The sequence below is a fragment of the Chenopodium album genome, chromosome 24 (genome assembly GCF_948465745.1).
Source record: "Chenopodium album chromosome 24, dcCheAlbu1.1, whole genome shotgun sequence".
Classification (NCBI taxonomy): Eukaryota; Viridiplantae; Streptophyta; class Magnoliopsida; order Caryophyllales; family Amaranthaceae; genus Chenopodium; species Chenopodium album.
The window spans coordinates 38,242,111-38,314,199 of NC_137857.1; the positions used below are offsets into that span (position 1 = coordinate 38,242,111).

At 34.0% G+C, this 72,089-nt stretch overlaps 4 protein-coding genes and 1 pseudogene across 4 annotated transcripts; 1 reads left to right on the forward strand and 4 right to left on the reverse strand.

The window, feature by feature from the left end:
• Positions 1 to 3,927: 3,927 nt before the first annotated feature.
• LOC145610134 (protein FRIGIDA-ESSENTIAL 1-like) lies at positions 3,928 to 11,076 on the reverse strand. Its single transcript, XM_081665402.1, has 5 exons — positions 10,407 to 11,076; positions 5,889 to 6,330; positions 5,553 to 5,767; positions 4,236 to 5,470; positions 3,928 to 4,154 (listed from the first exon to the last, which is right to left on the reverse strand). Exons 1-5 carry the CDS (start codon positions 10,936 to 10,938, stop codon positions 4,125 to 4,127), a joined length of 2,454 nt encoding a protein of 817 aa, XP_081521528.1. The 5' UTR covers positions 10,939 to 11,076; the 3' UTR covers positions 3,928 to 4,124.
• Positions 11,077 to 16,118: 5,042 nt separating this feature from the next.
• Positions 16,119 to 24,021, forward strand: LOC145611361 (receptor-like protein 4). Its single transcript, XM_081666688.1, has 9 exons — positions 16,119 to 16,418; positions 17,351 to 18,409; positions 19,243 to 19,390; positions 21,519 to 21,590; positions 21,801 to 21,872; positions 22,554 to 22,625; positions 22,702 to 22,779; positions 22,874 to 23,055; positions 23,415 to 24,021. The coding sequence occupies exons 1-9, from the start codon at positions 16,337 to 16,339 to the stop codon at positions 23,528 to 23,530; spliced, it is 1,881 nt and encodes a 626-aa protein (XP_081522814.1). The 5' UTR covers positions 16,119 to 16,336; the 3' UTR covers positions 23,531 to 24,021.
• Positions 24,022 to 26,618: 2,597 nt separating this feature from the next.
• LOC145612574 (ethylene-responsive transcription factor 12 pseudogene) lies at positions 26,619 to 27,337 on the reverse strand (annotated as a pseudogene).
• An 18,169-nt stretch (positions 27,338 to 45,506) lies between these two features.
• LOC145611887 (protein yippee-like At5g53940) lies at positions 45,507 to 50,710 on the reverse strand. The gene is made up of 5 exons (XM_081667268.1): positions 50,460 to 50,710; positions 48,192 to 48,235; positions 46,385 to 46,493; positions 45,884 to 45,939; positions 45,507 to 45,792 (listed from the first exon to the last, which is right to left on the reverse strand). Exons 1-5 carry the CDS (start codon positions 50,553 to 50,555, stop codon positions 45,714 to 45,716), a joined length of 384 nt encoding a protein of 127 aa, XP_081523394.1. The 5' UTR covers positions 50,556 to 50,710; the 3' UTR covers positions 45,507 to 45,713.
• Positions 50,711 to 67,425: 16,715 nt separating this feature from the next.
• LOC145612135 (uncharacterized) lies at positions 67,426 to 68,817 on the reverse strand. Its single transcript, XM_081667508.1, has one exon. The coding sequence runs from the start codon at positions 68,717 to 68,719 to the stop codon at positions 67,880 to 67,882; it is 840 nt and encodes a 279-aa protein (XP_081523634.1). The 5' UTR covers positions 68,720 to 68,817; the 3' UTR covers positions 67,426 to 67,879.
• Positions 68,818 to 72,089: the final 3,272 nt, after the last annotated feature.

The following is a 72,089-nucleotide window of genomic DNA, read 5'->3' on the forward strand; positions in this document are numbered from 1 at the left end:
CATGGAAGAAATAAGGAGAGTACTTCCTTATAAGTAGAAGCATACTCCAATTAGAATGAGGCCTTTTGAGAAGGTGCCTAAAAACAAATTCATGTGGACTAGGCTCAAAGCGGAACAATATCATACTAATATGAAGTGTAGTGTGTGCATGCAGCCTAACAACACTAACTACTAGATGTCTATTTCTAACCCTGAATGGATAAGTACCCATACCAGATCGTCAACACTTAGAACATGGGTTAAACACTTTTACCTTCCAATTTTTAATGTTATTTTTTACTAAATTCATGATATTGTTTCACAAAATAGACTAGGTAGACAGTTAAACACATACACAGGTTGGACATGGGTACACGAGTACGAGAAACAAAGCGCATGCCTATGACGATTAGAATGAAAAGCTAATGAAAACAATAAAGATGGGAAGAAAAAAATAAAATAAAACAGAATGAGTGAATGCTAGCACCTCCATATTAAAATTTTAAATAGTCATAGGCTAGAATGAGATCAGCTTAACCACTCATCCTCTCTTAACTTGCCTTTGCTTCACTCAACAAAAAGTTGGACAAACTTGACATTAACACTCGATGAATGACATTAGACGGGCTCTCTCATTTTGTTGCCTCCAAAAGTGAACTGATTTGAAGAGGTGTTAAGGAGTCAAATATGTTATGGTGACACAAGCCAAGACATTTTTTTGGAACAATTTGCTGAGATACCTCCTCCTTGAATTAAAGAAAGAAGAAAAAGATGCCCATATCAAGCATAATAACAAACAAATAGTTACCTTGACTAAAACTTAGGCAAAAAGCTTATTAACCTTCCTATATGCCGGAAGTGATGCCATTGGCTTAAAGGTTAGCATTATATCTAGGTTTAGCAGTTTAGCAAACCTGAACTCGTTATAAACTCATCTAAACCAAGATATTATAGCCAAAGTTTCCAGAACATAATTTACAGGCTCTCATGATAATCATCATTATGCAAATCTCTACACCAAGAATATCAATATGCTATGAATGTCATCCAATCTATAACATTATTAAACCCCAAGGGATTAACATGTTAACGACATGTGTCATATTTTGTCATCATAAAATTTATGACATAGCGCCACATAGATGATGACATGAGAACACCTTAATATTTGGATTAGATTTGAACCATTACATCTCTTGAAATTTCCAACTTTTCATTACCACTATTCCACAATTAATGTCACTTTATTACTTAATTAACAATCATATATGAATTGTAACTTTTCATTAAGGATTATAAAAGTTTTTAAGAATTATAAACAATTCCCTACTTAATTATAAAACAAATACTACTCCGTATTGCATATCTCTTTCTATCCTCAACTAAGTTTACCATTCTTATTTTATAATTTAAACTTAAGGTGTACATTGGTTCCAAAATATTATTTAAACTCGAAGGTAATTTTTAGCTTTTTTGTATTTAAACATAACCCAAGGCATTGCACGGGCCCCAAACTAGTTATAGCCTCTAAAATTCCAACCAACTTGAGTAGCATGTCCCTCACTTCATAGACATGCAATAATCATGGTGGTACTGCGGTGACTAACTAATCAAACAATCCATATGCTCACTCTAAGGGAATTGCTTCCCTTTGGTACATATATAATATTAATTGCTTAGATTAAAAGGACAAAATATTTGAAAAGATTCTTAGGCATGACTATGGTATCACAAACCCATCAATGGAAGGATGTACTTGACTACATCAACCATTCGTGCATTTTAAATTCATATCCAAAGATTGCATTTACAATTCAGATGTGCATCAATGGAATGGGCCCATTAATTCCTAATACATTATATTGCTTAAGGAATAAAGCCATATTCCTTCCAAGCACCAGCAATAAAAGCTCACGACATTTACTTTTTAATCACCTATAACAAACAGAAAGGGACTTATGAAGGACTCACAACATTGACTAGTCCTCCAAAGTTACTAGAGAGACAGTTAGTAACCATCACCTCATCGCTTATGAAGATTTCAAAAAAGATATGTGATGATTGCAAAAGAAGCCATGAGTTTGAGACAACTCTTTCATATTCTTAGCTATGTGACATGGAGTAAGCTTTGACTTTGGCACCATGTGAAAGACTTAAAGTCTCCGATTAGAAGACAACTTTTTCATGTACTTGGTTACGTAGAGTTAGCTTAGACTTTGACATCATGCTAGAGATATACATCAAACAATGTCTATTTTGGGTATTTCTACTCAAAATGATTCTTCGCTCTTTACTCATTAACATCATCCTCCTATTCACGTGTCCTTTATCTTTGGTTAAGGTGAGCACATACTCTTCTCCTCCCCACCCCCATCCCCCTCCAAAAAAAAAAAAATTCCGCATCCACATTAATTATCAATCCAACTCAATGATGAGTCTATTTTACATATATTTTTATTCCCCATCCCACGATCATATTTGTGCTTATTTGAGCCTACGGAGCTATTTTATTACTAATATACTTTTTCTAGTGTTTTTGTAGAGTTGATATTATTTTGTAGGAATTTGCAGAATTATGATAATTTCCAAGCTCATTGAACCACTACAAAGACATTGGAGTCGAACCGTATTTTGTAGAGAAATTTAATTTGGTGATTAAGGGCTCACTTAAGTGAAGAAGCCCAACTGGCTTTGGACAATGAGGCCCGGTCGACGTTAGGCTGCTTCAACGAATGGGCTGCCTATCTTGGGCTTGTTAATATTGGGTTTTGTTTGCTGATAATTGTTGGTTTAGGAGTAGTAGTTTGACGGGGAATCAAACTCCTTTTCCTTTCTTTATTTAAGGAGGAGCTTTTCATTATTATTAGGAGTTAGGTTTAGCTAGTTTTATTCATATTCTTAGATTTAGTTTGGTCGGTAGCTTGGTGAGACTATTCGCCTTTTGTTTTCTTTGTTTTTCTTTAGTTCACTTTAAGCTTTTAATCTTTATTACTTCTTTAAATAAGCTTATTAGTTTGTTGAATCTTTATTGCTTTTATTTTAGTATTTGCTTCCCTATTAGTTTTATTTTTATTGCTTTTAATCATGCTTTCTTTAATTGCTTTGGTCTGTATCATGTTTTCTTTAATTGCTTTGATTAGTTTAGATTTAATTATGCACGATTAGTTTAATTCTAGGGTTCTTGGGGATCCATAATTAATATGAAGGGATAATTTGTTATTGTTAATTAATGAAAATGCATGATAATTTCTTTACAATTAGATTATGAATCGAGCAGATGTGATTTGATTGTAAAAGTATAACAATATTGAATTGATGAATCGAGCATATGTTAATTTGGTATTAAAGGCTATTTTCAATACGAACTTAGATCTAGTAAATTGCAAGAGTTTGTTAGATCTATGTTGATTAATAAATTGCAAGAATCTGTTTATCATGTTATATGTGCAATATTAATTATTGATTGTTATGTTTTATCCCGGAATATTAATTATTGGTGAACCTGTGACCCTAGGCTTTTTATTATCTGATTTCTCCCTATTCTTAATCTTCGTAATAATTAATTAGGAATAGAAAGACTTGTTTCCCTATGGATTCGACTCTACTTCCCTATCTACATTAGTTAGAGGACTTCGATAATACTTTTGATTAGGTGATATGACTTTAGCCTGTCACTCAAATCCTCTTTCCTGCGCTAAAACCACAACCGTGTCCATAACATTATGTCATGTGAACACAGGTTCAAAGTTTAACACTAAATTTGAACATCATAGTTCTAAATCATTTGCCTAATGTCATAACTTGTGAGCATAAAAAAATCTATTTGGTCTCAATATGCTAAATGATGTTCAAAGTTTGTCGTTAAAAGGAAACTAAGATAGCAAGAAAAAAAGCAATAAATGCATATTGCACACCAAGAGCTACCACTTGACTTGGCCTTCACTGAAATGACCAAAAATCCTCAACATAATGTACGACCAAAAGAAATTCTTAAGGCATAATAATGTTCTAACCTATAAGACACCCAGGAAAAATACCTACACCGGGATTTTATAAAGTTAAGGTTCTGGTTACATATTCAGGAGAGTCTTATATGTAACTCTCAGCAGGTGAGAAAACTGTACAGTAACCAGGACCCATTGCTTCTAAAATCTGCCATATTTGTCAACATATGCCTGCAAAAGGTATAAATACCTGTCAGATTTAAAACACCTTGAGTATCTCTAAATATGTCTTGCTGATTTCCAAAGTCTTACCTGAATAAGCTTCAATATTTTAGGACGGGAAAAAGACAGATATTGCTTAATCAACTCTGAAGAATTTGGAACTTGATTTGGTTTTAAAGTGCTCAGAATTTTGTCCTCAGCCTTTTGAACTATTACCTTATATACATCCTTCGACAGGCGGCCTTCATGCCATATTGGTTTCATCAACTCCTTCACAAATTCTATAAGAGCAGCACGAAAACACCTTATTACCTTAGATTCTTCATCATCTAACTCAATAGGTTGCCTGCCGTTTTCTAACTTAAGTTCTCCACTTTGTATCATAGAGTTACCATCATTGACACTTCTGCTAGCTTTGAGTATAGCTTTGACACTGCCAGGAACCATAGGATTCTCCTCTTCAGTCAAACTCTTATTTTGAGCATCACTAGTAGAAGTTGCAGCAGATTCTGCTTCAACAGCAGGGACGACTTTGTCATGGCCACTGTAATTTTTGTCCCAAGACTCAATTTCTAATCTTCTGTGCAACTCCGGAGAATTCTGTCCAGAGATGCTTTTTACATCTTGAGTTTGACCACAAGAAGAAAGCCTAATGGATTTACGTCCAATATCAGATTTCTCAATGCTATCACGAAAAGGGTCATATGGAACATCTGAAGATCTATTTACTGGAGGCTTGAAATAGGAGGATTGAAAGGGAACAGATGGCTCCCAATTATAGGGAGTAAAAGCCTTCTTATACTTAAAAGAGCGAAGCCCATCCAGTGTATAACTCGAATCAGAATACTTTGCTGAATCAGATCCAGAATACAAGGGAGAGTTATGCAGTAAAGAAGTGTTTTTCCAACTAGAGAAATGGTAAGAAGGCACAGAACTATGAGCATCCAATGAATAACGCCTTCGCATAGCAGCTGATTCTTCCACTAGCCTCGAGATAGAATCTGAGCCAGAAGATACTCCTATTTCTCTCATTGAAGATCCAAACCTAGACCAGAAATTATGCCGTGGTATGGAACTGCATTCAGCAATTGACGAGCCATGGTTATCAGAAGAGTGATTTTCTTTATAGATATCTACTTCTACCTCCCTGGGAGTAGAGATTGGCCTAGAGCCATCTTTACAAGACGGCGAATTCTTGATATCGGTAGAGAATAGAGAAGATGAAACATTTCTCTCAAGCAAAGCATTCGTATCCGCATCTTCATATTGACGAGATCCCATTCCCCGCTCTCTTTGAATATCCTTTCCTACATTATCTCCAGAACCTGCTGACATAGAGGTACTCATTAGAAGACTTAAATTGCAGGTGCGTTACAACCATACAATACTCCTCAGACTTGAATGTACCTTTATCAGGTGAAAGCTCACTTTTGGTGAGCAGCACACCTCCCTCTACTTGCGTACCATTTTCATGATCTCTTTTATGAAGAAATCTACAGGAACTCCCTTTAATGCACCAACCTTTAACGAAATACTCACAAATAATTGCAGGTCGTTTACTTCGATCCTCGCATGCAGTGCCAGGTGACAAGCTCCTTGGCCTCACTTGGGGAAACCAAGATCTGGAAAACTCATGTATTAGCAATATAAACAATAATTGGAGCGTTAGACCACTGTTCTGCAAAAGAATCAACACAGCATAACTACCAGTAAGAACAATAATTTAGAATCAAATTGGCAGACCTTGAGTCCTTATGGTCCATGTCTTGTCTTGACGGGGAATGATGACCTGCCTCTTCAGAAAGCAGCTTAGACTCCTCAACATCAGTAGTCTCCATATTACCCAATTGCTCACTAACAGCATGAGGAGCAGAAACATGCGTCTCAGAGGCAGAAACTAAAATCGATTGTTCTACATGCCCTTGTTTCTCTTCCACAGCATCACTTCCATTACTAAGAGGGACTGCGATATGTTCGTACAATTTTGATGATTTGTAACGGCCAACATCTATTGAAGGGATCCCCGTTTCATCTGCATTCTGCAATTTAGGTGATGAACTTTGGTCACAGCTGGTTTCTGCAGCGCGGGTATCACATAGAATACTTGCTTCAGACTTTACATCACTTGTATGTCCTGATCTCAAGCATACCTCACCTCCTTTGGTTTCAACATCTTGGCTATCATCTACATGAAGATAAGATGCGAGTAAACAAATGAATGAGGCAGCATCTTCTTTAGATCAATTGCTTCTAAACCAAACATGAACTTCTAATTAGAATCACTTGAAACCTTATCAGTAAGACAAGCCAGTACAAATGTAGAAGTAAACAAACAGAAGAAAAGAATGGACAAAAACCAAGACAAGGGCTTAAAATGCCTTGACACAAACAAGATCCTTGGTGAATATCCACCACAATCTACACTCATTAACAATATTCAGACCCACCAGCATACCTTAAGACCTCCAACAACACCATAGATAGCTTAAAATGAGTTATCATACTCCATTCAACTCAAATAATCTTGGTAATGCACTATCACGCATATCTTTTTCCAAGAGTGATTATTCCTTGAAATATATTCAAACTCAAAATTATCCACGACGCGAGCATCCAAAGTAAATAACATACAATCTTAAGAGAGACACACGCTTAAGGATAATAGCTCGAACTATCCTTCTCAAAACCACAAGCTCCAAACTCTGTGATCTTCTAAGCATCAACGGGTAGCAATGGGTCCGACAAGTCTAATCCGTTTAATAATCGGACCTAGATCAAGAATATGGACCTTCGGATACCAGGGGTCGTTTGGTTGGAGCTTTAGGAATGGAATTAAAGTCCATTCCATCCATTTTATTGTTTGGTTAGGCGTTTTAGGTAAGGAATTGCATAGCAAGGGGGTTCTAATTCCACCCCATCCTTCTAGAATCTTATACCTACCTTACCACCTAAGATTCATAATCCATTCTTTTAATGAAATGTAAAAACCATTCCAAAGAATAAACCAAACAAGGTAAGACAAGTACGGGTTTAGAATTCACACCTCCCTAGTATGAGATCCCAAACCAATCCATTTCAATTTAACGTACCAAAAGACCCCTTAGTCCATTTCGACGGGATTAAAACCTCCGGATCCGAGTTTGGGTCCAAATTTGCCCCTTACATATTTTCTCCATGTATTCTTCTAATTTTAATTCCAAATAAAATCACTTACAACTACATAACCTCACGGAATCCAACCATAATAGCAACATTAAATAGTAAAGCATAAACGTCTTCAAATTACACCATTGAAATCCGACTCGACTAGGCATGGTCGAACACAAGTCGGACCACAACCAAACCTGATCCAACTCCAATTCAAAGAGCAATTTCGATTTCAAAATTTTTTTAATGTGAACTCGGGTATGACTTTTTCCTTCGAACGGAAACCGACTTGGGTTGGATTTGGATTAAATCGCAATCCTTATAAGCATCAAAGACGCAAAACCTTAGCAAAGTTTTGCAAGATTGTAACTTTGAGACATATTTGACGACAAATCAAATGGCTATATTTGACCATTCGTAATGGAGCCAAACATATTCATAATCAAAATAACTACTTGAACACCATGTATAAAGCAAACCTAAATGGTTTCGAATGAGAAGGGTTAGACTTATCAACACTTCCTTCCTTACCATGGAGAGCCAAGGGGTTATAACCAATCAAGCCTAGCTCACCTAGATCGACTACTCAACAAATTTAAAAACCAATCGAGGTTAAAATTTAAGCCAACGCTTGTGTGAGGTTAAATCTTCAAGCTTATCCAATGTAGTCATGTCGCAATAGTAGTTGCAAGACCACCTTCCACGTCATATATATTAGGGTGATCACAACACCCTAATCTTTTAAAACTACAATGTTGTTGACAACTCCAAGTTTAAATATTTTGAAAACTTCAAAATATATATTCCCTTAAAGCTCTATATATGCTCACAAGCTATTAAAGTCACACTTAGTTTTGTTCTAACTAATTAATTAAAATATCAAGTCAAGCTTCATACGAACTTTGACCGGCCAAGTTACTATCATCTTAAGATGATAGCCTCTTAACGTGTTGTAGTACATTTTTAATCCTATTCCATGTCCTATTTCTTATAGTCTAACTAAAAGAGATAACCTCACTTGCGTACGAACATGTTAACATAATGTATGTTCCCTGGTGACATGAAACAAGCATTAGATCCTCTAATAGCTTTGTAAACAAAGAACAGGATATGTGATATGAGGGTTGGTTATGCATTCATACTTGCATTCATACTCAAAGGAATAAATCTAGTTCTTCTTCTTCTATCTAAATGTTATTTCTTCTTCACAACACATAGAAGTCTAGAATTCAAAGCATTAGATCTTCCAACAATTACAAAAGGAAAAATATGATAAGAGAGTATAATATGCATTTTTACCAAGAGAAATGAATATAGTTCTTAATTTCTTTCTTCTTCTAGAATTCTCCTTCTCCAAATTCACCTTTCATTGGTTTGATTTCAGAGTATACGAAAAGAAAGATAATAGTAAAAAACATTTTATGATTTTTTTTTTCTTCATCAAATTCCTAATAATTTTGGTTTTTTTGCTTCATCCTTAAAATTTATATCCCTCAATCTTAGGATGCTATGCAAAAAGTTCAAACTTCATCATTTAACATAAGAAAAGTACAAGCTAATTGAATAATGAAATGAATAATATACCATGATATCATATTTAGTTATTTTACATTATCGATTACTTATTCGTTCTTTCACAACTTTTGTTTGTAAACAATTAATGCTTGTCTGAAACCAATTTTATAGTTTAGCTTAAATGCTATAACAACAGTAAGTCAAATGCCAAGACCATCTAAGACGGCCTTCACACTTTCCTTTTCAATCCTTTATAAAATGTTCAGAATCTTCAGATTTAAATTATTACCTTTCAATGCCTAGATTTTCCTCCAAATGCCCCTCCTAAGAGGCCTACACAACTCACTCACTTTTTCACATTATATAGCCACCATCAAATGGGGTTCCTATACCTCACTACGGCCACCTAATTTTTTATAATTATATAACCTCAAATTTCTGACTGACCTTTGGTTTCTCCCCACTTTCCTTTTACAAACACCAAAAGGGAAAGAGTACGCATTTTTAAACTTTTTCTAATCCCTCGTTCCCTTCATACTCTTTATTTCATTCCTTTCTTCCATAATATTTCTTACTGTAGCTCTAACAACCAACATTTGCTAAATATGGTGGATCAAACATCAAGATATGTGCCCTCAACCTTTCACAAGAACCCATATTTAAGGTGTCTTCTTCATAATACAACTACACTCAAATCACTCCAATCAACCATGCAAAGGAAAAATGTTTCATAGAGGGTAATAACCATGAGACACAAATTAACAACCATGATAATACATCATAATAATGGTAACTTAAGTACATAAATTGATTTTAATAATCAAATAAAACTCCATCCAGCACCTTGCCTTCTTAATATTTAGCGATAAGATCCTGAATTTACAAAATTAGGCAAATTTTATAAATTCTAAGTAAAACCCAACAGCCTTAATAGATTCCAAAGGTTAATAGAAGCTTCTGGAAAGTCTAATTTGATTAAGAATTTGAGTTTTCGGAAAATGAATACTTTTTAAGCCATAAAACGACAATCAACAAGCATCAGTCAACTCCACCCTAAGCACATGTCAATAATTCATCAAGTCAGTAGACTTTATATACTAAGATGCTACTTAGACTAGTTACAATAACAAGCTAAGATAACATAATAGCCACATCCGTCGCTCCAACCAGTTATAACAAGCAGCTCGTTTAACCATGATAGCCACATTATTTCAACCCATAAATTTCACACATAATCTACTTCCTCAAATCACTTTTGATTATACAATGCTCCGCTCAACTAATGACAAACCCTCTATATTCGATGGGATGATCGAAAGCCGTCTGCTTTACTTTCTGCACATCATCCCAATCCAATTAATCCTAAAGGTATGTACCCTATCAAAATCCAATTAATCCTAAGGGTATGTACCCGATTAAGGTTTAGATAACTCATCATCTAAATCAAATTAAAACGAACAACATCAAGTAACATGCAAGCAAAGCAAAAACATTAATGATCAACAACAAATTAAACACAAATTGAAGCAAAAATCCGCAATCAAACTATTAAAATCAAACAAATCGGCAATTTAGAGAGTAAAATTGAAGAAAACAAACCGTAGACTGGCGAATTTGATTTCGTAGCAGCAATTGCAATTGCGACATCATTGATTTCCCCTTCACCTTCTCCGTCGTTATCATCGCCTTCGATTTCCGCCATTGTTACATCTTGTTCCGCCAAATTCGCATCCTCTTTACCTAAATTCGAACCTCCTTCCGCCATTGTTGCATCTTCTTCATCATCCGTTACTTCTTCCTCTACTTCTTCTTCAACCTCTTCGTATTCCTCAATCTCCTCGTACTCCTCTTCATCTTCTTCAACCTCTTCTTCTTCTACTTCTTCCTCCTCTTCCTCAACATCATCATCTGCAACTTTCTCTTCTTCTGCAACTTCTTCTTCAACCTCTTCGAATTCTTCTTCTTCCTCCTCTTCTACTACTTCTTCTTCAACCTCCTCATATTCTACTACCTCTTCATATTCTTCTTCTTCTTCTTCAACCTCCTCTTCTTCCTCAACTTCTTCGTATTCTTCTTCGTCTTCCTCCTCTAAAGGATCGCCATTGTTGCGGTGAGAATCGGAGGAAGACATCGGATGATCCTGGGATTCTCAACTGTGAGTATCAATATTGAGTATCATGTATCATCTCCATCAAAATTGATCATGGTATTTATAGGATGAATTCATCAGCTTTACATTCATCTTATTTATTGGAAAATAAATTTTATCACTTCGTGTTTATTTGGTACTTTTTTTTTTTTTTTTCATGTAGACATGGAGTAAGTCCATTTAAAATTGGGCTTGTTTAGGAAATATAATTGGGCTCGATTGAAAGGAAACTACTGGAGTACTAATATCTCATTAACAAGTTTGTTATAGAGTACTAATATACTGTAGCAATACTCGTATCTCATTAACTAAGGGTTCGTTTGGCATCAATGTGGTTTTCTGTTTTTTGGTTTTTCGTTTTTTAAAATCTAATATATATATAAATCAAACAAATCTTGCATCGCACAGGCTTCATCTAGTATATTATATATGTCACATAATGAATCATAAAATATTTAGACTTATTAAAATCATGATAATTTTAAAAATTGACAACTGAAAAGTGGAGACACTTTTTTCTTGTTTTCTTTGAATTTTAATTTTCAAAAAAAAGGAAACTGAAAACCAAAAATGATGCCAAACAAGATTTCTTTTTTTTTAATTTTTTTTATTTACAGAAACTAAATATCAAAGCCTCAAAGATTAATCAATACGAACAATTGTAAGTGACACCAATTAGTGGTTCATGGAGGCGGATGTACCATGCGCATGGTACATCCGTTCCAAAAAAAAAGCGGAAAGAACATTGTATAGAGATGTAAAGAACATTTAGCTAAAATGAAAAGAACATTTAGTTAAAGTGAAAAGAACATGTTATAGAATTGTAAAGATTAAAGAAATGAACATAACACTATCTTATAAAGAACATTAGATCATCTTCAACCTTTGTCACATTATTCTCAAATTCAACATTTATCCAGATTCATCAAATTTAAAAAAGAAAAATAAACAATGAATTTTATGATCACAAAATATTCTAATACAAATCTAAAGTAACACAATTAAAGAAAAATAAATTCAAGACTTCATTCAAAATTACCTTCAATCTTTGATTAACAAATCCACATATTCACCTTCATGAAAAATCACTCCATTAACAAACAATGATCAAAAGCACCACGAAACTCGATCTAAATGCACATCCATTGTCTTCTATTAGAAGAATTTCTTTTTCTCTATAAATTTTCTAATTCTCTCTCTAAGATTTTTATTCCTCTCTCTAAAATATTCAAACAAGTGAAATTAAACATGAAGAAATATATAAATTTCTATTGAGATTGGGAAATAATTACTAAAACTCTTCAATTATGGAACAAATAATTCATTTAAAGATTGAAAAGCTAGATGTTCTTTAAAAAATACTACTCTGTATTATGTTCTTTATATGTTTTTTTTTTTTTTGAATACAAATAATATTCATTACATTATATATCATGTTCTTTATTAATATTACGGATGTTCTTTAAATATATACAAAGAACATAAAAGTGGATTTTTTTTTACAAAATAGTTATATGTTCTTTACAAAACAAATACATGTTCATTACAAAACAACCATATGTGATGTTCTTTATTAAATAATGATATGTTCTTTACAAAACAGCTATATGTTCTTTACTGAACAACTATATGTTCATTCCACCTTTTTTTAAGGAAATCCGGATGCACCAAGCATGGTGCATCCGCCTCCATGGTAAAAATTTCATAATACTAACCACCACTCTCACAAAAGGTTAGTGATTTCATTAGTTTATTTTCAAAAACAAAAAAACAACTCTAATTATTATCAAGAAATATACATAGTAGTGATTGAAAATAGGAAAATAAAGGCAACAAGCGGAGTATAGAGAAAAAATTACCTTTATTTATGTATTTAATTAGATCGTGTCAATATAGATAATCAAGCTTAATTTGAATTTTTATCCAGTTTGATTTGGCTTTCTAATCTGACCTTATTTTGCGATATGAAAATGCAAATAAAGAGGTCTAGTATGTTATTACCTAAACTGATTGTCGGTCATTTTTAAAATATTGCAAATATTTATTTAATTTAATTGAACTAAACATAACCTTAAGTCCTTAACACCATTACAAAACTTGTTACCGCCGTTACTTCTTGGTTATACTCTTGATTTGTAGTACTATTTCATATTTATTACAGTGGTACCATCAAAAAACATACATGTACCATTAAGCTTTATTATAGTATTCCACCATCTAATGGTATACAGCAATATGATACCATCTACACACTTATTTGTAAGCGTATTGCATGTATGTCAATGTGTTGGTCTAATGGAAGTAAAAAAAAAAAAATAATAAATAAACTTTGAGATTAGAGATTTAATTCTCACTGGGAAAACTTTGAGAGTAAGGGGATTTTCTTACCCTTTCTCTTCACTCTTAAAATACGAGTTACACAATCTTACATTTCTTGTACTTATTAATTACTTCGTATAAAAAAGGGGGGAAGAATAGCCATAGGATACTATATGGATCGATGTTGGCGGCCTTCATTGGCACTCACCTTTGTAGTTTATAGCGTGGAAAGTTTTTGTTGCGATGATTGCGGACTAATCTATGCATTTGAACTAACTTTAAAGCCAAGCAAGTCTTTCATATTCTTGTCAATGTATACTAGTACACACTGATAAATGATAAGGTTAAGTCTCTAGCTCCAACTTCAAAGATCTCCCTAAACTCTTTAATTAGGTCAATGTATGCTTAAGTTTTAGTCTATTTTCCAACAATTTGTTATGAGCAACTCTGCAAGTATAAGCAATTATCCATTTACGTTCTTGTCATATAGTGAAAGCATATATTATTGGAGCAGGTGAAAGCCAGCTCGATCTTTAATTTATCTAGTTAATTGCAAGACTGTTGCCCTGGTTTTAGGAAAATGTAATGCTACCTTTTTTTTTTTTTTTTTTCTTCTTTAAGTAGGAAAATGTAATGCTACTAATCATGGCTGATCTCTTTAAAAAAATGGTTTAAAGTTTTATTTAACTTAGAACAATTTAATTACAATCCCAACTTGAGGTGGTCATATAATTTGAGGTAAGTGTTACTCATGTCACACTATTTATATCCTTTAATTTTTCATACATTGTCGAGACTAGTGGCATCAATAGTTCTTTAACTTTACTCAATCTCAGTACAGTGCTAGGTTGCACGGGGACAGGAAATGGAAATGAAAAAAAAAATGAGGAATTGGGAAACAGAAATTTTCAAATTACGGGAAACGGAAGATATGGAAAATAACATGAAAAGTCACCTTAAAAAGCCAATTTTCTAAATGAATAGAGATGAATAAAGAATGAAAGCAAAAAATTACTTTGTACTTGTAATAGTTTAGGCTATATTTAGGAGATTAATGTTGGAATTGATCGAAATGCGAAATTAATCGAATGCAGAATTGATATTCTCATGTGTATATTAAATATTATACCACAAACTTTAACTAACTAATTTAATTTAGTGACCTTCAAAACAATTTGCGTAAAGAGTTGCTATATTATTTTTATATGGCTAATGGTCTCCTCAACATCTCTTCCCATCACATGAATCGTTTTATTCTTGCCCCCTCGACCCCTCCTTGTAATCTATACATTCCCCCACGGCCCACGCTTGCAATTATTAATTAGCAAAGAAAGTACTGTATGTTATTTTGAAGAGGGACATTACACAACTACGAAGTATTTAATCAACGGTTTTTGTAGGAAAATATGCATGAAGTAGTTATTTGTTCTATCACCTAACGTTGACTACATTGTCCAGTATGTTAATTGTTAATTAAGGACATGAACCATGTAATTGAGAGGTGTATATCGATCCATTTCACAATTATTGATTGGAATGCTTGCATAGAATTTAAAGTTGATTTGTGAGTTATTATTATTATTATTACATGCTAACTCTCATACCTACTAATGTACTGAGAAATTACTTCATAGGAATTTGCACCTAACTTACAAACTAAATTCAAAGCTAGCAATTAATCAACCTAATTAAACATAAATTCCTTAATTCAATTTAATTTGCTACAAAGACGGTTCAATTATCTATTAGGGATCGAGTAACAATCACTTTTATGTTGCACTTTTGTTGACTCTTCTATCTAAAACTCTCGCTGCACGCTCAATTATTCATTGATCTTTCAATTTGATCCAGTCGCGCATTGGTCAATATTAATTACATGTTTGTTTAAACTAATCGGGAAAAAATCAGTGGGGGTAGCTCCAATGGTTAGAACTTCTCTCCTGATTTCCGGAGATTCACCCGCCTTTGTGGTTCTCTAAACACTAAAAAAAAATTGTAAAATTAAAAATGATCTACAACTCTATAACAAAGTACTACGGAAGTACGGAGTACTACATAGGAATAATCAAATATTTTCAAATAATGCATATTAAGAAATGCTTCCTCTGCTCCATGGTACATGCAACCGTTTAATTTGTTGTCGATGCAAAATTATAACTAGGCCAGTTTATATTATACCGTGTGGTTTGATGTAAAATGTTTTTTTTTTCCCATTATTTTCCATTTTCCTTTGTTTGGTTTATGAAAGGGTGGAAAATAATTTTCCCAATGATAGAAAATTGTATCCGGTGGAAAACATTTTTGTTTACAAAACAAAGAAAGCCACATTTTCCTCCCTTCTCTTTGTCTTCTTTTTACTTTCCTTTCATCCTTCCTCACATTTACCCTTCTATTTATAATTTCTCTTTTAACTATTCTGATAAGAACCAAATTAAAAAAAAAAAAAAAAAAAAAACACTATCTTCGTGATTTTCCTTGAAATTATTTTTTTTTCCATAAAACTTCCCTTAAAAGAAAAAATGTCTTCCATAGAACTAGTTTTTCATTGAAAATAATTTACATCAAATTTAATGGGACTTATATCCATTGACATGAATGTAACAAGATCGCACTTCAACTCAGTGCCCCTAAAGTCCACATCTGAACCCAACTTCCATTCCCACCCCGACATCCCACCAATGAATTACCCCTTAAATGTGAATAGGGACCTCCAACTAAGAACCGCCGTAATTAAATGAAAACTTAGCACATTGCCAGTCACTTTCATTCACGGGTCAAAAGAAATTCGGACATAAAACCAAATTATGTCATAAATCCTTGACTTCCTCCACTCAAACTAAAGATTAAAAAAACTCTCTAAATTCTACTATCTCCCCTTTATACCGGCATCCACGTCCAAAATCCCAACACTTTCCTCATTCTAATCTTCAATCATACATTTCAGAACGATAAAACCCAGAAAATTTTGCACAGATTTCGAGATTTGGAAATGTGGGTAATGAAGATTTACAAGAAATAGTAGAGAAAGAAAGCGTTGTTGGGCATTTGATGCTTCTTCACTATGCTTATTAGCCGCCTTGTTCTGCTGCTTCTGCTGCTCATCTTCCTTTCTACTTGCTCTATCTCTCAAGCTAAAGCAAAAGGTAAAAACTTTTTCTTCATACTTTACCTTTTTTTTAGATTGGTATGAGTTTAGTAAGTTAAAGTTTGAATTTTTTTGCAGTTTTTTGTTGATTTATTGCATGCAAGATTCTAACTTTTTTGTCTAGTCTTGATGGGTATTTTTTGAATTTTGGGTTTGATTGAGTAAAATTCACTTAATTTGCTTGATGGGTTTAGTTTGACTTCAGTGTAAGAGTTGTGTAGATCTAAAAACGTGGCTAATTTCATTGGTTTTAGCTGAATTGACCAAATTTTTGGTGTAGTTAGTAAAGGGCACATTGGTTATCATCGGAAGGTTGGAAATTTTTTGGTGCTTGATTTGTGCATTTTTGTGGGTGCTTTCAATTTAATTGTTTGTATATTTGCTCTGTTTTTTCTTAATTGAGACTTGAGAGTGTGGACTCTTTCTAATAATTATAAAAAAAAATTGGCAAAATTGTGAATTATAGTAGCTCATTTAGTTGCTTTTGTTCTGTGCTCCTCCCATTTAATCGCCTACTGCAACTATGTGCAAGGTGCAAAGCAATTTACGTCGTATTCGGTACATTGATCACTGTTGTTATTGATCACTTACTGTTGGTGAATCAAACTGCCTCTGGCCAATTATTAACCATTTCTTTTCGGGCAAACTTATTGATGTAATTAGACGAACTTATTGATATTTTTTTGAAGTGGTGTGTTAGTGATGGAGTTTGTGGCATTTTAGATGTGGACTTCCTACTTCACTTATCATGAATAAACTAATAGCATGTTTTAAGGTAAGAAGAAATACTAGGTAAGATGGAATTAAGTGGGGTGTGCTTTGGTTAACCTCGAATTCTAATCGAAGAGCTGCATGTGTCTTGAAGAATAAATTAGGACATGTTCTTACTTGCTCTTTGATGTTATTTTGGAACATTATTTTGAATATCAGGGCCATATGCTCTAAGGATAAGCTGTGGATCGAGGAAGGACATCCGCTCTCCACCAACAAATACATTATGGTACAAAGATTTTGCATATACAGGAGGAATTCCTGCCAATGCTACACGGCCTAGTTATATTACCCCTCCACTATCCACCCTTCGCTATTTCCCTTTATCCGAGGGTCCAGAAAACTGTTACAACATTAATCGCGTGCCCTCTGGGCATTATCTTGTGAGGATTTTTTATGGTCTGGTAGCCGATCCAAACTTTGACAACGAGCCTCTATTTGATATCTCTGTAGAGGGAACTCTGGTGGATTCTTTAGCTGCTGGATGGAGTAATGAAGATGATGAGCATGTATTTACAGAAACCATTGTCTATTTAACTGATGGTACTGTATCTCTTTGCTTCCACAGCACTGGTCATGGTAATCCAGCAATTCTTTCTATTGAAATTCAGCAGGTTAATGATAATGCATACAATTTTGGCCCACTATTTGGCAAAGGAACAATTCTAAAAACTGTAAAGAGGTTCAGCAGTGGGCAAGGGAGGCCAAAGTTTGGTGAAGACTATGGTGGCGACCCTTGGGGCGGAGATAGGTTTTTTAATTCACTGATGACTTTTGGCCAAAGTTCTGACAAGGCTATTTCTGTTGAAAGTCCTATCAAGAAAAGCTCAATTGCTCCAAACTTTTATCCACAAGGTCTTTACCAATCAGCTTTAGTTAGCACTGATGTTGAGCCTGAGTTAACTTATTCAATGGATGTGGAACCTAATAGTAACTACTCCATCTGGTTACATTTTGCCGAGATTGATCCTTCCATCACTAAAGCAGGACAAAGGGTCTTTGATATTCTGATAAATGGTGATGTTGTCTTTAAAGCCGTAGATGTTGTTAACATGACTGGGGATGTTAAAACTGCTTTAGTGTTGAATACAACTGTTGCAATCGATGGTCGGACTTTGACAATCAATTTGAATCCCATCAGTGGAAGCCATGCAATAATCAGTGCCTTTGAAGTCTTCCTAGTACTAACAGCTGAGGCAAAAACTTCATCTGCTGAAGGTACATACCTCACTGTGTCATTTGGCTTCTCTTCTCAAGATTTTGACCTTGCCCTTACTAGTATGTTTTATTTTTATTCTTTCTGGCATTATGGTAGGTGATGTTCTCTTATAATAGCTCTTGTTACTGATTGTTTTAACTCAACAAAACAATGATTAAATGGCCTTTTATATTCTCTTCTATGTTTTATCAGATACAAAATGAGTATTCAAAAATATTGCTACACAAGTTTAACTTCTCTGTTTACTAAGAAGAATGTTTATTAATCAAGATTAGTCTCTCTACCGAGCTTAGTCTATTATACATGACTTAAGGTTGGTGCAAGAAAGCAAGAAAAACATTATGAAAAAGAACTTGGGTAGTGATTAATTATTTAATTGTACCCTAAACATGTTGTGGCAAATTTCTGTTTAGCCGACCCCACTTATGGAATTAAGGCTTTGATTGATTGTTTCAAAATATTTTACATGCAAGATGCAAGGTCCGTAGCCTTCACTGCTACTGGAATTTTAATATGAGTATTACTAAGAGGGAAAGAGAACAGACATAAACTTAATGTGGCCTTCCTTTGGCACTAATGCATTTATGAGCTTGAGGAGCTTAACTAAATAACTATATGTGTCCTTTTCAGCATTCACTGAAAGCACTAACATCTTCTCTCTCTCTCTCTCTCTCTCTCTCTCTCTCTCTCTCTCTCTCTCTCTCTCTTTTTTTTTTTTTTTTTTTTTTTTTCTCTCTTTTCCATATACGATATATCTGCTAATATCGCTTTTTGGTTAAGACAAATGTAATCATGTAGACATCTATTGACTGTTCCTTGCTATTTCCTCTAGTTAGTTCTTTGCAATCACTAAAAAAGGCGCTTCAACTTCCTCATCGCCTTGGGTGGAATGGTGATCCATGTGTACCCCGGCAACATCCGTGGAATGGAGCAGACTGTCGTTTCGATGGTGCTAATAAAAGATGGTACATTGATGGACTGTAAGTTTCAATCCTGCTTAGGGAGTTAGGATTTATATTCTGCAAAACTGTTTGTTTTCAAGCCTCGCATTTTAGCTGAATTGATTTTGCTATGTTGCAAAAAACTGCTATGTTATGATCTCAGTTGGGAGATTAGTAATGCAATTATATAGTATTGAATGTAGTCGAAGCACACACAACCGTTTTTGAGGTTCATCCTCTATAAATCATACATCACAGTAGATCTTTTATCTGGGGGTCTACGAATGAGAAGAAGAAACCCATCTTGTTAAGTGGGAGCAGGTTTGCCCACCAAAGGTTAATGGGGGTTTAGGCATAGGGAGGATGAGTCAGAATAATGAAGCTTTTCTTATGAAGCTCGGGTGGGGAATATTTACTCTTCCTAATGCACTATGGGTGAAGGTGTTACGTTCCACATCTGTAGTGGTTAAATCTCCCACCATATGAAATAGTTGCAAGTTGCAACCTAATTTTACCTCTAGAACTAAGCATCACAATATATAACTCCACTTGTGTTACCCATAACTCAACATAGAGGGTACTATTCTATGTGTTCTTATCTCCATGAACTGACTTTGGCAGTGTACAAGGGCTATGCTTCCGGTTAAGTACTTCTTTATTTATGTCTAGGTTGATCATAATTTACCAATCGATTGAATCAACCTCTCCAAGCCTCAATATGTTTGTTTTCGTCACAAGTATTTGTCTCTGAGTCATAGAGCTAGTATTTGTGTATTTTAGTTTTCAAAATGTTATGCTGGTATCATATTGCAGGAACCCTTTCTATACAGCTTGCAAAAAACCTAATTTTGTATTCCTATAAGAATATGAAGGCCACAATGTAGGAACTCTTTTGTACTAAACAAACTAGTAGGTTTTGTTTAGGTTTTTATACCATTTCTTAATATAGATCTCGAACATAGCAAATTCGTTTGCCTAAAAAGTAATAGCAATTAGTATTCCAGTTAATCCCATTATTCTCAAAACCAAACAAAATTGTTCTTTATGAATCTACAAGCAATTTGGATGTCATCATTTTTACAACCATCAAACAAATTCATGATATCCTAATGTACCCCTTAAGAAATAAGATTTGCAGCGAACCATATATGAAAGAAATCATACGTCAACGAATAGTTTTACTACAAAGAGTGGAGATGCAGATACTTTTAATTGATATGATTTTGTATCTCAAAGTGTGTTTCTGTACACAACAGCATGTATGGCTTAAAGTTTCATGACATCATTTTCAATCAACTCGTTAAGCCTACTTACCAGAAAGGGATTAGCAATCATAAAACATGGTTTATAACTCTCCATGCACATCAATTTATTGGAATATTCTTAGTTGTGAAAACTAGTCAACGAGATTGACTGTTAGTATCAAAAGAAAAGTTCTAAAATCATTAATCAAATAACCTGAGTTTCTATCTTGACTTCTTGAGCTCTAGATTTTGTCCCTCACCATATTCAGTTGCTATATGTCCCATTAATTTTAGTTTGCCTATAGGATGTTATGTTAAATGTTTGTTAGAACAAAGAAATTCAAATGGCACGACCTAGTTTAAAATTTGATTTTTGGTTGATTTTTAGGATTCTGTAATAGGCTTTGGGTCATATGAGAATCACATAATTACATAAATGGTGAGATAAGGTTCATATCACAATCACATCAATGGTGAAAACCCATTTAACCAACTGTCTTTATTCATTCATTTCCCTCCTGTTATATTTTGGAGGTGGATTGAAGATTTCATCTGGCAGTAGCATGGTGTTCCTAATGATTGCAAGAAGGTAGCCTGTGGTTGTTAGAATCTTTTATCTCCTTTTTTGCAAGAAACAAAATGTCATTATTTTAATTGGTTGGCTAAGCAAGATCCATCCAACAACGTATATTCTTGCCAACCCACCCTTAGGGTTGTTCTTATCAACTCCGTATGTATGCTTCCCTTATTCGTGTGCGTGACATGTGGGTAATTGTGTGCTTGTGTGCATGTGGCTTCAAGAAGCCTTATAAATTTATTTATTTTTGTAAATTAATTGATCTACATTAGGCAATGATCATATAATCATATTGATAAAATTCCTTTTTCCTTTTGTAATGAAATTTCTCTTTCTGCATTCTCAGTGGTCTTGACAATCAGGGTTTGCATGGTTTCCTCCCTCGAGATATATCGAAGTTGAGTCATTTGCAGAGCATGTAAGTTGCTGGGAACTACAAATTATCAGTGTTCTTCTGGCTGACAATTGATGGATCACCTCAAAATAATATGAGTTGCTGTAATCAATATGATTTTTCTTTTGTATACTTTATAACTTCCCTCCTATCTTGTGCATTTTGTATATAATTTATCCAAATTCATCTAAAAACACACTAATCCTTATGTAATGGTACTTTATTGTGTTGCAGTAACCTTAGTGGAAACAGTATTCGTGGGACTATCCCTCCATCCTTAGGGACCATTACAACCTTGGAGATTTTGTAAGTGTGCTGTTGGTATTTCAAATCAATATTGCATTTTATTTTTGCTTCCCTTAATGTCATAGACTGATCTGATGTACTCTTTTGTCTTTTCACTATCCTCATCCTTCCACTTTCTGCCACTGATTTTTGTACTGTGCACAATGGCGTATGAACAATTTACTGATACAGCCGGCATTTATATCTAACACTTGCTATTGCATGAAGTACTTCCTATATCCATTGCCTGTACATGAATCTAACATGCATATTTTTAGTTGGGTGTCAATTTTTATTTTTTTTTAAATCTTTTTTTATTAGCAATAGAGTGAAATAGATTAGAAGGGACAAGACCTTTGCACATTCTGCTGTTTCATCTAGTTAAATTTTTGGATATACTTCCTCCGTTTCTATTTAGTTGACGCGTTTGATTTAGGCACATATATTAAGGAGAGGAGAGAGAGTGATAGAGAATGAAAAAGCAAGTGGGGTAGCTTGTAAATGCAAGGTAAAAAATTTACCCAAAAAGGAAACGTGTCAACTAAAAAGAAACTTCCTGAAAAGGAATACGTGTCAACTAAAAAGAAACGGAGGTAGTATATGTTTTGAAACGTATTATTCATAAATTTGGTCGTGTCGGTTGTTTATACTTCACAATTGTCTAGTGGATATCTGAATTGATACATTTATTTCTTCTGGCAGGGATCTTTCTTATAACTTTCTGAATGGTTCGATTCCAGAAACTCTGGGACAGTTAAAGTCACTACAAATACTGTAAGACATAACTCTGTGGTTGGCATAGAAATTTAATTGCCATTGACTAGACTAATCAAAAGTTGTCATGATGCAGAAATCTCAATGGAAATAAGCTGTACGGAAGAGTTCCAGCTGCTCTTAGTGGAAGATTGTTACACAGAGCTAGTTTCAAGTGAGTTTGTTGTGTTATTTTACCGATTAACACGAATCGTTCTTTGTTACGTGCCCCTTGTATGCTGCAAGAATAACTAACTTGGTCTGTGCAGTTTTACTGATAATGCAGGACTTTGTGGCATACCAGGCCTGCGTACATGTGGGCCTCATCTTTCTGTAGGCGCTAAAGTTGGCATTGCTATTGCCGTGTTCTTAGCATTGCTATTAATTGTTGGCTGCTCAATTATTTGGTGGAAAAGAAGGCAAAACATTCTCAGGGCTCAGAGACTGGCTGGTAAGAAAACTTATACGCTGTAGGAATGTTCAATGTTAAGATTGCTAGTTGCTATATGATTTGACCGCATGCATAGGTTCGTTCTGTACTTGGATTTTCTCGTCTTTAAGTACTTCAGGAGTTTTGTAGTGTATATCACAGTTTGATAAAAAAAATCTAGTGAGGGCACATTTTATGGTAGCTTTAAATGAAGCAGCAAAGTGTAAGCAAAAATTACCGGACATTCTCTCTTTTAAGTTCTTTAGTGTTAACTTGTATAATTGAATTTATGGGGACATAATTTTCATTTTAGCTTTATTAGCATGTGCTGTTATTTAATTATATTGATGATTTCTTTGGGTCGTATTTTATCTTCACAGCTAGAGAAGCACCCTATGCAAAGAAGCGAACCCAATTTTCACGGGATGTGCAGATGACAATACATAATCAGAATTCAAGGACTGCTTCTGAGGATGGCCCTATATTATTATCTTGAATGAAAGGGTAGCAGCGTTCATGGACCTTAGACATGTCATTTGTCCATTCTTTTGCAAAAAGATTCAGAGATATGAAGCCACAGTTTTGATGTTCGTTTAACACCGGCAGCCACATATTCTTTGGACTTTTGAGCAGTTCACCTCTGAGACTACTCACAAACCTTTGATTTGGGAGGGTTTGCCAAGAAAATCTGATCTGTGAACATTGTAAATTTGGAGCATCTTGTATATTTTTTTTTCCATCTCATTTTTCCCATGGTTTTGGCAGATTAAGTGTAACACTATAGAAACTGATTGGTATAGCAATCTGCAGGAAGATATTAGTAGGAGACCGTAAATTACATACTCTCAGTTACATGTTACAGTTCATGAATTTTCGATTTACAGTCTCATAATAGATGTCTCACCCTGTAAGAATTAGGCCTCCTTTGTTGGAGTGACAAAGCGGAAAATTGTACTCTCATAAACACAGTATAATTGATGCCTCTAATTAAACAGATTTTGATGTTTATTCAGTAGGAATTTGTCTATATATAGGAAAAACTACTGTCATTGTTCTTAATTTCGATCAAAGCTTCCAACAAAGAATGTTTGAAGATAATTGACAAGTTAATTATTACTTACTCGAATGCAAAGCCATGACATAATACACCACCTTATATCCACACACTGGACATAACTAGCTCTCTCGCAGTTTGTAGCATGACAGGTTTAATGTTGTAATGTAATGTCTGAAGTTTATTCATAAGAAGAAACACATTCAATAGGGATTAAGCTCAAATGAGTACTTTGTGGGCAAAGTAGCAATCAAATTCAATAAGTTTGGTTCACTCGTGTAGCACAAGATTGTTCGTAATAGCTATGGTTGCCTGATTGTCACAATCAAGAACAAAAGCAAGGTTGTAAGAGCCATAACAAATGGTCTCTTAGCCTTTCTTAAGGTGTTAGGGAGTTTTCCCTTTTGTGGAGTCCAATTTTTTTGGGTGTTTAGAGACTAGAGAGCCACAAGGACGGGGGTGAGAATCGATCCTAAGATTTCCTGGAATCGGGAGGGAAGCTCTAACCACTTGAGCTATCCTTCACTCTTTTTGTGGAGTCCAATTGTTTCTAGTGGAAGGAAGGTGATTAACTTATAACACTCGTGGATTATTCATCCTATTATCGTATGTATTTTAGCCCTTTTAAGTTGAAACTTCACTTGCCTGACTGGGTTGATACACAGTTACACACATAACATAAGAGTTGATTGATATTTTAGAACGATGATATTTGTCGCATATTTAGGATACATTTGCATATACTTCGATTATATGCTTATCATACTAGGTTTTCTATGGACTAACCTTGTAAGTTGTAACTCTATATAATTTGATCAATCATATCTACTCAAATTTGAGGTGTTTTCACAAACTACCATCCAGTGTGATACAAAGTCACAAGTTCAAATCTCAACCATCCTCGCTTCAGACGAAATTATTTCTCACTATATATGAGGGGACTAATGCTGCATCCACACCTCAAGCCTAAAGAGCTTCAACCGTCAGCTTAGGATTGATGCATATATACTCTATCAATAGTGAATTGAATAAAGTTTAACATATGCTTACCACTAATTAGTTTCAAAATCCTTTGTGACTTTATGTTAAGACTTATGATTAAGTCCTCAAAATTATCCATTGCATGATTAACCGAGTTAATTACTAGTATTTGTATAATAATGAAGCATAATTTGGGTAGGAGATGTGCTAATATAAAACTTTTGAATATCCTGTTAGTGTATTAAGTATTAATCCTCTGTGACAAACTTTTTGTCTCGTAGAAAGATAGTACGGGGTAATCTATAAATATAAGGGTAAAGTGGATGAATAGGGTTAACCTATTGTGAAGACAATCATAAATTGCACGATCGTTGGTAGATTTTTTGTCTTGAAAAGTCTATTCATTTTAAAAGCGTGGCATGCAAAATTCAAGAAATGGGTAACTTTTGTTCCATTCAGCCGCTCATGATGGTGAAAAAATGGCTTAAAGAACTCCACTTATTATCAAACAAATTGACTATGAATTGTGGTTAGCTAGATGCTAGCTTGGCTAGGTGGTGGCCAAAAGCTAGTACAATGTACTTCCTTCGTTCTTTTTTTACTTGACCCGCTTTGACTTTTACACTATTCATCACCCCTCATTTGACCGTCTTTTGTGAATAATATGCAAGGAAAAACATATTCATGTAAGATGTTTTTGAATTCATCTCAATAAGTACAATCATAATATGTAAATTTTACGTTTTTTCCTTATAGAGAATTAAAGTTATTGATCATTAAAGTTTTACATTGGCAAACGTGATAAAAGAAACAGGTCAAGTAAAAAAAAAACAGAGGAAGTACATTTTTAGTTTCATTATGTTTGAATGAAGTCAAATTATATTGCAATCGAATGAGAATTTAGAGATAGCTCAAGTGGTTAGAGTTTCCTTTCCGATTTTAAAAAATCTTGAGATCGATTCTCAGCACTCGCCCTTATGACTTTACAAACACCAAAAAGTGGACCTCATTTGAGATTGTATAAAAGTGTTATGAAGTGGAACGTGAATGCGATAGAGTGATAATACAACTTTAACCAAAGAAAAGTTTACAATTATAATGTACTGTAATTATTGTATACAGATGTGTTGCGAGTATTATAAAACGTAAATATAAGTAGAGTAGTAGTCTAGCAAAGGATATCGAGAGAGACGATAATTGAATAACAGTATTATGAGGATCACTATTGACAAATGCTTAGGCTACTAAACCAAAAACAAGTACAACTTTACTAAATATTTTGTACTTAAAAAAAGAAAATTGATCAAATATGTTTGACTTTGGACCCTTGTTTTAGCACAAATGCACAATAACACCATCCGCTACCAATTTCAACCAAAATTAAGGACTACTCTAATACAGTCCTATAGTAGACTGAAACAATTAATTAATGTACATACAAAACATAGTACTCTTAGGAAACTGAATTATTATATTACAGCTAATTAATAATACAATCATAATATTACTTCCATTCTAAACCTCTCATAGCTCTAAACTCTTCCCTAAAATAGCATAGATTATACAAAAAATTATAATGATAATACTACTCTAGAATATCAGATTGACTAGTAGTAGTACAAAAATGGAGAGAGCTTCTCAATCAACTACCTTAATCGCATAATTACCACTAACAATACTAATACTAAATTACTAATACTACATAGTTAGATTATTAAGGCCAACATTATTCATAGCCAAAGAGGGGGAGGCTCATTCAAGTCAACACCAAGACCACGCCCAGGCCCACTTCGCAAACCCAAATCCAACCCCAGCCCATCAACTCCAGGCCCAACATTACCCGGCCCTCTAACAACAGAACCGGGCCCAGATCTCAAGTACTCAACAAACCCGCCTTGGTGGGCCGAAACATTAAGACCGGCCCAAGAGGTGGTGTTGGGCCGGAGATTGAGGTCGAGAGAGACGGAGGAGGAAGGCGGCGGTGGCGGCGGAGGAGGTGGCGGGGTTAGCGGCGGAGAGAGAAGGGGGAAGTTGGTTTTGGCTTTGATGCCACGGAGAGCGCGGGCAGCGCCGTCGTAAGCGAGTGCGGCTTCTTCGGGAGTGTCGAATGTGCCGAGCCAAACCCGGGTTTTTTTCCACGGGTCGCGTATTTCGGCCGCGTAGCGGCCCCAGGGCCGCTTGCGGACGCCGCGGTAGTGGGTTTCGGTTCGGGTGTTTGGGGTCGAAGTCATTGGATTTTTTAGAGAGAAAAATTAGAGAGAGTGAGAGTGAGTGAGTGAGGGGAAAGGAGGAGACAAAAGACGAGGTAATGGGGAAATAGATAGACAAGGGAAAAAAGGGGGGAGAATAAGGTGGTATGTATAAAGTTGCTAAGGAATTGTACTATAAAGTTGCTATTGCTACATTTAGGAGTTACCTCATCCTTTTGTCTTTTTTAAACCTTTTACCGCTAAAGTTCCGTTCTTTTGAGTTTTTGGATAGAGCAGAATAAATATTTTGTATAGAGATTTAAGTAGAGTAGATTTGAACAGAGCAGTTCTAAATAACAAGGCCTAATCTATTGTATGAGTCGTACTTTTACCTTTTATTACGACGAAGTAGGATGAGTTAAGAGATCCATTACATGAGTGAATTTCTTACTATATCGAAAAAAAATATATATAGAAAAAAGACAATGAGAATTTTTAGAAGATTGAGTATAAGAAAATTTTAAACTTATTTTTCTATTCATTAATTAGTTTAAAATTTTGAACACCTATACAACTTTAACAAGACTCTATAACATTTTTTTTTCTACATATACATTACGGAGTACTCCACAATGGTTAAAATACAATTTGTGAATATTACAAAGAGAGTTAGCAATCTTAGGGTCTGTTCTCTTCAGCTTAATTACAGTTCAGTAACAATCAGTTCAGTTCAATTTCAATCAGTTAAGTTCAATTTATTTTTTAATTTCCTTCTCTCATAAATAATTCATTTCAACTCTATTCAGTTCTATTTAGTTTAACTCCAATCAGTTGAATTAAGTTTAATTCAATCAGTTATGTAAATTAGAACACTACTTTAGCATCATTGTATGATTTTATTATCTACCTTAGAGATGGTCAATCATCACAACTTCCCAGTAAAGTGAAAAGAGGTGTTACTTTAATTCGGTGTCTTTCATGCTGCCGTAATAGTCGGCTAGACTGCACATTCCACAAAATAAAAGTTAAGATTAAAGCTAATTAATTATTCTAATTACGGATTATCCATTGGTGTCTGACTTGTCTGTACAAATGTCACTGCCATTAGCATGATAGCATCTAATCAAACTTTTAATAAAAATGTTAATCAGATAAGGAATTAAATTGCCAGTCGATATGGTCTCACGTGGTAAGCATGAAAGAATCTTGGATTAATGTGCATTCTGCCTTAATACTTAAACCACTTTATTTATGTGTCAATTAACGGCTCAATGTTGGGAAATGGTTTGTTTGTGATTTCTCTTCATTTCTTTTCTTTTTTTTTTTTCCCCAAAAAGTTTTGTCTTTACATTAGTTTTATTGGCTGGATGATCTTAATTTTGATCAATCTTGTCTTAACACCCCACATTTATTCATGTATGACTAGTTCACAACAAAATTTATCTTAAAGCCGATAATTTGAATACTACTGCTCCCCCCGTCCCAAAAAAAACGACCTATTTGGGTTAATTATGCGGGTATTAAGGAAGTTAAGTAAAAAAAAGTAAAAGTATATTGGAAAGATAAATTTACATGGGGTTTGTAAAAAAATAGAGAGATAAAGTAATAAAATAACATGGAAAATCAAATTTTTATATGGAGAAGCTAATTTTGCACAAATATTGTAGCGAATTGGTGGGTGTTTTAATGCAAATGGGTCATTCTTTTTGGGACAAAGTTTTGGCCAAATGGGTCATTCTTTTTGGGACGGAGGGAGTAGTATTAATGTATTATGAAAGTTTGTTCTGTTCAGCTTAATTTTAATTCAATACAATTTAATTTAGCTCGGTTCAATTTCTTATTTTCTTATCTTATAAGCAATTTATTTCAGCTCTATTTAGTTCAGTTTAGTTCATTTCAGTTGTTTTCAGTAAACCGAAACAGGCCCCAAGTAACATTGCTTTGGATGCTTATGAATATATGATAAGGTAGTTTTAAATTTGGTACGTGCATAATGAGTTTAGGCCATGCTCTTTTGAGCTGTTTTGCTATGCTTTGCTCTGCTCTGTTTTGCCCTGCTGAAAACTACTCTGCTATGTTTTGTAGTGTACGAAATTTGCAATTTCGATTAAAATTATTACGGTGTACTCTCTTTGTCCCATAATACATGAGATCTGACACAGTCAAGTATTGTACAGATGCAAATGTACTAGTTTGACTTTATTTTTATATAATTAAATATTAATGAAAATTTGTTTAAAAATTATACTAGTATTATGAAACTTGTTGGAGTACACGATCCAAGTCAGCAGCCAGCTCAACAGTTAGTTACAGCACAAGCACAGTCAGCAGAAGAACAGCTCAGCAAATAAGTTTGTTAGATTTCTGTTAGAAGTTTGTTAGATTTCTGTAACAAACTATTGTATAAATGCAAAACTCATGCTGTAATATTCTCATTCATTCAATAATAATCTTCTTTCTTCTTCTCCAAGCTTATTTTTCCTCTCTATTTTCTGGAGAAAATTCTCCAAGCTGAAGTTCAGTTGATGAACTTCAACATGGTATCAGAGCAATATTCTGCTCATTTTTTATCCAATTTCCGCATTATTACTTCAGATTTCTTTGTTCTTCTTCTTTCTGAATTTGTTTTTCAGATTTTTCTCTTGATATTTTCTTGATTTTGATTGTTTTTGAACAACAATGGCACCGCGAAATTTTGGAAATAATTCTGGAAATTCGGAAGCAAATGGAGAAAACGATCCTACACAGAATCCAAATTCAGTCTATTATTTAAGCAATTCAGATTTGTCAACAACAAAATTAGTCAATATTGTGTTTGATGGAACCTGCTTCAATGATTGGAAACGATCAATGATTATTGCATTATCTGCTAGAAACAAGCTGAGTTTTGTTGATGGAGGTTTGAATCAACCTTCTAATAACTCACCAAACTTCAAAATCTAGATTAGAGTTAACAATTTGGTGATTTCCTGGATTTTGAATTCTCTTGATCCTTCAATTGCTCGAAGTGTTCTTTATCTGAAGACGACAAGGCTGATTTGGCTGGATTTAGAGGAAAGATTCAGTCAATCTTCTGGACCTCAGTTGTTCTCAGTTCAACAGCAATTAGCTGATATTTCTCAGACTGAAACTGAAGGTATTCTTGAATTTTACACTAGAATTAAACAACTATGGGATCAATTAGATGGTTTAGAACCTTTGCCTGCATGTGTATGTACTGGTTGTAATTGCAATTTGACACAGCAATTACTTAAGTCACAACAGAATCAAAGACTTGTTCATTTTCTGATGAAAGTTCATGACAAGTATTCTCACACTAAGAGTACTATTCTTATGATGAATCCATTGCCTACTGTATATAAGGCATACAGTTTGTTGCTTCAAGAACAAACTCACATGAATTTGAGTAGTATCAAGAATCAACAACTTTCAAAATCTGCAGCATTCTATGCTAAAAGGTTCAATGATAGCAGGAATCAGTCTAATAGCAGCAGATTTCCTATTACTAGTGGAAGTGCAGGACAATCTTCAGATCTGAATTCTAGTGGATCAAACACTAGAAATTTTGTCTATACAAGGAATAATCTGTATTGTGATTATTGCAAGATAAGAAATCACACCAAGGATAAGTGTTGGAAACTACATGGATATCCTTCAGATTTCAAAAACAAAGGCAAAAGAATAGCAACAGCAGCTCAGTTGGATGAATCTAATGTTTCTGAGTCTGCAAATTTGGTGAATCTGTCTGTTACACAAGATCAACACAAACAAATTCTACACTATCTTGATAAACAACAGTTAGCTGAGCAAGGTGAACTCTCTGGAGGTTCTAGTTCCCTTGGCTTAGCTGCTACTTCTCAGTTGGGAGGTAATTTCTGTCTTGCCTCTGCTTTTGTTTCTAAATGGATCCTAGACAGTGGAGCTTCTGATCATATGTGTGCTGATATTTCTATGTTCACATCATTTTCAAAAATTAATGATGATAGATACATAACTATACCAGATGGAAAGAAATTGAAAGTTGAACACATTGGAACAATTTTCCTCAAAACATGCATTACTCTTAATAATATCCTGCATGTTCCTGGTTTTCACTTTAACCTGATTTCTATATCAAAATTGTGCAAAGATGTTTCAGGATCAGTATCATTTACTAATGATACATGTTTGCTTCAGGACCCTTCTTTGATCAGTCCAATAGTGCTTGGTATATTGGATAGAGGCCTTTACAGTCTTAATGAAGATTCATTGAGTTCAAATAATGCTGTGAACCTTAGACACTATAGTCTGGTAGCAGTTGAAGAAGCCAAACTTTGGCACCTTCGTTTAGGACATATGTCTTTTGATAAAATAAAATCCATCAAGGGTACTGATGTACATGGTTGTTTAGCTGAAAACTTGTGTCAGATTTGTCCTTTAGCTAAACAGTCTAGATTTTCTTTTCCTACCAGTTCAATAAAAACATGTAAACCCTTTGAGCTTATTCATATAGATGTATGGGGCCCTTATACTCAAGCCACTCATACTGGTTGTAATCAGTTTCTTACTATTGTAGATGATTTTTCAAGGATGACTTGGATTCATTTTATGAAAAATAAAAGTGATTCAGTCATTAATATGACTCAGTTCCTTAGTTATGTTCACACTCAGTTTTCTACTAAAGTTTTAGCTGTGAGATCAGACAATGCTCTTGATCTTACAGAAGGAGGCATGAAACAACTGTTTTTACAGCATGGTATTATTCAGCAAAAATCTTGCAGTGACATACCTCAGCAAAATGGGGTGGTTGAAAGGAAACATAAGCATCTATTGGAAACTGGTAGAGCTTTGTTTATTCAATCAAAAGTGCCAGCTCGTTTTTGGGGAGATTGTATCTTGGTTGCAGCTTATTTGATAAATAGAATGCCCCTCAAGTCTATTGGTTTGATTACACCTTATGAAAGACTCTATGGTTCTGCTCCTGTTCTTTCTCATTTAAAAGTTTTTGGATGTCTTTGTTATGTTTCTACAACAAAAATTCACAGAACTAAGCTGGATCCTAGAGCTATTCCTTGTGTTTTTCTAGGATATCCCCCAAATCAAAAAGCTTACAAAGTTTTAAACCTTGCCACAAACAAAATTATCATTTCCAGGGATGTTATTTTTTATGAAAAACATTTCCCTTTTCACTTTTCTTCTTCACCTTACAAAACATACACAAACAAATTTTTTCTTCCTGTCAACACAGATACTTCTCATTAAGACATTGATATTCCTGAAATCTTTTCTGATTCAGAAAATGATTCTCTAATTCATTCTCCCTCAACCACACCAGCCTCACCTCTTCCTGGTTCTATTGAACTTTCTCCTCCAATTCTTCCTAATTCTTCTGATCCTCAAACACCAACCACTCTTCCCAGACAATCTTCTAGAGTCAGCAGACCACCTTCTCATCTCTATGATTACAAGTGTAATGTGGTTACTAATCACTGGTGTAATCTGGTTAGTTTTGACTCTCTTCCTGCTAAACAACAGCTGGATATTTGTGCTAATGAGTCACTCATTGAACCAACAAGTTATAAAGAAGCTGCAGGGGATCCTTCTTGGGTGGATGCAATGAACAAAGAAATCACTGCTCTTACTAATAACAACACATGGGATATTGTTATGCTTCCTAAAGGAAAGAAAGCTATTGGATGCAAGTGGATTTTCAGAATTAAAAAGAATGCAGATGGCAGTATAGAAAGATACAAAGCAAGGCTTGTTGCCAAGGGTTTGACACAAAAATTGGAGTTGACTATGAAGAAACATTCTCTCCTGTTGTCAAAATGTCAACTGTCAGATGTATAATTTCTCTTGCTGCACAAAATGGTTGGGATTTGTTCCAACTTGATATTAACAATGCCTTTTTACATGGCACTCTCCATGAAGAAGTTTATATGAAGATTCCAGAGGGTATTTCAGCTCCTAAAGGGCATGTCTGCAGACTTAAAAGGTCCATATATGGCTTAAAGCAGGCTTCAAGGCAATAGTTTGCCAGATTGGTTGAAGAGTTGAAATTTCAAGGGTTTTCTGAGTCTAAGAATGACTATTCTTTGTTTTTGAAGAAAGATGTAGTTGATACAACAATTATTGCTGTATATGTTGATGATATTATCATCACAGGCTCTAATACTCAGTTAATTTCTGATATCAAAGCACATCTGCACAACATTTTCAGCATTAAAGACCTAGGACAGTTGAGCTACTTTCTAGGCATTGAAGTCAGTAAGTGTGCTGAAGGTTATGTTTTATCTCAGAGGAAATTTACCAAGGAACTTTTACAGGAATGTGAGTTAGACATTTCTAAGCCTGCAAAATCTCCATTTCCCTCTCATATGAAGCTCTCTTCAGACATAGGTGATCTTTATGATAATGCTGCTCTTTACAGATGCTATGTTGGGAAGCTTAATTTTCTTACAAATACAAGACCTGATCTTGCCTTTGCTGTTCAAACCTTAAGCCAGTTTATGCATTGTCCCAGAGTTCCACATGTTGAAGCTCTGCAGCATACTCTGAGATATGTTGCAAGTACAGTTGGTCAGGGTATTTTACTCAAGGCTGATGATCAACTTACATTACAGGCTTTCTGTGATTCTGATTGGGTTGCCTGTCCTTCTTCTAGAAAATTTGTCACTGGCTATGTTTTACTTCTTGGACAATCTCCTATCTCTTGGAAATCTAAGAAGTAAAGCACTACCTCAAAGAGTTCAGCTGAGGCTGAATACAGAGCTATGTCTCATGCAGCTAGTGAGGTTGATTGGTTAGTCAGGGTCCTTGATGAACTGGGATTACAGAATTTGAAACCTGTAAAACTTTATTGTGATAGTCAATCTGCTATTCACATTGCTAAGAACCCAGTTTTTCATGAAAGGACTAAGCATATTGAGGTGGATTGTCATTTCACCAGGGATAAGGTTCTTGCAGGATTGATAAAACTTACTTATGTTCCTACTGGTTTACAACTTGCTGACATTTTTACCAAACAACTTTCTGTTTCTCAGCAGCAGTTGCTTTTATCCAAACTTTGCATGGTCAACTCTCCCCTGCCAAGTTTGAAGGGGGGTGTTGGAGTACACGATCCAAGTCAGCAGCCAGCTCAACAGTTAGTTACAGCACAAGCACAGTCAGCAGAAGAACAGCTCAGCAAATAAGTTTGTTAGATTTCTGTTAGAAGTTTGTTAGATTTCTGTAACAAACTATTGTATAAATGCAAAACTCATGCTGTAATATTCTCATTCATTCAATAATAATCTTCTTTCTTCTTCTCCAAGTTTATTTTTCCTCTCTATTTTCTGGAGAAAATTCTCCAAGCTGAAGTTCAGTTGATGAACTTCAACAAAACTATATATAAATACCTAACTAACAAAATATTTTTATTATGCTAGTTAAAAATTATGGTCAAATCCAATGCTATAATGCATTAATGAGGGAGTATCAAATAGGATGATTTTTTGGTCAACATTCTAATGCAAGGAGCCAAGGACTGTGATTAATGGATAATAACATCATAACAAATTAATTACGACATATTGCCCCCTTCTTCAATAGGGAGTACTTTGACCGATTCTAAAACTCCATATTATTTGCTACATTCATTAAAGTGAGTCATCATCGTCGGTCATTGGTTTCACAACCACTTTATTTACGAACGTTCTGGGGGGTTGGACAAATTAGCTAAAAGTAGAAAGATTACATTACAATAAACATTAATTACACCTATTAACACGTGATTTTGTCATGTTTTAGGTAATATTTTAAATGTTTACTCAATACTTCGAAACATTCGTTAACAAGATCCTTCTAACATTGTTTCCGATGGAGTAAAATATGAGTAAAATAGTAAGAGCAATAATAGTACAGAGGTAATTACCTGAGGTGGGGTCGGCATTATTAAAGGAAAATTAAAAGAGGTGGACTGATAGAGCCGCCGCATGAATTGATGTGTAGCGGAACCCAAATACAAACACAAACACTAAATAAACAAATGGAGTTGTGCATTTCTTCAAAGTTCAAACCCCCCATTCATGTGACTTTAATGACGCAAGCCCTACCATTTCCTTTAACTCCTATCTTTGGCCACTTGTACTTCACTACTTCCTCTCTTTCTAAACTTCTTTACTTCTTTATCTCTCTACAATTATTGCTTTTATTTTTAGCCCAATAAACTTTACCATTATTGTAAGCAAACAAGCACCTTCAAATTATTTTACTTAGGCTAGTTTGATTCATTTAATTTTGGCCTTGTTTGGCAATTGACTGTTGGCTGTCGGCTGGTTTGCTTGGCTGGTTTGACTGGCTGTTTGTATTGACTTTTTTGTTGGCTGTTTGACTTTTTATTAGTCTGTAAACATGTTTGGTAAAATTGGATGTTGAATGTTATTAGTAACTTAGAAAGCCAAAAGCCAAAAGCTACTCCAAGTAGCTTTTTCATTTTGGCTTAAAAGCCAGCTTTTCAGCTAACTGAAAAAACCATTTACCAAACACGAATTGTGGATGTTTGACCAAATGAAAAAGCCAAATGTCAATAAAAAAAGCCAATAAAAAGTCATTTACCAAACAAGGCCTTTGTCTAGAATCATTTTACTATTTTATTTCATCTATAATTATTTTATTCTTTATTCTAAATCTATTTTATTATATACGAATATGAAATTATTTTATTGTGTATTTCTAAATTTATTTTATTTATCTGAATTTTTTTCATTTTAAAATTATACCTCGTACTTCGTATAAGATGAAATAGCTAACCCTTACGAGTATTACTTTATGTTAGTTTATACTTTGTATCACAAATATTTAATGCTGAACTTTTAATTTCTACTCGTATCTTTTACTCCGTATTTAGGCACAAATACATATACATATTAAATATTCGTAGATATACGCTATGAATGTATATACTCGTACTTGTACTCCAAATCGTACTGTAGTAAAATGAGTATACCTTACCAGCCTACTAGTTACTACTCCCTCCGTTTTTAAATACTTGCTCCATTTCTATTTTTTGCGCTATTCATTTGTCCTCTTTTGACTAATGTGTGTGATTTATACATAAGAAAAAATCTTGTCTTGTGGGTACTTGATGGAATCATCTAGCCGTACAAGATATATTAATAATATAGGTTCTTTCTCTTATCGGAGCAACCAGCATTAATGGACTTTTTTTGCATCATATGATGAACCACGAGGTGGGGAAACGACCGACTTTCGTCTCTGTTCGACCAGTCGGTCTCACAGTCATGCAGGTTTATACCATTACGCTCACGAGCAGAATAGACGCTTGAGCCTACCCAGGGTGCGGTCCCAGAGTTCAAGACGCTGTCTAAAACTCGTGTCGATACCTTTTTTAAGTATTGCAAAAGAAAGGGCCTGCTAAGTTCGACAGTTTGAACGATAGGACGGAATCAATCGCAACACAATGGGGGGAGGAGCGAAGGCATGTATGTGTTCGAGAGGTAGAAAGGAGATAGATTGGACTGGAGAGAGGATTTAGAACCGCATTGGGTGAAATGAGCATCATGCAGTTGCAACTATTAATTTTCAATTGTTAGAATTTATACTTATTGATAATTAAAAATATTAGTGATCAAATATTAACATCGGCATGCGTGTCCAAGAGAAATGGAGCAAATATTTAAAAACGGAGGGAGTACTCCATAGCATTGAGTAAATAGGATATAAAAAAGATCTTGGATTATCTCCAGAAAATAAATCTATTTGCAGCAAAATAGTAAAGACGTGTCACGTGTCAATTGGGTGAGAAGAGAGAGACAAAATATAGTACAATATAGAGGTTGGTGTCAGTGAAACCTCAGGCTAGAATCACTTGACCTTTATTTTCAATTATCGTGAAAAAGTGACAGATGGGGTGGGGTGTGGGTCACGTGGGTGAGAGATACAGCATACATCAAGGAAAGGGTACAATTACAATTACGTGGATGTCCAGTTGCAGGAGACAGCACCGAGTTCCAGTTTCGTGACTCGCTCCGAGTTCTGTTCTGTCCTTTTGTGTGCTGTGTTTCTATTTTGTGTGGGACCCAATTTCAAACTTTGACTAATGTGCTGTACTGTGTGTGAATTGGATTTGTTGAGCCACCTAAATTATTTTAGTTGTTGTATTGTACTGTTGATTTAAGGGCTATGTGAAGTGAAAGATGCAATGGGGATATGTGATATGGTCAATACTAGCTAGGTGTAGCTTGTAGTTGGATCGTCATTACTCATCCCATCTAGTTACATTGACTATATAAGAGGGATTAATAATATAACTTACAAGATTGTTTAAGTTGTATGATACATAATTTGATCTTTATTGTTTGTTACGTTTTAACCTTTTTTCACATAAAGTTTTCATACATAATAACAGTAAAGATAAAAGAACAAAGAAAGTAATACAAGTGTACCGCTATACTACAATAGAAAAAAAGACTTGGCCCTAGGGTTCTGTTGAAGAGCCTTTCTTCATAACAATGGAGTACTTATTGTAAGTGGAAGTGATGTATCATGAGGACAGTTGAGTTTGAATTGTTTAGGGTTCAAATATTACGACAGTTTCACATATCAAATTTTAATAACTACTCGTACTTTTGGTGGTAGAAAATTTAAAGGTATTTTTATTTGAAGTTATGCATTAACAAACGTGTCCAGATAAAATATGATAAGTAGAGTTGATCATGTTAGGTATGGTCTAGTTTTGATTGGATATTATTGGTCCAATTTTTTTTTCCCCATGGACCTTAAACATGCATTATTAAGTTTTTTCAGCTACTTTTTGGTCCTTTTTTAAAAACCTATTAGGTTCAACCCAATTTATAAAAGAAACGAATTGTTTATAAAAGGAAAGTAGAAATTAATTTGAGCTAAAGTAAACCGAAACTAATGTCAAGTGAGTAATTATCAGATGACGAAAGTATAAATAAATAGAGAAGAGACCAAAGTTTGAATCTTTGAATAAAAATAGAGTTTCTCTCCTTTTCTAAACGGAGTCATGTATGTAATAAGGCTCGTGTCAAAAAAAAAAACTAAAAAGCGATGATTGGGTGAAACGTCAAAGTGCGGTGCAGAGTGCAGAGTCCGTAGCGGAGGTGAGGGGGGCAGTCTCGCAGTAGCAGCGCAATTACTAAATCTGATGATGACGTTAGTTGATGCTCACTTTTTTGGGGAATCAAATTATTCTGAACTTGCGTGTTTTCTTCATTACTTCCCTGCACCTGTCTATACTCTTAGCCAGATGCTTGCCACTTTTTATTTGGTTTTATTTTATTTTTATTGTATTACCTTTTTTTTTTTTTAATTATTTTTTTTTTATTACTTGTATTATTATTATTAGGGCATATTCACTTCAGTTTAATTTCAGTTTATTTTAATTTAGTTTAGTTTAGTTCCATTTACTTTCTAATTTCCTTATCTCATAAACAGTTCAGTTTAGCTCAGTTTCGTTCAGTTTCTAATTTCCTTCTCTCATAAACAATTCAGTTCAGCTCAGTTTAGTAAATCAGAACAGGCTGTTAGTTGATATTATTATCACATTTATTTAAGAGTATTTGTCCATTTATCAATACTTAAATTTTACAAATATTGCAACAATTATCAATTTGTCCATTTAATACTCCCTCAGTTTTTAAATATTTGCTCTATTTCTCCATGCACGGAGTTTTAGGAGATATTGGAGAAAGTAATAAAATATGGAGGTAGTAGAGTTGGTGAAAGAATAAAAAAATGTAAAAAAAAAAAAAAAAAAACAAAAGTAATGGAGACAATTGAAAGAGAGAGAATATATGTTTGGTCCACTAGGTGAGAGAAATTATTTAAATATTATTAAAGCTTTCCAAATAAGGAAATGGAGCAGGTATTTAAAGACAACCGCAAATGAAAAATAGAGTAAGTATTTAAAAACGGAGGGAGTAAATTTTACAAATATTGTAATAATATACTACCTCCGTTAAATATTATGTGCAACTTTGGGTTTTATTTGTGAGATATAAAATATTCCAAAGTACATAACATTTAACGGAGATACGTTGTAGTATTTTCTTAGTAGTATTTTCTTAGTTACACTTATTATTTTTTCTCTACCCATGTTCTAACATTAGGAAAACGGAAATAAAAGAAGGTATTTTTTATTCTTAGAATGACAGACTCAATTTTACAGTTTTTAAGTCATTGTTTATGAGTTGAGTTATAACTGAGATCTTGGCAAGACAACAATCTACTCACACGCATGTTCACTTGACAAAATTGGAATTCCACTCGTTTGAGATTAGAACCTTAACGATAGGATCAAACCTTATTTAACAACACTTGGTTGAGTTAGTTGGTTCTAATGCCCCCCCCCCCCCCCCCTCATTTACATTGCTAGAAGTACTAGTAGTGCCATTAGTGCATTTTGGAACCTTTATTTTTAGTTTTCTCTTTTTATGGTATGGTTGTTGGGACCTTTCATGTGCCTCCATCTTTATTTATGCTTTTTCACCCATTAGCAAATGTCCTCGATCTCCATTTTGCTTTTCGTTGTCTTCTAGATTTAGACTTTAGAGCTACAAACTATCAAACTACTCTTCTGAAATTACTCCATTGTCTACATTATTGTTCTTTCAATTAAAAGTGCTCGTAAAGTTTATATATTCAACCAATATACTGTATTACTAACTAAGGACCTGTTCTCATACGTTGAAATTCAGTTCAGTTCAATTCAGCTCAGCTCAGTTTAGTTCAGCTCCTAATTTCCTTCTCTTATAAAATATTCATTTTAGTTCAGCTGAGTTCAGTTAATAAAAACAGAATTTACAAACTACAGGTCCAATTAAGTGTAATACGAGGTCAAATAAAACTAATTGGCTATTTTTACTATTTTATATGGGGTAAGTTCAAGCACAAAAGGGTGTGTTAAGATATTTGTTAAAGTGTATCACCACATGTAAGTCTCCCACATTGGTTAAAGAAGAGAGAGTTAAACACTTTATAAGGCTAAGGGGCTACTATACCTATTGCCATATGGTTTTGGGATGGAATCTCCTTAGACTTGTGAAGTAAATTTTCTCTCTTGGATTGCGGGTGCGGCCCAGGCCCGCGTTTAACAATATCGGATATCATAGAGTAATATATTACAGTATTTGTTTTCTCCAAATTATAATACAGTAGTTATTGTTTCCCATAATAAACGAATAGATGTGATTGATCTGTTTTTAATTTGACAAATTAAGGATAAGGATTGTCCTCCACCTTCAAAATTATATGGTACATCCCCCAACCCCACATCCATAAAATCAACTGATACGCTGACGATTCTCTCTTTTGATGGCCAACTATTAGGCCATATATTATTGACACCAACCCAACCTTTATTTTAATATCAGTATGTTAAAAGACCTGATTATTAAGTAGGGTAGCTAGTTTAATGATAATAGGATCAAAGACTTTCAATGGATTATGGATATATAGTATTTACATAAAACCAAAATATTTACCCAATATTTATAAAATACTACGTAAATAATATTAAAAAAAATGGTTAATTATTACTGTAATATAAACGAGTTTTTTTTTTTTTAATGAAAATATAAATGAGTACTTAATTATGGTCTGTGAACTTGATACTATTTACCAGTACCACAGTAAAAAAAAAAAAAAAAAGGGGCGGATGGTCCCTAATGAAGGCCACGCGAGACTACTGCATCGAGTGTTTAGAAATGTAAAAGGGTGAGAACGTGGCGAGTAGAAAGAGGATGGACCCTTTCTTAGGGAATATTGTCGGCAGCTCAGCCGTCACTCCGTCATCTTTATTTTGTAGTTCTACACTACTCCATCTTGTTTGCCCTTTACTTACGGACTACCAACTTTTTTCTTTAATTTTAAGAGAATGGTCTTCATCATACTTTATTTACGGTTTATAGATTCTTAGGGCCTGTTCTGATTAACTGAATTGAACTAAATTAAACTTTTTTTTTTTTTTTTTTTTTTCTGAAAAGAGAACTAAACTAAACTTAATTATTAGAGTTGAACTTTTCTTCAAAAAAAAAAATTATTAGAGTTGAACTGATTTGAATATTTTATGAGTGAAAAAAAATTTTAGAACTGAATTGAACTGAACTGAATTTATTGGAGTTGAATTGAAAATAATCTGAAGAGAACAGACTCTAAAAATACGTTTTAAACTTTCATAAGAAAAAATACGGAATACATTTTAAACTAATGTACAAATATTATGGTTAATATAAAACATGACACGGCATAAGTTCGGGCTAACATTTAAAATTTTTAATACTATCTCTATATTCATCTTGGTTCTTTGTTGGTACTATAAAACATGACACGACATAAGTTCGGGCTCAATTACTTTTTTTAATACTATCTCTATTTTCATCTTGGTTATTTGTTGATAGTTACTACGGAGTAATCCAGCAGGAATAAAATATTTAATGGTATAGGATCGAGTTTGGGGTATGGACATGAGGCACGAATAGGTGACATTTCAATATACTTTTTAAAATAAAAAAAGACATAAAGATAATACTTCCTCTGTTTTAAATTAGATAACTTGATTTGACTTTTTTTAATTGTGTTGAGAAGAAGTTTGATCATGTAAAGTCTTGTTAGATTCACCTCAATTGTACTCGTAATTAAGAAAATTGTATAAAAAATGAAATGTGTCATTTAAATTTATTTTTTTTGAAATAAAATGTGTTGTGATTTAATATGAAACGGAAAAAATGTGTTTTAGTTTCAATAGCGAAAGAGTTTTAACAAAGAAGATAAATCAAAGGGTGAAAAAAAAAAGACTAAAAAAGGAATGGTATTCATGAATCATGAGAGACATTATTGAGAGCAAAGTTGCCGTCATCCTGTCGGCGACGACGGCTGCGATGACTTCCTTTATCTAGTTTGACGATCTTGTATTAGTTTTTTTTGTCTGTACCATACAATCATTACTGCCCGTCTAACGGCGCCGTTACCATTCACTCTTTTTATGGTTTAAACTCTCTTCAAAATTATACGGTTAATACTTTATACTTAAATTATACGGCTCCATATAAAACAAAATGTGCATGATTAATATATGTGGGCGCCGTTTAGACCGACGGAATTATGTACTCCCTTTTTTTTTGCTCCATTAACATTTTTAGGGTCACACTTAGAAAGCTTTGATCTATATTATCGTTTATTTATAAGAGAGAATATTGTTATGTGAAATCTTGTTAGGTTCGTCTGATTATATATTCTTACAAAATGTTTATTTTAAATGATCAAAGAGATTTCACCTCAAAACCATATAGTAATAAGGAGAGTAGTCCCTTAACCTTATAAAGTGATTATAACTTTCTTGTTTCTTCAATGTGGGGATATACTTTCTAACACTTTTTTAAGCTCTTTCAAGTTGGACAACATTTTCACTTACATGGGCTCAACAAATAGTCAAAGTATTATTTCCTCCGTTTTTTAATATTTGCAACACACTCTTTTTCACGATTTTTAAGAAAAGTGAGTCTCATGTGATTTAAAACAATTACGAAATAAAATGGAAGAGAGATATAGTTAAGAGTATAATTTAGTGGGTCATGAGATTATAATAAAGATAATATATAGTACAACTTTTGACATAAAATACTTCCAATTATAGTGTGTTGTAATTATTATGACATTTTCATTTTAAGAAAGTATTGCAAGTATAAAGAAACGGAGAAAGTATCTCGTAAGATACAGGTATTACAAAACAGATTGAGTAGTTTACATTATTCAGTCATTTTTCATACGAGTATAAACCTTTAACAATATAAAATGATGATAATAAATTGATAAAAGTAGAGGGAAAAGGAAAAGATAGATGCATGAATGATATGAATGTGATGTTAAGATGTGCATGCATGGAAGAAATAAAGAAGATGATGAATGATGGATGAGAGAGAGAGAGAGAGAGAGAGAGAGAGAGGAGTAATATAAATATGGAGTGTTTGATTGGGTATTGACTTACAGATCGAATAAAGGAGTCAGATGTAGTCACCATCACCATGCGTCATTTTTTGCTTTTTAATTTTATTTTTTTTAAAAAAATTCATACGTATATTTTATTAACCTCTTTTTTTTTTCTTTTTGTGTGTGTAAATACTACTCGTAATTGATTTTTTCTCCCTATTTTTCTTTAGACGTAATTCAACCCTATTTCTTTGGAACTTATTTTTAATTCACTGAACTTTAATTTAATTGAATGTTTTGTGTGTGTAAAATTGTAAATACTCATTACTGATTATATAAGCTATTACAAAATTACAAGAATTTATGGTTAAAGTTTTAAATATTTAACTCATATATTAACAATGAGGTTAAAAAAATAGGGATGAAGAAAATACTACCTTCGTTTCTTTTTAGTTGACACGTTTTGACTTTAGCACTATTCATCCACCTCCCTTTGACCGTATTTTGTGCTTTATACGTAATGAAAAATATAGTCATGTGGAAGCTTGTTAGATTCGTCACGTTATATACTTTCAAAATATCAACTTTTCATAATTTTTGCTTATCGATAATTAAAGATATTGATTATTGAATAAGCGCATTGGCAAACGTGACTAAAGAAACGTGTCTACTAAAAAGAAACGGAAGAAGTACAAAATATTATAAAGCTATTAAAATGGAGTATTCCCTCTGTGTTTTAATAACTGTTATAATTACCAAAGTCGGTCGTGTTTTAGTAAGTGTTACACTTTCTCCTCTCACGGTCCCAATCTGAACCCACGATTACTTTTTTTATTATTTCTTCCCTCTCACATTCATTATTTTTCAATAAATTTTTTACCCAACTATCTTTCTTTTACAATTTTTTAATACTCCAACTACACCCACTTACCTCTTACTCCGTATTTTATTTAAGTCAGTTAAATGACTAAAACTAGTGCTGGTCAAAGTGTAACACTTATTAAAACACGGAAGGAGTATGAATCATTGAAAATTTGAAATGATACATTGATTTAACTGATTATAGCTGACTTAACTTAGGATTTTCATTAAAAGTATTTTCTTTATATATTTTATCATTTATTTACTTGATTATTAACTTAAGAATGCTTCTTATTATGCAAAATCAAACTTTGATCATAAATTTTTCACCAATAAATAGAAAATATACACACACACATGTATATATACATACATATATATATATGTATATGTGTACGTATATATACATACATATGTATATGTGTATGTATACATACATATATATATATATGTATATATACATATGTAGGGGAGGGATCCGGTGAGAATATCTTCATATGTGAGAATTCATACTTATATGAGAACTGATTTAAAATTTAGAACATGTGAGTAAAAATTTAGAACATACGAGTTAAAATTTAGAACATGTGACTCAAATTAAAAATTTGAACATATGAGTAATAATTTAGAACATTTGTGTGAGTAATAAGTTTAGAACATCTGATTTAAGAATTAGAATAAGTGATTAAAAATTTATAAAATTTGCTTTATGAAATTTTAAACATACTAGTAAAATTTAGAACATATGATTTAAGATTATGAACATGTGAATAAAAATTTAGAACATTTGATTTAAGATTATAAACATGTGAATAAAAATTTAGAACAAACTAATATAGAAAGTGTGAGTAAAGTATTTAGAACATACGAGTAAAAAAACAGAACATATGCTTTGAAATCTGGAACATATAATTAAAATTCTTAGAACACACGTTTTAAAATTTAGAACATATAAGTTAAAATTTTGGAACAAGTTATTTAAAATTTATGACATCAAACTTAACTAATTTATGGTTTAGAACATGTGAGTACTAAATTAGAAAATTTGATTTAATTTAGAATACCTAAGAAAAAGTTTAGAACATCAGATTTAAAATTTAGAACATATGAGTAAAAATTTAGAACATAAAGAGTGTTCTCACATATGAAAATTCTCACATAAGAAAAATTCTCACGAGAGCCTTATATATATATATATAAATATATATATATTTCAATATAATATTTCCAAATTTCAATTTTATATCCTCCCTTCCTCGGGTCCAAGAGAAAGAGAACGATACAAAGTGCAAGTATATGGCACTGTCATTTGTCAATACTCAAAATCCGGCCAAAGGTCTCCTTTTACCCAGAAAAAAAAAAAAGGACCTTACTGAGTTTCACCTGGGTAACGAAGTATTTACATTCATTAATTTTTTACCATGTGCATAAATAGGGTTCAACTAATAGGAAAATAATTGCATGAATATTCATTTATTGGTTAACAAGAATAATTATTAAGACAATCCAATATAAAGGGTAAACAGTAAAGGGAAGGATTAATTTAACAACATTTGACTAACTAGAGGTAAGAGAAAATTCTAATACACAAATATTTACAATGACCGCCCCTCTTATTTTCTTTTTTCTCCATTTTCTTATGCAATTTAACTATGAAAGTTTCACTAAGGATATTCTGGATCACTTGAATTTTGACGAGCATCGAGATTAAACTCCTCACCCGAATCCTCGGTTATTCTCCATCTGTTGGACAAAAATGAGATAAGTATTACTACCAGATAGGGCTAGCAGCTAAATTAACAAACCTCCAATTATCCAGTGCCCATTTTTTTACCTTTCAAGAACCACCTTCCCTTCTTTGTACTTTTGGTTTTTCTCACGAGCTACCATCTAAGGAAACAAACAGAAACGGCAACATAATTTTAATCATCAACCCAACTTGGATAGTAATCGTTTACATGTCTGCCAATACAATCATCCACGTATGGTACCTCGGGATAACTTGTTCTCCTAGTAGCTATGCATATCTTATATCATTATCGGTTCACAAACATTGCATAATGAACTTTTAATGCAATTTATTGATATAGCAAGAGCACAATTTTTGTTCAAAAAGCCTTTTAACAGACTCCACTTGCTGCATTATAATATAGCTCAAGTCGCATTGGGAGTATTGCTAGGCTGTCCTTTATATACATCATCTATAAGGCTCTAATGCAAATGTTTTCTTCGGTATATCTGAAGACCTAATGATATGATTGAATTCGGGGGAAGTTTCTCACTTGAAATCACAAAAACATGTTACACATAAAGATTATGGCTTCAGGAATCTTACATATTTCCAACCAAGAAGTTGACCACAGCCACAACAAAATACATCCGCAACAGTATGCATTCCAGACATCATAAGCCTGTCTTCTTCAGGGCCAACTGTCACATTTACCCTGTCAAACAATGCCAAAAAAAGGAATCCAAAATGAAGACAAACATTAGTCTCACATGTGTAATTCCGATTCTTTGTGCGAGTAGAGGAAAAGAAAAAATGGAACAAAAATTAGATGCCTCTTATCCTTAAAGAGACCATTTTGTGTGATGTCAACCAAGCAGCAAACATCTGATATCAGAATATGTTTGCGCGCAAGTCACTAACAGGGACCTATTATACTCTTTTGCATTGCTCCTCTCGTATTTTAGGAACATCCTCTCATGTTTCTTATTTCATATCTCGTTATATCTGCATATGCATACATTGACAAAATAAGCGACAAGTCAACGCACTAGGCTAACTTAAGCTTCAGACGTGGTTGCAGGCATCTTTTTCTAATTCACACAAGATAAGTAGCTAGTGCTGATCAGAAATTATAAGCAAAAGTAGTTATGTAACCGTATAAGACCTAAAACTGTACAAAGCACAAAAATGATAGTCACCTATTAGAGTATAAATGGTATACAGTGTAGAAGTTTTAGCATGTGTCTAAACTTTAAAGGAAACGGTAGGGTACATAACCCCGCATACTATATCGATCAAAATGTCCAATGAAGGCATGTGAACCTTATCTATTTACTCAGTTGGGCTAGAAGTCTCTTACTATAGCATGTCTACCAAAGTATTAGCAAGGTTGGTTAGTCAATTTTAAAGGAACTTAGCATGTCTAATTTAAAGTGTTCAAGAGAGTCATGTCATCCATGGACTGTTACCCAAACTCTTCATTTCACTTCAAGTACCCTATGTTGGATCCTCGACACTTAGACATGGGTAAGACACTTCAACACTTCATTTGGGCCAAAATCAAGAAAATTTTTCACATTGGCTAAGTTTGACACTTGGACACGTACCCTTGTTGGACATTGGTACCCAAGTTCGATTAACATAGTCCATGGACATGATTTTTCAGGTACTTAGTTTCTCGGCCAGTCATCACCGATCAAAAAAACCCTCCCCAGATAAACATTCAACAAGTAGTCAAGTACAAATGTATAATCACCCCAATGCTTGTATTAAGGGGAAGGATTAAGAGATAATTAAAAGTTTAAAACTAATAAAATGAAAATAGATGAGTGAAGGAGATAATGGTAAATAGGACTTGGTAAAAGAGAGAAGTCAAAGGACGGAGAATGTTGACTACTCTATGAGAGGGTAGGGGAAACCTTTATCCCCATTATGGAACAATTCACCTCCCCAAAATTTATCATAGTTAGTAGTTACTCTTCTCCCATACAAGATTGTCCTGTCCTTCAACTATGGCCCTACCAAAACCTTTCTGTATTACACAGATGTGCAGTGAAAAAATAACTAGTGAGTACTATCAAATGGAGCGAAAGACAGGCAATGCTTCTATTCTACTTCATCTCCAATGCAAAATTTAGTCACTGCCTCAACACACACAAAGATATCAAACCAAAATACAAAAAGAAAAAAGAGTTCATTAATGTTATTCTGTTCTTTAATAAAAAGGCTTTAGTATGGATTACCAATTCATTTTTTTTTTTTTCTTTTTTTCATTTGCATGTGCTACTCTCTAATACCCTGATTCAAATCCTTGAATACAGCTAGTTGTTGTAACGATAGAATTAGGAGGAAGATAGCACACTGCACATATGAAGTCATTTAATAGAGAATGGAAATTTTTTTAAGAACTTACGCATTTTCAAAAAGATAAGCTCTCCCTTGGCGACAACTGAATGACTGACAAAACAAGGCAAGAGTTCAAATCAGTAGAAAATATTAAAATCAAGCTTCTCTAATTTATATTTTTAAAAAGAATTACAAAGTAGCAAGGACAATCTCAGTTCCCAGAAAAATGACAATGAATCACAAGATATCTATGTTAAAATACGAGCTGAGCAAAAAATTGAAATCGCCATGATTGAGTTGTTGTAGACTTGTAGTAACATGTAAAAATATACTTGTAAGTCAGAAGCAAAGACCTCAATAATAGGTTATATGACCATAAGTAGAAAAGGCATTTCAGTTTGCAAAGTCTGCACTTAAGAGTGGCTAATGCCTTTGATCTCAACTACACACTAGCAAATATACAACAACTCCGTGATGTGACACGGTCATTTATAAAATGCAAGTTATGTAGAGCGTTAATGAATCCATATGATATTCAAGAACACCTTCCCATCTGGTAGACAGTAGCAGAATAGCTTTAACTCAAAATGACTCGAATCGGTAAGAAATTAAGGGTGAAGCCTTGGTGGACTTCGAATATTTGGAGAAACATTTTGATCTTGATGATGATGTTAGTAATATGAATAAAGAGAGAGTTTAATTGGAATAATTGACTTCATCCGTGTACTAGTCCAGAAACAAGAGATCGAGTTACAATTTTGCAAGATGGGAGTGCAACTCACAAAAACATTCACCAATGCAATTCCAACTTAGAAGATAACTCGAAGTTAAACATGCATTTCAAATTAAAGGGGGATGTTAAAATATAAATCTAGAAAACTCTAGAGTATTAATATCTTAGAATAAATTTACTCCATAGTAAGACCTTAGAAAATCTAGCCAGTGACCATCCTACACAAGAAATTAACTCTAGAGAATTGTTATTACAAGTTGGTGAACCTAAGGTAATTGACATTATACTCTATAATTATGTGATGTACCAGTATGGTGTAATATTGTAATGTATGTAAACAAAAGCATTATCCAATTTAAGTCAGAAATTCACAAATATTCACACTTTATTCTTCTTCTTACCACCATGATTAATCATTTTTCGCACGATATTACCCCTCCAAAATATTAAAGCCCACTATAACTTTCACTTAAATTTCCAACAATCTCTTGGTGGCAGCTACTCAATGAAGGAAGTTTTAATTGTCAAATTGTCCATTTAAATCAATATGGTTTCCTTCATCTCTTAGACCTACATTATCTACTCTTCCTCACAACAGTCAAGATAATGTAAAATATTCTTGGTTCACCTTTCCCAGAATCGGGTAACCTTGAATGCCTGCAATTATCCTCATATACTTTACCTTAATCATGGTCCTGAAAACAATTAGGAGATGTATATCCTTCATCATAATGCACCTTAGTGACTCAAACAGATTGACAGCAACTAGGCATTCACCAGATGATCACATTCTTAATCACTTGCATCTCTCAGCCTCAATCCATGGCTCCGTCATTAAGAAGTAGTGAAAAAAAAATGTATTACACATACAGCCATCTTTCACGATGAACAAGTTCAAAGCATACAACAACAACAACAACAACAACAACAACAACAAAGCCTTAGTCCCAAAATGATATGGGGTCGGCTAACATGAATTGTATGAACAAGTTCAAAGCATACCTAAAATCAAAATTACAATCATAGAATAATATGTAATCAAAACATGATAAACAATCAAACATCTTCTTGAAAGACAAATGGTCCCCTTACAGCAAAACAAGCACCCACTACATTACTTAATAAATTGAGTCCACTAAATTGCTGAGAATGATCAAGTGATTTCTGATTCACTCAATGTTGAGGATATCCTCCCCTTTTTAACACAATAACAAATAATTCATTGAATCATTGTTGCAAATTGCAAAGGGTGGGCTCTAATAATCCACCAACAAATAGTTTGATTATAAAATTCGCGGTATTGCAACATGAGAACATCAATTATAATTACAAATTTTGATATACTTCTTTGCATGCAACAATATCATCTCAAATTGAAGCTCATTTCACACCCTAAATCACAAGATGAACTTGAATTATCTCCATTTCCAAACACCCAACTAATTAACCCACCATGATCACCAAAAAAAATCTTAAATTTACAGAAAAATACAACAAATTAAAAGGAACCCAGTTGAGAAATCAAACAAATACTTCAACATTAAAGCAACAAATACAAAATCAAGAAATTAATTTGATTAAATTGAAATTCAAAAAAATTACCCGAGAAAGAACATCATCAGCAAGTGCTAAAGGGCTATCACAGCATCTACAGCGGTAAGCTTTGCCATCCAACTCCACCAGAAAGACTCTTCCCATCACCTTCTCTTGCTTTCTCTCTCTTCACTCTTTCTCTCTCTATTTCTATGACTATCTCACCAACTCAAAGATTTATTCATTTTTTTTTTCTAATGTTAGAAATCAGAATCAGTTTCGACTTTCAAGGATTCGGTATACAATAAAAAGTCAAAATTATGTTGGTAACAATGGTAAGTACACGGTTGCTTTTATTTTATTACTCCAACTAGTACTTAGTATTAGGAGTAGAATTGTAGGGATGACAACAGATCGAATTTGGGCCGGATGTGGCTAAATTCGAATCTGATTTGCTTTGTAAACGGATCCTGGACTCGGATCCAAATCCAAAAAGTCTGAGTCTGAGTCTGAATCCAATCCAATGTGTAATTTTTGAATCCGAATCTGGTTCGTGTATTTTAGGATAACTTTATAACGAATGTACAATACTTAAATAAGTAAACGTTGTCCTAATATGAATAAAAGCTACCTTGACATAAATAAAAGTTACGAATTTTAAAAGTTACACTAAATTTGATAAAAATGACCCGATGTACTACACCGAATGTACTCCATATACAAAAGTTACTCATTAGTTTTGGACAAAGTTACGTAGTTGAAACTTGACAGTACACAAGTATGCATATGCGCCTTTTCTCGTGATTTTTGTAGGATTCTTATTTACTCAGTTGTGAGCCTCTGTGTCTGATGTTAGCCCAACAACAGAGGGACAAGGTTTCTTTATACTGGTTACTTCGGGATATCCGGGTTCTTCTGTCTACCGCTACGACTTGTAAAATTCTTAAGGTTCTTCGGAAATGGATTTCTCCTGATCACTGGTTGGCTGAAAAGGCTTGTGCTCGGAAGTGTCTTTTTTGGTCTTTTTAATTTTTTTTTTTGCTTGTGCTTTTCTTTCTTTGCTCTCACTATCAAAAAAAAAAAGTATGCAGATGGGCTTTCTTCTTTGGTGTTTGGGCCTCTAGGTTGGGTTCATTTTATAGTCTATAAACACTGGGTAATATTTAGCTTTTTATGCCATTGTATATTTGGCTTCCAAAGTCAGTCAACAGAAAAAATGAAAAATGTATAGCAAGAAAAAACGTAAGAAAGAACCTTGGACTTTGGATCAAATTTGGCAGAGAATTTCCATGTGTCGACTTTTATGTACCTTCTTGTAACTTGTCATTAGTTTGTGATCTTATTAATCACTTTCAAAATATTCAAATATATTCCTTTAGAGAATACTGACAAAATAGTATACAAGTAGATTTTAGATTTCAAAGTTCAAGGATATATTCCTTGTTCTAACTCCATCAATCATTCACCCAAATGTATCAAATCTTTAAAAACAATAATATCTTGAAGAAGATTTGCTCGTTTGAATCATTAAGAAGAACACAAAAACACACAAACTTTAAGCATTTGTCCACCTAATAATACTCCAACACCTTATGGAAATTTATTTAGTCGATATCCAAGTGTTTATGATTATAAATCGTTTTCATTTTCAATATTTTGATAACAATTGTAAGGATTCGTCAAATGTGGTCGTTTAGTTAAACATAATAGATATTGTGGATAAAAGAGGTAAACCATACATTATCCCAAATTTTTAGGTTTTAATTCATGGATCTTAAGGCCTGTTCACATTTTCTGAACTGAACTGATTGGAGTTGACTGGACTGAATAGAGCTAAAATGAATATTTTATGAGAGAAGGAAATTAAGAGCTGATCTGAGCTGAACTGAAGTAAAAGACCCTTAGTCTAATTCATCCCGCTAGTCTATTCTCCTTAATAATCCTTTCTTTTTATTTTATTAAATCCATGTTTGATTTCCTTTTTTTTTTTAGTTAAACAAGCTCAAGGGTCTTAATTAAATTCATAACTATAAGCCTATTTTCAAAAATAAAATAAAGATTTTGGGTCTTGCAATACTATTAATTTAGGGCGTATTCGGCTCTAGCTTTTAAGTAGCGATCAAACCAGTACTTAACAGAAAATGTGAGAGTTTGACATAGTAGTGGTTAGGGTAACTTTCAGTGGTGGAGGTAACTTTTATTAAAAGTTAGAAATATTAGCTTTTAAAGTTAAAGGTAGCTTTTAAAGTTAAAGGTAGCTTTTAAAAATTTAATCTGTAGTTTTAAAAATAAAATATTAATTTTTATATGTAACAGCTAGTCAATCGCTACCTTACCAAACACTCATATCTAAATTATCTATCCTTATAGCTAACAGCTACCTTATAGCTATATTTTGTCGAACATACCCTTAAAAAACGAGTTCTCCCTCCGTCCCTAAATTACATTCCTGTTTGGAAATTTACACGAGAATTAAGGAGGGAAGAATAAGACAAATAACAATAATTAGATAATGCAATGGGAAGTACAAAGATAGATTAGTTATTACTCATGACTACTCCTGGTTATTGGGAGGGTCAGTGCGGGTCGGTGCGGGTCATTAGCGGGGCGGGTTAGTTGCGGGTCAATAGAAATAATTAGTGGATTAGGGTCGGGTCAGGGTCAATGCGGGTCAGGGTCGGGTCAGGGTCGGTGAAAAATAAGCGGGTCATTAATGGGCCTATACCCACTTAATTTACATACATCCCTGCTCATGTCAACAATCGAAACAAAATTACAAAAAGTCAAAAATAGCAATGTAAATTTTTTTTTTTATTGGAAATTATTGAAGGAATGCATTTACCATAAATCTGCATCATATTATAGGTTGATTTCAATTAATCGATTATCAAAGTTAGTGGAGTTGTAATCACCAAGTCAAATGTGGCATATTATTGTCTTTGCATCTGTGGATGAAATATTGTCTCAAATTCTTATGTTTGCTGCTCCGAATAAGGTGATGAAATAATCAATGAATCAAAATAATCTCTGATTAATCGAAATCTAGGAATAATAATGCATGATCAGATTGGGCTCTTAGCCTTTTCTTTTGATCACGATAAAAATCATCAATTCATGAAAAACAAGAACCCTAACCCCTAAAATTCCAGCAAAATAAATGTGATTTTTAAATAAAAATAAAATGCACAAACATACCACTAGAATTACGCAAACATACGAAGTTAAACTGATTGTCGATTATTTTTTATTGTTCTTATTGGGCTACCTATTAGATCTTCTTTTAATTAATGGGCTTTAATTGAACACCCTATAAAAGCCCTATAAGACATGACTCTTTAAGAGCCCTGTCCATTAAAATTTAAAGGGTCAAAACCCTTTAATTATAAGCCCGGCCCTTTTGCCATTGGGTAGCCCTGTCCAATAACTAGGCCTACTCATGACATGTAATCAATCATTTGCAAAAAAAAAAGAACCAATCACATTCTCCTAATTGAAAATTTTTAACCAATCATATTCATTGTAATTTGGCACAAGGATTATAAGTGAGATTAGGTAAGGATGAGTGAGAAAACATTAAATATAAAACAGAAAAAGATAGTTGATTTACTAAAAAAACTTGCCAAAAATAGAAAGGAGGAATGTTAATTTTAGAATACCAAAATAAAAAGGAGGAATGTAATTTAGGGACGGAGGGATTATTAATTAGTGCAAATAATCTGCCGACTTGATAGATACTTGGGTCTAGCCCTACATTCATACGAGTATTTTCTAATCAAGAATTTGTACCTAAAAAAAAAAACAATAATTACAAAATCCACAACTAAAAGGACCCACAAAGATCCCTTGCAACCAAATAGTAGCTTTGAGCTTGTTGATAGACACACGTAGAAAACACTTAACATGGTAGTCGTCTAATTAAGGGTAAGAAAATTAAGCCTAAAAAGCAAACTAATGTGGAAATTTAATTAGCAAATCAAAACTTAAAGTAAAATTAAAAAGGGGTTAATAAGAGACAAAGTTGATTAAATGTGTCACCTCAAAAGGCAACAAATTCCCACTTAAAAAGGGCGTAACAAAGAGTGTGGATGGAAAACAAGCAGCCGCCCCACACACTTTTTTGTAATTTTATTTTTATTTAATTTTGTTGGCGGTTGCTTTTATTTTCTCTCTCCTAAAATAAAATAAAATGAAAATGAAATTTGAAAATAGTCCTATCTCTTTCTTTTCTCACACCAAACGTACGTGGCGAATCACGAGAGGGTGGGGCCCAATACTCCACCCTCCTAATTTGGTGGGGGCCCACAGTGTAAGAAATTGAGTAAAAATACAGCCCACGCAACGCAGTGACGCCGACTTGCCGGCGTAACTGTCTGTCTTTTTCTATACTCACACGTCACCTTCCTTTGCGCCGTACACTCCTATTCTTCTTTAACTACTCCCTCGTTTTATCGTTTAGCTTCTTCTGTTTTACTTTTGCACTATTTACATACACTATAAGGTATACGGAGTATGAAAATACACAACATGTCATACGTACGTATTAAGCGCCTAATTTAAAGAGTATCTTCTCCTTATATCACCTTCGGGCTAGATTGACTTGAATGAATGTTTGATCCAATAAAGCATCTTCTCCTTACAACGAAGGTTAGAGTTGTGTACAAGTAAAAGTGAAATTTATTAAACTGTAATTATGTTTTATTAGTTATAGTTGGCTGAATTGGATTTTAAAAAAAAAAAAATATTTATAGGAGTAAAATAATGATCTTTAAGGATTATTATGTACAACAAATTAAAAGAAAAAGTAATTAAAATGGAGAGGGTGATGTATTAATAGACGAATGGTCCAAGTAAAGAATGTTGCAAATACGTTGAATATTTTGTAGACGATGAAATGACGGATTATATAGCATGAGTAAGTTATCGTGTGTATGTATGGTATCATACATAAAGCCCATGACATGCATGCATGAATAATTGATGTACAGTAGATAGAAATAGGAAATAGGTGTATTCAAAGAATTAATTACGTGTGCAAATATGCACGGTTTGTTTTGTATGATGATGGAGATGAAGAAAAAGATATGCATGGCATGGGTCTACAATAGATCATAAAAGTGGCCTAAATTTGGTCAATTTTTAGTATTTATATTCGCCTAAAGTACAACACCAACCGTGCCCAATTTAAACTACTACGTATAATGTATGGCGTAACTACTAACTACTTAACAAATTAATGCAGGGTAAATTTTTTAAATGTATGGCATATTTAAATATTTTACTTCATTAGTTCATTACTTGAAAGCAAAAACTTGTAAAAAAAACAATTTTTTTTTATTTTTTTAGAGCAGTACAAAAACAATATGTTTAAAGTATGATAATAATTAATAATCTATTTTACTTGAAAGCAAGCAAATACTTGTATATAAACAGATTTTTGTAAATATCATGCATTTGGAGCTATATCATGCATTTTTATCCCTTTATATATGTCAAATTAAATGTCTTGGAGAAAAAAGGACTGTTTTACTACTATGTATATATATCAACTTTGTAATTACTAGTTAGTAACCTACTTTTATTATCAAAATTGATCAAGTCAAGGCCTAAATAGTCAAATTAGGACGTGGATAACGGTGGAAAGCATGACTTGATAGTCTAAGAGTATGTTATCTTTGATTTATTGAAGTACGAGTAATTTTTTTTAGCAAAAATGAGTAACATGTTCTCTTACGTTGAAGTTCAGTTCAGTTCAGCTCCTAATTTCCTTCTCTTATAAAATATTCATTTCAGTTCAGTTTAGCTCAGTTCAGCTCAGCTGAGAACAGACTCTTAAAATAAAGAAAATTAAATTCATTTTAGCAAAAAAAAAAAAAAAAAGTACATAATTTCAATTTAAAAGAGTTAAAGCTTGACTTACAGAAATATATCAATAAGACTAATTAAATTTAACAAAAAAAATAATTAAAATATACCTTAAGGAAGCTAAGTTAAAGTGAATAAAGTCTAGTCGCTCTTTAATTTCAAAGTTGTCTTATATATTTTTCATAATACCTAAATATAGGTGCGTTTATTTGAACTATTTAACTTGTTTTCGTGAATTAAAGTTTGTTAAGTTTTATATATTGACCCTTAACTTAATGCTAATTTGAAGAACTATTACATCAATAAGTGTGATAATCCATCTCTTGTACATTATGACTTTTATGTAATTTGATGAATCTCCCTAATAAAAAACAAAAAGTGTACAATTACTCACAAACCACAAATGTAAGAAGAAAGTGGAGTTGATAATTGTAAGATTAATCGGAAATAAATATGTATAAAGAGGTCCCAACGAAAAATTATTGAAGAGAAAGTGTGTGTAATTTAAAAATAAGTTGGAGGGATTTTGGTGAGTTCCTACACATAATAACCAATATAATTAATTAATTATCCCATTACTTGTTTGTCGTTTTGTACGTTGCCGGACAGATGGAGCACACAACAAGCACAACCATTCTTTGTCACTCTTCAATACCCACCTAGCTTCTTCATGCGTTTAACTAAGCCAACCAAACATTACATTATATTAAAACTTTATTATTTAATACTCGTACATTGCATATCTATCTAAAATGATGCCACTATTTCCATATCCAAAAAGTTTAATTATTTTGAAATGTGTACTCGATCTCTTCATCTAGAAAAAATCATACGACTGTGTGCACCAATAATAATTGTAGGTAAAATGTATACTATGTGTGAAAGGAACCAAAAACAAATGTGCCAAACTTAGGGCGTATTCTGATTTACAGAATTGGATTGAACTTACTGAACTGAACTGAGTTGAAATGAACTGAATTGTTAATAGCCTAAATTTCTAACACTAAGTACATGAAATTTGTAGGAAAGAGATGAAAATTATTGTTAAAAATTTGTTGATAGGATTAGTTTACTTTTTCCTTGAAAAAAAAAGGTTTAGGCCATGTTCTTTCAATCTTTTGAGCTATTCTGCTGATTCAATCTAATCTGCTCTGCTCTGCTTGTGTAGAAGCTCAAAAGAATAGAGCCTTACTTCGTATTTGATACTTATCTTGTTAAGCCTCATTCTCACGTGCTCTATACTAGTTGATTAAAGATCAGATTAATGAGTACCGTTGTAAAGGGTAAGAAAGTCACACCCCTATTGTTCTTAGTGTTAAATGATCTCCAATTTTACGATTGAAATCTTGTAACATATCACTTTATTTGGCAAAGACTTTTTGGGAGAACTTTTAACCTATTGCTCGAAGCTATTAGAGGTTTTACCGTTATCAAAAGGCTATTTGTAGTGTTTGTAAAAAAACATAAATTTTTTTAAAAAAAACAAAATAAAAACAAAAAAAAAAAAAATTATTAAATGAGCTTTTAAAGCTCAAATAACTATTGTCGAAAATTATCAAAACATAAGCTTTAATTTTATGCGCTATTTTTTTTTTAGTTATTTGTATATTAAATAGATATCAATAAACAATTATTTATCAAACACCCATACTCAATTAGCTAGTCAAATCAGTTAATATAATTAACTATTTCGTACCATCTAATTATCAAACCAGACCATAATCTTTATTATTAGATCAAGTTATTTATTTATTTATTTTAATAAACCATAATTCAAAAACCATGTATATGTACTACACCTACTCTGCATCCAATCATCAAATATAAAATCATGCAATTTTCATTATTTACCGCATTAGCTTCTCCAATATAAGTATACTCTGGGCGTATTTAGTTCACCTTATTTTTGCTTATATGATGATAAATTTCGAAACAATATGAAATGGGTCTGGGCAACCCGAACAAGGAGGAGGAGAGTTTGGTCCACAAACAAGGTTTAGGAGCTTCCATACTAGAACCAATTGGCAATAGTAGGAGCCTAGGAAGTACTCCTCTACTTTATAAAGTGAACCATCTGTTCTCTTTCTCCAATGTAAGTGGGCTACAATGGGTTTTCAATACTCCCCCTCACTTATGAATGTCCTTAGAACTTCAGAGCTAACTGGATAAGGCCGGACCAATAATCCTATTAGGGGCTGGACATCCTGTCGAGGGAAATCCTTATCCAGTAGCGATTAAATACCAAGTTTAGAAGAGACCCACAACCTGGGCTCTGATACCATGATAAATTTCGAAACAATAAGAAATAGGTATGGGCAACCCGAACAAGGAGGAGAAGAGTTTGGTCCACAAACAAGGTTTAGGAGCTTCCATACTAAAACCAATTGGCAATAGTAGGAGGTACTCCTCTACCTTATAAAGTGAAACCATCTATTCTCTTTCTCCAATGTGGAACACTCATAAGTGGCCTACAATGGGTTTCAACAATATGGTCTAATTGTCAGATTTGACCAAACTTTGACCTTATATATACAATAATCTATAATGAAAAAGTATATCAAGTTAGATCTTGTTAAATTTGTTTTAGTGTGTATTTTATTAATGTATAATTTTAGCAAAAAAAATTTCATTACATAATTAAAGATATTTAGCGATAAAAACCGCACATAAAATAATAATTTATTTTTTTTTTCTAATCAATATGATTTGAACTTACTTTTTTTTTCTAAAATACAAAGTAAGTACAACTAAGGGCCTGTTCTCATTGACTGAACTGAACTGAAATGAATATTTTATAAGAGAAGGAAATTAGGAGCTGAACTGAACTGAAATGAATATTTTATAAGAGAAGGAAATTAGGAGCTGAAGTGAACTGAACTGAATTGAACTGAATTTCAACAGAAGAGAACAGATCCTAAGTTGAATTAAACAAGACCTCTATTATCATTCGTTGTAGATTGATAATACAAGGGGTGAATTAAAATTTAAAATATATGATGCCAATATGGAGACAAGGAGTACTGCGCCTAAAAAAACAAAAATTAAAAAAGTGGGGAAGAAAAAAATAGAAAAAAAAAAAAAAGAAAAAAAAATTAAGGAGGCAGCAAATCTTTGGCAATAGATATCGACGACCAAAGTAAGAGGACCCACACGAAAAGTGGGCAGCCGCGCTTTCTCTCTCCTCTAAAAACAAGGTCCGCGTTATAAATGGGTCCCGCTATTTTTTCTGTCCGTCAACGTCATCCTTCTTTTTCGGCCACCATTCATTATTATTTTTTATTTTATTTTATATAGTCTTCTTTTTTAGGGTCAAGCCCTTATTTTGAATAATTATTACTCATGTAATAATATTAATACAGGAGTAATTTAATTAATGTTATAAATGTGTGTATGATCCTTTTAAGGTAGTCACGCCACCTCTCTGTGTTCTGGCAGCAGCCCTATTCTTTTTAGCCTATGTAATTCAATCGCTTTCGTATTTGATTATCCTTAAGATTTATTGTTGATGCACGAGCTACTATTTGGATTTCTCTCTCTATATATTTTTTTAATATTAATGCATTTTTATTTAATTTACCTAACCGTGTATATTTTTTTTAAGAAAATAATTGAATTTACGAATTCTACTTTGAATTAGTGTTTTTTTTTTTAGAATATTATTTGACCTTTAGTTATATGAAGTAGCAATTATCATCATAGAATTGGATACATGCTTTACTTACTAGTTACTACTCATATTTTGAAGGCACATCAAATCATAGTAATTATGGACATTCGTTTGAGTTAAAAGATTGCTGGATTAAGGAACGTGTTTCACGTATAGAGTATTCACTAATATGTTTCTGTTTTTTCTCCCTAAAGGTATCGAACATTGGATTTTACAATTATGCACAAGCATTTTTTTTTATTGGAAATTGAAAAGAGTATTAAAAATCAAGGCTTTTACAATTTATACTTTTATTTACAACAATTTATGTTTAAACGAATCGCAAATTAAGGGTAAGTCCATTACTAAAAAAAAAAAAAATAAACTAGAAACCATATATTTTTTTTTAAAAAAAGGACTCAAATATTTAATACGAGTAAAAAAACATAAAGTATTTAAATATAAATTGGAGTAAATAAATAAATAAAGTAGGTAGTGAAGACGGCATAGGTTGAAGAAAGTAAAGTCGCATCCGTGTGTAAGCAAAAACGGAGTAAAAGAAAATGAAAGGACAAGAACGTATTAACAGAAATGTCTAAAATGCATTCCCACTAATAAATCCAATCAAATAATTAACACTAATGCGTTTCCACTAGTACCTTTGCTCAGTCCTCACCTGAACAAGTCATTGGTCTATTTTTTTTTTTTTTTTTTTTAATCTCTGATAACAACATTTGTCTTCTTCACATGCCACATTATTATTATTATTATTATTATCACTTTTCCTTCATTTGCCCTTTTTTTTTCTTCTTTTTTAATATCCGGTCCTTCTCAATAGCCTAATTTTTAGATGCTTATTAGCAGTTTCCAGGGTGCTTCTTCTGATGTACATACATGTAAATCTTTAATTATTTTGTATGTTTATTCTGAACAAATAAAACTTACGGAGCATTTAGGTATACAAGCAACACAAGATTCAGTGAATTTAAAATTAAGATACTTCGTAACCTATTGTGTAATTGGTCACTTCTATAGCGACTTACACTTAATCCAATTACATAAATCAACTAATTGCAAGTGGGTCGGAAAAGGTTTACAATTATAATCGATAAAGAAAACTTCATACGAAGTACTTAACTAATTTTTTTATCTAATGATTGGTAGAAACAAGTAAACGTGATTATGTACTGACAAATGTCATTACACTACTCTTGTTAACAACTAGTCTCGTTAACAATCGGAAGAATGAAGTACGAGTTTGATAAGCACAAACTATACTGTTTTTTTTTCCTGAAAGAAGCGAAAACTGTTTAAAAATATTGGTGTTACTTTATCTACCATATTTGAATATTTTATCAGTATAATGTAAGAATGATCAAAATCTATACATTTGAACTATATAGTATATACTATAAATTGGTAAACAAAATACAATTTTGGACATATTTATCTAAAAAAAATAATAATAATTTGTCAAAAAAAATAATAATAATTTGTCAAAAAAAGACTTTGTAGGAAAGTTACAAGAAGTGCTCTACTTAAACGAGAAGTATAGGACGCTCTATGTACTTAATTGACCAACACTTCTTGACACTAATTAATTTCATTTTCTTTTCTTAGAAGTTTTCAAGCCTAATCAAACCTATCCATATTCCGTCCTAGTAGTCTCACCTTTTGACTTCTTAGCTTTCACAGTACATCTTGTTACCGTCGGTTGTTTTAGGCGCAATGCTCCAAAGTCACTCCATTATCTATTTTCTTAATTTGAAATTCTACTTCATAAAAATTTTATAAAAAAAATCAAAATTATATGAAGTAATTAATTATAAATTTAGCAATTAATTAAGGGTTTATTCTCTTCAGCTTAATTTCATTTCTGTTCAGTTTAGCTCAGCTTCTACTTTCCTTCGCTCATAAACAATTCATTTCAACTCTATTTAGTTCAATTTAGTAAATTAGAACAGACCCTTATGATAGATATTATATGATTATTATAATATTTGTCGCAGAGTAGGATATATTTGTATATATTTGTGATATAGTTTGTATTCTTATCGTACTAGGTTTCCTAACAAGATTAGGACTAGTATTGTAACTCTATATATATTATTCAATGGTACACACTCCAACCCAAGGAGTTTTCCCGAAATCTAACATGGTATCACAGCCTAGATTTTTTAGAGTTCCACAAAATTAATTTTTTCTAAAATATCCGATCCTCTCTTTTCTTCCGCATACTCTAATCTTTCGTGGTATTTTCATCACCTAAATTGCTACTATTTTTTTTTTCTTTTGGGCCACTTGCTGTAACATTAACTTTCCTTTGTCTTTAGCCTTATTTTGGTTTTCTGTGACGTTTTGTTTCGGCATACTTAGTAATGGCCAAGGATGATGACCCACAAACCACACCTCCTCCTCCTCCACCCTCCAACGACTACCACCCTGCTAATTCCATTAGCAATATCAAGAATGAGGTTCCGGAAATTCTTGATCGTGATAAAGGGAATTATGGTAGTTGGGTTGAACTCTTTGAGATTCATTGTCATTCCTGCAATGTTATCGACCATATAGATCCAAAATCACCTCGTCCTACGGACCTTACCTCGGCGCAGTGGAACCGCCTTGACTCAATTGTGAAAAAGTGGATTTATAATACAATTTCTGCTGACTTACGAAGCACGGTGTTGTACAAGAATGCTACGGCACAAGAAACTTGGGATAGGCTCGCAAATATTTTTCAAGATAACGGTGAAATTCGTGCTATTTACCTTGAAAATCAATTTAACAATCTTTTTGTTGAGAATTTTCCAGACGTGTCTTCTTACTGTCAGAAATTGAAGGAACTCAAAGATCAGCTCGCTAATGTTGGTCAACCGGTCTCCGAAAGAACTTTGGTTCTCCGTCTTTGTGCAGGTTTAATTGACTCAGACTATGATGGAGTGGCTCAATCCATCACTCAAATTCGCCCTCTTCCCGGTTTTGATGAAGCAAGGTCGAGGATTTTGCTAGAAGAGTCAAGAAAATCGGCCAAAGAGAACTCCGTGCAAGCCTTTGTTGCGCAAGCTAACAACACCACCACCACCACCGGGGCTGCCGCCGCCCAACAGCAGCAACCACCGCATCAGCACGGCAGGGGTGGTGGTGGCAGTGGTCGTGGCAGCAAGGGGAGGGGAGGCAAGGCAAAAGGGAAAGGCAGGGGGCGTGGCCAATCCCAGCAGCCACAAACGGCCCAAGCCCAATCCATTCCCTCCAACCAATCAGGCCCGAATCAGCAGCAATTGTGGGCAAGTTTTCAGCAATGGGCTCAGCAAGCTACTTGGGCCAGGCCACCTGCTCCTTTTCCAGTTCAGCAGCAGCAATCAATTCTTGGTCAGCCCAGACCCCAGCAAGCACACGTGGCCCAATACGGGCAGCCCATGACACCGACGGAATTGGCATCCTCTTTCTCCACGATGACTCTTCCAAATCCCGACAATCAGTGGTACGTGGATTCGGGTGCAACATCTCACATGACAAATAACGCTGGTAATCTCTTACCCTTGTTTAATTTAAGCACTAAAAATCATATTTTAGTTGGTAATGGTCATCGTATTCCAGTAACAGGTTATGGTCATGGCACCCTTCCCCATACTAAAACACCTCTTGTCCTTCGTGATGTCCTCCTAGCACCTCAACTCATAAAGAACCTTATTTCAGTCCGTAAATTTACCTCTGATAATTCAGTGTCTATTGAGTTTGATCCTTTTGGTTTTTCTGTGAAGGATCTTCGTACGGGGAACATAATAACGAGATGTGATAGTTCGGGAGACCTATATCCAGTCAGACCCACCAAGTCCACTCCGTCAACCTGTCTTGCTACTTCCCTCAATGCGGTTTCACCATCCACTTGGCATAGTCGTCTAGGACACCTTGGAGCTCAAGTTTTTAGCTATCTTAAGTCTAAAAATCATATTTATTGTAATAAGGAGCATGACTCCACACTTTGCAATTCATGTCAATTAGGAAAACATACTCGACTTCCCTTTGATAATTCTAATAATGCTACAGTTTGTGCTTTTGATATTATACATGCCGATTTATGGACATCTCCTATTCGTAGTGCTCAAGGTCACAAATATTATCTAGTCTTATTAGATGATCATACTCACTTTGTGTGGACAATTCCTTTACAATACAAATCTCAAGCTTTTCAATCCTTTATCAATTTCCGAAAATATGTTGAAACCCAATTTGAACGTAAAATTAAATGCTTTCAATGTGATCATGGTAGGGAATTTGATAATGACCCTTTTAAGCAAAATTGTATTGACCATGGGATGCTTTTTCGCTTCTCTTGTCCACACACATCTTCCCAAAATGGCAAAGCCGAACGTATGATTCGCACTCTTAATAATATTAAGCGTACAATTCTCTTTCATGCGTCTCTCCCCCCCTCGTATTGGTTTTATGCTCTTGAAACAGCCACTTATCTCCTAAATATTTTGCCAACCAAAGCTCTTAAAAACAATACTCCTGCTCTTGCCTTGTTTGGAACAACTCCTTCGTATGATCACATCCGTGTCTTTGGGTGTCTTTGTTTTCCTAATGTGTCTGCCACAGCTCCACATAAATTATCCCCTCGATCAACACCATGTGTGTTTTTGGGTTATCCTATTGACCATAGAGGGTATAGGTGTCTTGATCTCACCACCAATAAAATCATCATCTCGCGCCATGTCAATTTTGATGAAACCGTCTTCCCTTTTCGGAATTTAGCTAATTTCCGTAGCAATGACTACGATTTTTTGGTGGATGATGATTCCCCATCACCTGATTTGTTGCGTCCTCATTTGCATAGCCCACAACAAATCCCAGCCCATAATAGCGGCCCACCATCTCCTTCATCTCCAAGTTGTGGCTCACAAACCACACTTCCACATCGAAGCCCAACTGCAACCTCTATCAGCCCCTTACTAAACACGCATACCCCTTCACACCAGGCCACACCGCAGCCCGGCTGCGGAAGCCCACCTACTGCCGCGGCTAGCCCGCGAACACCACTGTCCAGCCCACATTCGACCAACAGCCCAAATTCTTCTATTCCAGTTTATACCCCACCACCCTTGCGTGGTGTACCCCCCATACAACCTACTCGGCCACCACCTCCATCTCCCCGAGTTACCCGTAGTCAACGGGGAATTTTTAAGCCTAACCCGAAATATTGTAACCTCACCGTTCAACCTTCGGGTCCCCAGCTTCAAAAATCGCCTCTTCCAAAGTCCTATAAACAAGCTTTACATGACCATAATTGGAATGCGGCGATGAATGATGAATATAGTGCTTTAATTAAAACAGGGACATGGGAATTGGTGCCTAGGCCTGCGGGGGTGAATATTGTTAATTGTATGTGGCTCTTTAAGCATAAATACAAGTCTAATGGTGACCTTGAAAGGCACAAAGCTCGTCTTGTATGTGATGGCAGGTCGCAGGAAATTGGTGTGGATTGTGATGAGACTTTCAGTCCGGTAGTTAAACCGGCCACTATTCGTACTGTTCTCAGCTTAGCTTTGGCTAAAAAGTGGTCAATACATCAATTAGATGTCAAAAATGCCTTTTTACATGGTGACTTACAGGAAACTGTTTATATGCATCAACCTCCGGGTTTTCTTGATCAGAGAGCGCCCAACCACGTCTGTCGTCTTCGCAAGGCTCTCTATGGTTTAAAGCAAGCTCCTAGAGCTTGGTACCAACGCTTTGCAAATTTTCTTATTAAGTTGGGGTTTGTCATTGCTAAGAGTGACACTTCTCTCTTCACTTTCCGACAGGGTGATGATATGGCATATTTGCTTCTTTATGTTGATGATATTATATTAGCTACCTCATCTGACAGGTTGCGTGCATGGATTATATCTCAGTTACAAACTGAGTTTCCTATGACTGATTTGGGTCCCTTGAGTTATTTTTTGGGTATTGCAGTAACCCGAAATCATCTTATTTGCTACTTTCACAGGAAAAGTATGCACAGGAGATTTTAGAGCGTGCAGGTATGGCCTCTTGTAAACCTGCAGCCACTCCAGTTGACACTAAGTCCAAACTTAGTGCAGATGCAGGGCCACCTTTTCGGGATCCTACTTTGTATCGCAGTTTAGCAGGTGCTCTTCAGTATCTCACTTTCACTAGGCCAGATATAGCCTATGCGGTACAACAGGTGTGTCTATTTATGCATGATCCCCGGGAACCTCACTATGAGGCGTTGAAACGCATTCTGCGTTATGTTCAGGGTACCGTTGATCACGGCTTACATTTATATCCGACTGTTTCTCATCGACTTATTACTTACACTGACGCTGACTGGGGAGGTTGTCCCGATACCCGACGTTCCACATCGGGCTATTGTTGTTTCCTTGGGGACAACCTCGTTTCTTGGTCATCTAAGCGTCAGCATACTTTGTCTAAGTCGAGTTCAGAAGCGGAATATCGAGGCGTCGCAAATGTTGTCTCCGAGGCATGTTGGCTTCGTAATCTTTTACTTGAGTTACATTGTCCTCTACGGCAGGCTACTATTGTTTATTGTGATAATGTCAGTGCTATCTACCTTTCTGGCAACCCGGTACAACACCAACGCACCAAACATGTGGAGATGGATATACATTTTGTTCGAGAAAAGGTTGCTTTGGGAGAAGTTCGGGTTTTGCATGTTCCTTCTAGATATCAGTTTGCAGACATTTTCACTAAAGGCCTACCACGAGATTTATTTCTGGATTTTAGGTCCAGTCTTAGCGTACACCCTCCTCCCGCTACGACTGCGGGGGTGTGATAGATATTATATGATTATTATAATATTTGTCGCAGAGTAGGATATAGTTGTATATATTTGTGATATAGTTTGTATTCTTATCGTACTAGGTTTCCTAACAAGATTAGGACTAGTATTGTAACTCTATATATATTATTCAATGGTACACACTCCAACCCAAGGAGTTTTCCCGAAATCTAACACCTTATTATACAAATAATAGCTATCACAGACTTATTTAACATAACCAAGTAACATTTGTCCGATAATTAAGGTGTAAGGTGTGAACAAGGAAAGTAAAAGCCCGGCTCAAACTCGAGTCTTGTTTAGAGTTCACAGTTAGAGTTTTCAAACAAACACAAATGTTGAATATGTTTGACACCTTAAAAAATGAGAAACTTGGAACAAACTCAGCTCTTGATTAGAGCACAATTAAAAATTACTCAAAGGATATAGTACAAGTAGTAATAATTGAATGTTCGTACTAGTACTGCTAATCAAAAATGAATCCAGAGCATGCAGACAAATAGTTCCAAATATAAGTATGTATAGACGCCAGATGTCACCCAGTCTACTACATTGAAACTCACCTATTCAGTCCTCTCACATTACTCCATTATTTTTTTATTTTCCCTTTTTTATTACTCGTATAATTAACAAAACAAAAAGATCCAAAACTCGTGCACCAATCTTATCCGTTTGCATTCCACTATAATTTATTAGAAGAATTAATCAAAAATATACAGATGGAGTATAAATTAATTCGAATATTATAATAATATATGGGTAATTGATTATATCTGATCCAAAATAGTACGAAAATTACACTGTATTTTTCACGAAACAACAGAGATTTCGAAATTCAAAGATTACATCACTTTCTTCTCTATTCTCTGTCGCAAAAATGGATCTTAAATATACTTAATTAAGCTAAATCTAATTAAATTGATAATAAAAAAATAAAAAAAAAACTATACAAAAAAAACCCAGAAAATTCGGTGATCCAAATCGAAATCGGAGCTCCATGGATCCACCCTCATTTTTTCTTTTTCTTTTTTTCCTAAAAATAATACCGAGGAAATTCAAAAAAAACAAAAACTTCCCTTTTTTTTCAATTTTTTTTTCTTCCTCTCATCCCATCGTAATTATAGCTAAGATCCTGAAAAACACCACTAATCAAAGCGGCGCAAAAAAAATAAAAAAGGATCAAGCCAAATCGGACGGTGGAGGTTGGTTAAGATCGATCTCGAGACCTCTGGGAGTTCGACTGTTAAGATCGTGGTTCAAATCAACGACGGAAGACGAGTCGGAATCGCTCTGAGCACCGGACACCGGCGGCGCGTGACGTTCACTCGCCGGCACGTGATGGAACATGTACTGCTGTTGTTGGTTATTGTTGTTGTATTGTTGAAGAAACTGGTGGTGTTGAGGTTGATTTTGCCTCGCAATGGCGTCGAAGTAGAAAAACTGATTTATATTCGCCGGAAAACCAACCGCCGGCGCCGGAGCAACCCTAACTTGTTGAAAAGGAAACCTTACTCCGACCGCCGCAGCTCCGGCGAAGTTTCCGGCGAGGTTAAGATCCAACGGTAGAGATTCAACCATCATCGCCGCCGTTGGTACCGGCTTTTCATGGCTTGAAGATTCCACAGTACTACTCTGACTCGGACTTCGGTTGTTATTACTTAAATTATTGTTGTTGTGTTGGAGGTGGTGGTTGTTGTTGTTGTTGTTGATGTGGTGGTGGTTAGTATTGTTGTTGTGTATTTCGTTAGGAAGTGGGAAATTGGTCTTAGCTTTAGCACCGCGAAAAGCGCGTGCAGCATCATCATAAGCACGCGCGGCCTCCTCAGCAGTATCAAACGTTCCGAGCCAGACACGGCTCTTCTTGGTCGGGTCACGGATCTCCGCGGCGTATCTCCCCCACGGCCGCTTTCGGACACCTCGAAAATGCGTCTCCTTTGCATTAACACCGCCGCCGTTAACCGAATTGACCTTGACACCAATACCACCAGCAGCACCACCGCCGATAATCTTCGGGGCCATGATAATAAAATAAAATCAAAATGTGGTTATTAAAATAGTTTGGGTTTGTATTTAATAAAGAGAAAGAGGGAAAATATAAAGAAGGAAAAGGTGGAAAGGAAGATGAGAAATGGGTAAGGGAGGAAAGGGGAGTTATATAGGAGGGAGAGTGCGGCACAGTCAGCAAGGGATTTGACTGATCTTTGGTTAGCCGCCCACGTAGGAAGGGAAAAGACGGAAATAGGCTTCAATATGTTACGTGGCATTGGAGGCTGTTTCTTAAAACCCGTCAATCGCCTGTAACTCCGCTTTAATTAATTAATTAATTAATTTAATCCACATTATTAATTAATTAATTAATTAATTTAATTGATTAAGATTGAATGAAAGTAAAGGAAATAAAATCACAGCCGTTGGGAGATTCTTTTGGTCTGGTAGTGTTGTGAGGTGGTCTGCTCAATTTGTGCATCATTTTGGCCAACTATGTTCTCTACCATTTTTATTTTTTTAAAAAAAAATTAAATGCTAAAGTCACGCTCTTTTTTTATTTACCGTGAGTTTTACTGTTGTGTCCCGAAATTTTTGACAGTTTTGTACGCATGCGCCGCTACGAATTTACTGCCTTTCTTTTCTTTCTATCTCTGTCTTTAAATTTTTAATTTTGGAAATTTGGTGTGATTAATCCCATGTTTTTGGCATAAGTTATGGAGAATTAACAGAAATGTAATTGCGTCTATTATTAGTCTATCCGTGCAACAATTTAACACATTTGATATGGTTTGAAGAAATTTGTCAATGTTGAATTATTAATTGGTCAAATTTTGGATTTGTTATCAATGGGTTTTATTTAATGTTTAAATTATAACAGCCAAGTTAATCTAATTTTCTTGTCAAAAAAAAAGGGTAAAAATTAGGCAAAATGTAGTGAAGGATAAAATTCAAGGTTGTGTATAGTTCATCTTAAGAGCATGTTCTTTTCAGCTTAATTTCAATTCAATTCCTAATTTCCTTCTCTCATAAACAATTTATTTCAGCTCAGTTTAATTCAGTCCAACTCAATAATGTAATCAGAACATACCCTAAGTTAATATTTTTAATGGTTCTAAAAAAAATTTATTGTTTAAGTTTCGTAATAAAAAATAATTATGAAAATTACAAAAATAGTAAATATACATTAAGATAAATTTTATTAGATCTCATATGAGTAATTATTTCCTTATAAATTAACGTAAGTCATAGTCAAATCATATGAATAAATCAAATAAGATCGTAAATCAGTTCAAATTATAATTTATACATTTATTTTTATCACTGAATATCGTTAATTCCATAATTAAAAGTTATACTCCGTAGTCCAAATATCGTAATTCAAATTTTTATCTGTAAAGACATTGTTAATTGCTCTTCGAAAATAACAAGTTTGGACCCGTCCAAAAAAAAAAGGGGGGGTAAAATTTTCATTTATTTTATGACACTCTGTAACTTTTGAAATAAGTTAGATAAATTGCTAAAACAAAAATACCTATTAAGCATATAAAATAAATAGAAAGTCCAATTTTATTTCTTCAATTATCCACTTCATAGTCTCAACTTATATACTACGAGTAGTACTTCATATATTGGTAAATTTTTTTGAGGTGACTTCATAACTATAAAAGGGTTGATATATGTTGTTTATCTTCCTTATACTACGTACTCAGAATATATGAGTTACTAATAAGTTCTTGACTACTCACAACGTCACAAGTAGGGAATAGGGATGTCAATGGGGAGGGGCAGGACGGATATTGGTCTTTCCATCTTCATCCCCACCTAACATTTTCATCCCCATACCCATCCCCACGGCGGGTCTAATATTTATCCCCATCTGCATGGCAGGTACAACTCCAAAACCATCCCCGCTCCACCCCCACTTGGATGTCCATCCCCACCTAATCCCCACCAAATACCCGCCTAATCCCCACCCAAGACCCACCTAATTTTCGTCTCTCATATACACACTTCTACATAATTAATACGGAATTTAATATTAAAAAAAGTTTCTTAATATTACAAACATTTTTGTTTATAATATAATAAGTGTAGTACAAAGTATTATAATTAATATTTTATTTCACGTAATTATTTTATAAAATAGTATAAAAGTATATAAATGTGGGCATGAGGTGGGGATGGGGCGGGTATGAAGTGGGGCGGGTACAACTTAAAATCCACCCCGCCCCATCACCCATGGCGGGTATGGTTTTATCTCCATCCTCACTCCACCACCCGCCAAACCGAGATTCATCCCCGCCCCAGTGGGGCGGATCTCCTACTTGACCCGTCCCACTGAAATCCCTGTCACATGTCCTCAATTAACAAATTTTTTTTTTTTCGGTAAATAATGGTACTTTTAAAATACTCATAGTTTTTAGAAAAATCTTTCAATGGCCACATAGAAATTGTAACTACTAGATTACTTTTTTTATCGACCCTTCATATTTAAAGAGGAAATTTTATTCATTTATTTATTTGACGTGAAAGTTATAAAGACAAATATAAGACTAAGATTTAGTATTAAAAAAAAAAAGGCGAAAATTTAACAATTATAGGGACTACAAAAATATTATGTAGGTCATTGCAAAATTGTGGTAATAAGTGGATACTTAAAACGTAAAAGTAGTTTAAAAATCCACATAATTAATTAAGTTGGTATAAAAAGTGTTGACGAAAGTAAGAAAGAAGTGGAGAGTTGAGTATAGAGGAGAAGAGCGGTGGGAGAAGCTGTCGGCAATTAAAACTCATACAAATCATAAATTCTCTCTCTTTTTTTTTAAATTAAAAAAAAATAGACAGCAGAAGAAGAAAGAGAGGAAGTCCGCGTGAGAAGGATCGAAATTGATGTGATTTGATAGGGTGATGAGAGAGCTTTTGAACCGCTCCATTGACCGAGTCCTACTGCCCTATCTTACACTAACACGTGTTTAGTCCTTGTTTTTCCCACTGTTTACTGCCAAGTTATTATTTCTTTAATTTCATAAAGAAAATTAGAAAAATAAAAATAGTGGCTATTTTTCTTGGTTTAGGCTGCAATATGAATTGTATTTCTCAATACGGACAGCGGTATCAATTTTTTCCGACATCTTATTTGCGGCCACTTTCCTTTTTATTTGCGTGTATTGCACTCACCTATTTTGTAGGGTTTTGCTTTTTGAAATTTTTTTTACCTTTTCTGTTTCCACCTAACTACTTTAACCAGGCCACATCCATTTTGTACAAAAGATGGTAAAGGATGACGAGGGCATTTTTCTCTATCTTCCAAACTTATTAAGCTCAAATTATATCGTAATTACTCTTCTAATCTTCTTACATCTTACTTCTTTCATTATATTTTACTTGACATACTTTGACT

Bases quoted from the DNA above. Each gene is read 5' to 3' on its own strand.
- LOC145612135 (XM_081667508.1), bottom strand. From the start codon at position 68,719: ATGGCCCCGAAGATTATCGGCGGTGGTGCTGCTGGTGGTATTGGTGTC.
- LOC145610134 (XM_081665402.1), bottom strand. From the start codon at position 10,938: ATGTCTTCCTCCGATTCTCACCGCAACAATGGCGATCCTTTAGAGGAG. The intron at 5,471-5,552 runs GTACATTCAAGT...CTATGTCAGCAG, and splicing joins TGAGCTTTCACCTGATAAAG to GTTCTGGAGATAATGTAGGA. The intron at 4,155-4,235 runs GTAAGACTTTGG...TACCTTTTGCAG, and splicing joins AAATATTGAAGCTTATTCAG to GCATATGTTGACAAATATGG.
- LOC145611887 (XM_081667268.1), bottom strand. From the start codon at position 50,555: ATGGGAAGAGTCTTTCTGGTGGAGTTGGATGGCAAAGCTTACCGCTGT. The intron at 46,494-48,191 runs GTAAGTTCTTAA...ATTGTTTGACAG, and splicing joins GCTTATCTTTTTGAAAATGC to GGTAAATGTGACAGTTGGCC. The intron at 45,793-45,883 runs GTAAAAAAATGG...TTTGTCCAACAG, and splicing joins GGGAAGGTGGTTCTTGAAAG to ATGGAGAATAACCGAGGATT.
- LOC145611361 (XM_081666688.1), top strand. From the start codon at position 16,337: ATGCTTATTAGCCGCCTTGTTCTGCTGCTTCTGCTGCTCATCTTCCTT. The intron at 19,391-21,518 runs GTAAGTTTCAAT...CTGCATTCTCAG, and splicing joins AGATGGTACATTGATGGACT to TGGTCTTGACAATCAGGGTT. The intron at 21,873-22,553 runs GTAAGTGTGCTG...TTCTTCTGGCAG, and splicing joins ATTACAACCTTGGAGATTTT to GGATCTTTCTTATAACTTTC.